We start from the raw sequence: 72,089 nt of genomic DNA on the forward strand, positions 1-72,089 counted from the left end.
GAAAGTTCTGAGTCTCAGAAAGATTCAAAATTGAAGTTAACAGTACATATGTTTCACAATTTTTTTTGGTATCTTCAGTTAGGCCTAGTGATTAAATTTCATATTGACTGTGCTTAGGCTCAATTTATTATGTTATTAATTCTTTTCCAATGACAGGAATGATGGAAGTTCAATTTCTGCATGAGAATATGAGCTGACAAGCTTTCTTTCAACCTTCTCCCGGGATTTTTGTTTTGTCTGCTTTCCTATTGAAATTCAGAATCTGTGCTATTATTTTTCTTTTATTGCCTTAACTTATTGTATATACATACATTTATATACCTTCATAAATGTGATTCAGACATGTGTATTTCTCTTTTGTTTGCCTCTTCCAACTTTCCCCTCAATCTATTAATGTCATTCCCCTCCCCAACAACCCCAAGTAACCCATACATTCTGTATTTATTTCCATGCTCTCAAAATAATGCACTTTCTATACACCCACATAAATGTAAACATACATTTAAAGGTACCCATTGCTTTCAAAAGATATGATCAATGTATGTACATTTTCTGGATTTTGCTTTTTTAACTAAATAATTATCCGCGGGGAATACCAACAAGGAATTTGTATAGTTTTTTTTTTTTAAGATTTTATTTTTAAGTAATTTCTATACCCAACATGGGGCTCAAACTCACAACCCTGAGATCAACAGTTGCATGCTCTACTGATTGAGTCAGTCAGGTGCCTCAGAATTAGTATAGTTTTAATTCATTATTCTTTTTTTAATGTTTATTTATTTATTTTGAGAGAGAGAGAGAGAGAGAGAATGTGTGTGTGCATGCAAGCAGGGGAAGGGGAGAGAGAGAGGGAGAAAGAAATCTCAAGCAGGATCCTCACTGTCAGCACAGAGCCAGACATGGGGCTTGATTCCACAAATCATAAGATCATGACCTGAACCGAAATCAAGAGTCCAACAACTGAGCCACCCAGGTATGCCTTAACTCATTATTCTGAAGGGCCGAATAATATACATACATGCATACATACATACATGCATACATTTATTGTAATTTCTTTTAATTGTTTAAATTCCAGTATAATTAACATACAGATTCATATTAGTTTCAGATATATGATGCATTGTAAACTTATTCAATCATTCATTCTTCTATTAAAGGCATTTCCATTCTTGCTGATTTTTTAAATTCTTTTTAATGTTTACTTATTTATTTTGAGAAAGTGTGTATGTGTGAGCATTAGCAGGGTAGGGGCAGAGAGAGTGGGAGAGAATCTCAAGCCCTGATGTGGGGCTCAATCTCACGAACTGTGAGATTATGACCTGAACATAAACCAAGAGTTGGATGCTTAACCAACTGAGCCACCCAAGTACCCTGCTAGTTAATTTTGTATCAATTAATTATTGTTATTTTATACCCTTGCCATCCTGAACAATGTTGAAATACATTTTCCTTGATGATATATACTTATATACTAGCAGTTTCATTTTTACAGGACAAAAGGATAGAATCCCAAAATAGAACTGCTGGGTCAACAAGTATATACGTTTTTAAAACATTTTTAATAGAAGCTGCAGATTGCTTTTCAGAAGGGATATAGAATTCACATTACCATCAACAAAGCATGAGGATATCCTTATAAGTGTTAATCACACCTGTTAAATTTTAAAAGTCTGGCTAGTATAAAATAACAACACATTATATCACTCATGAGTTTGAACATCTTTTCATACTTTGTTGAAATTTTGAGTATGTTCTTCTACAAATAATATACTCACATTCTTTGCACACTGTTCACATGGGACTATTCCTGCTTGCAGTTTTTGCTAAGGCCACCATCCTGAGAACAGTAGGTGCTACCCTCATATTCCAAATCAAGATGCCAGTTTTTCTATGCAGGACTTGAAAATGATGTATCAAAAACTGGTTCAATAAAAATTAATCCCTCATCTGCATCCATTACCTATGAGAAGACTAAGAATGCAGTAAAAACTTAAAGAGAAAATAACAAAGGACATTGCAAGTGTTCTCTTGGAGAGAAAAAGGTCGTTTTCTCTTTGTTTAAAGCCAAATGAGGAAGCTTTCATGACAGCATGGGGAGGTAGGCATACATCCTCTGAAATCTGGGGCGTGCAAGAGTTAGGATATGACTCACACCTAGAAATTCTAAAGCAGAGAGTCATGCCCCTACTGGGCAGGGCAAAGAGACAACAATGAGAATTGCTACCGTTCAGAAATTTGGCAGGACATGGTCAAATGTACATATCCTGCAGGCTAAATAAATGAGGTCCTGGTCAGAAAGACAGACTTGAGGTCTTCTAAAAGGAGGGGTGGTGGGTGAAGAGACTTGAAATGAGGATGGGTCATGAGGAGCCACACTGAGTTGAGGAAGCCTTTACTGCCTCAGATGGGATGTCCCCAGTGACAGATCTAGAAGTAGCCCACACAGTGCCTCTCTAAAGTAAAAACCACTCTTTAACATCTGTGTCTCCCAGTGATGCCACTGTGAGACACAAATATACAACTTGTCTTGCCCCTTAGTTTTACTCCTACCCTGTATTTCACTCCTGGAGGATTTTAAAGCAGCTTAATGAATACAGGAAGAGGAAATGATCAGAAGAGATCACACAGCAAGGTAAGGAAATATAAAAAGTAAAAATAATAAAAAGATGGTCATACTCCCATATTGGTTTCCTTGGAAATATTTTATTTATCTTTTCTTACTTCTTTGGGTAATGAATGAGCTACTTTAATTTCATTTTTATTCTCTGATAATTGAGACCATAAATGTTTCTGAATACCGCTTTCACTATTTCTCATGGGTTTTAAGTACCCTTTCTTACACGGAGTTTGTGATTTTCCTTTGATCTAAGGATTATCTAGAAGTGTGTTTCTTAACTAGTATTTATTTTGTTATTATATGTAGAAATGTATTTCTAATTTTATAAAACTATTAAGAACTAACATTGTTAGAGTTTATAAGTCACATCCTCTTCCTTCTGTTTCCAATGAAAACCGGTTGGGAGTTGTAAACAGGAGCAAAACATATGGAGATGAAAATGTCAGTTTTAACACAGTAAGGTTCAGTTCAAGGTATGGGGTTGCTAACTGTCACCTCTTATTTAACAAGGTTTATCTACACAGCTCTCAGAATGTCAAACTATAGCACTGGGGCAAGGTCACCCTTCAAATTGACCACCCAGGGAAGTGGAGAATTTGTGATTTTTCTTAGACATCCTAGGGTTCAAGAATGAGTGTTGGTACTCTAAGCGAGCACACTGATGAGAGTAACTGTTCTCTGCATGCACAGTCCCGCAGTGTTGTAGAAGTCAAGCCGCCATCTCCTGAGCACATACCAGGAGATCTTCCCACTTCTAGCCACTTCACATTAACTTAGACTCAGGAGCAGGAAGACCTCAGTTCACCTGTTCATCAACCCCTAAGCTAAGATCTTGAAGATCAATGACAGGAGGCTTTGGCATATAAGACTGGTGTAAAATTTGCTTCCAAGTATCCATGAATCCCAATGGTGTACTGAGCTCTGTGGACACTGCTGTCTGAGCTCTTCTATGAACTGTGTTATTTACTGGACAAGATGCTAGATCAGAAAATTACCGGACAAGATTTGCCTCTGGCTATCAGCTCCAGAAGATTCTAAGCTCAGGAGAGGTAGATAGACTAGGAGTAGGAGCAGAAGAGAAGCAGGTGAGGTTCACACGAGCCATTTCTCTATTATCCTCTCTCGTTGTCATTTTGAATAGTATGCAATATTTATTTTCCTGTATTCTTATTGTAGAAAATAAATTGGGAGTCAGGGGGTTGGAAATCAACCAAAGATAGCTTCAACAGACGTTTCAGAATCTTTCTTTTTTTTAATGTTTTATTTATTTCTGAGAGAGAGATAGAGACAATGTGATCAGGGGAGGGTCAGAGAGAGAGGGAGACACAGAATCCAAAGACAGGCTCCAGGCTCTGAGCTGTCAGCCCTGAGCCTGACACGGGGCTTGAACCCACAAACCATGAGATCATATCCTGAGCCAAAGTCGGACGCTTAACCAACTAAGCCACCCAGGCACCCCTAGAATCTTTCTTATTAGTTGTTGTCCTGTATCTTTTAAGTTCTTACTAATATTTTTTCCATTAAATGCACTCTTTTTCAGTTTTATTGAAGCATAATTGACATATAAATTTGTAAAAATATTTAATGTACCTCATAGTGATCTGATTATGTATGTATATAATGTGAAAGAATTCTTCCCAGTTAGTGAATTTACACATCCATCATCTCATATCTTTTGAGGGGTGTGAGAACATTTGGCTCATTTTCTCTTAGCAAATCTCAAATATTCAACACATTGTTATCAACTATAGTCACTATTAGATTGTCATGTAATTGTTCATCTCATAGCTGAAAGTTTATACCTTCTTAGCAATCTCTGTTTCCCCTACTCCTCCAGTCCCTGAAAACCACTTATCTATTCTCTGTTACTATGAGTTCAACATTTTTTTTTTAGATTCCATATGTAAATGATACCATGCAGCATTTATTTTTCTCTATCTGGCTAAGTGAAACGTCATTTATCAAAATGCTTTTAAAGTACATCTATGGTAGTGCAAATGTTAAGATTTTCTTCTTTGCCACAGCTGAATAGTATTCCTAAATATATATCAAGAATACACACACACACACACACACACACACACGGTATATCATATATATTTATATTATATATAAATTTATATCTTTTTTAATGTTTATTTATTTGTTTTGAGAGAGAGAGAGACAGAGAGAATGCAAGTGAGTGGAGGAGGTGCAGAGAGGGAGACAGAATCCCAAGTAGTCTCCACACTTAGCACAAAGCCCAATGCAGTACTCAATCTCACCACTGTAAGATCATGACCTGAGCCGAAATCAAGAGCCAGATGCTTAACCAACCTAGCTATCCAGGTTCCCCCCTATTAAATCTTCTTTCTCCATTTATCTGTTGATGAACACTTAGGTTATTTCCATATCTTGGCTACTGTCAATAATACTGTAATGAACATAGACATGTGGGTATCTCTTCAAGATACTGTTTTTATTTCCTTTGGATATATACCCAGAAATGGGATTGCTGAATCCTATAGTAGCTCTATCTTCAAGTTTTTGAGGAAACTCCCTTCTGTTTTCCATAGGAATTGCACCATTATATGTTAGTTCCAAATGAAACAAAAAAATCCCTGTGTCATAACACACACACAGAAAGCAACCCTATACAGATAAAGAAACCCATGTCTACAATAAATTCTTACATATATATTTGCACCAGAATACGTGTGTAGGAGAATTCACAGCTTCCTGAAACCTTGTTCTTAACAGTAAAGAAAAATAAATGATAGCAATCCAATGTCCATCAACTAGAGAATGAGCAAATAAACCATTCTTTTTCACACAGTAGAAATTATATAGTAGTAAAAGTAAATGAGCTATAGCTACATATAGTATTAGTAATATGGTAATAGTATAACGTTAAGGGAAAAGGCAAGTCCAAATACTACATATAATATGGTATTGTATTGTTCTCATTTTTGGCTTAGGTAGTATTGTCATAGGTATTTATCATATTGTGTATAAATAAATGTATTAACTGATTAAGTGGTTAACATGAAAGAAGGTCATGTGTGAAATTCACAATAATATGTATAATTCAGTCCAGAAAGAAAAATCTGTGTTTAAAACACTGAATTTAAATCTTTACTGAAATGTCTCTCCATTTTTCCTCTGCACCTAGCTATTCATTCTTACATAAGGACTACTGTATTTCATTTTGAATGATTTATCACATGTTTAATATGCACCAGATAAGTTCTGCATCATTATTCTTATTTAACAAGGCAGCCCTCACTTTGCCCTGTACTGTGTTAACTGTACCACATGCACATCAGAACTGCACCCTCTACTTTCACATTTCCTCAGTTACTATGAAACCATGTCAAGTGAGGGCACAGGTTTGACATACATAAGTTTTAGTTAATACTACACTACACAAAGTGATGCCTCTCTATATTCTTTCATATTTCACCCCAATATTCTGTTTGATACATTTAGAAATGTGTCAAGTTAAAAAATAATGTTACTGTAAAACTCATAGATTAACTGGGGGATAAGAGCCATATCTATAATTTGCATCAAAACTATTGCAACAAATAAACACATTAGGTAAAGTTGCCAGCTATAAAATAAAAATGCATAACAGAATATCTGAAGCTATGTCAGATATAAAAGTCTATGAGATGAAATTAGAAGTTAAAACTTACTAACCATGTTGTTCCTTGGCTCCCGAGCAGAGCTGTCTTATAACCATTCATAAGTTGATTAACACATGTTTTAACTGCCTTGGAATGTTCTAGGGCACAGGAACCAATCTCCTGTAATAGATCTTGATTTGTGGGGGACAATGGACTCTGAGAAAATATCCAAGTACAAAGTAAGTCTTAGTGTACAAGAGAGCAGTAGAACCTCAGTTTGCAAAAGAGCAATAATGTTTTCATGGAGAGTTTGAGACTGGGTTTCACTGTCCCTTAATATTGCCCCTTGGGAGGTCTATTTGTTCTAAAAAAGTGAATGATGTAGAATAAAAGAAGAATCTACCAGGGGCCTAACCTGCCTGCTCAGAGAAAACATTTGAAAAGATTAGTCATATAAAGAAAAAAAAACCTTTTTCTTATTTTATTGTGTTTAGGGCCAGAGGAAGAGTACTGAAAACAGAATTCTATCGCAACATTGGCTATCACATGAACAACAGCCCTGAACCACAAAGGTCAGGGATAATCAGAAGAATGGATACAAGAAGAGGAAGATGCCAGAAATGCAAGAAGGAGCTTTGTGTCTGTCAGAATTCTGCCTACCCAAGCACTCCTAGAAATTTTGCCTCTCCAAGAAATTACACAGGAAATCTACAAAAAGGAAATAAAAATGTAAACTTCCTGTAAATCAAGAGAATATTAATTTAGAGATTTGAGCTTGGGATATTTCTATAGATATAGGAGTCATTAGGAAACATATGGGTGACATATAAAATCCTTAGCTTTCCTAGATGGAATATGATAATATAATGCTATATCAACCCAAGAATTTTTATCCCCCTGCCTTTTTTAACTCCAATGGTTCTTACCAACAACAATTTTCTCTCAGAGACCATCTGAAGACATTTTTTGATTGTCACAACTCAGGGTGGGTGCTACTGGCATCTAGTGGGTAGAGGCTGGGGATGCTACTAAACATCCTAGAATATAGACACCAGCCCTTCACACAAAGAATTATCCAGCTACAGATGTCAACAGCACCAGGTTATGAGTTCTGGTTTAAGGCATGTCCCCATAATCCCAACCTCCTGAGTATAAGCCCAGCATCTGAACCTCTATGTCACTTTGAAGCGATGTTATATAAGTGTCAAGCATGAAATAGACCTTTTGATTATTTCATTTCTTCCTATATACATTTATATACACCTCTACTCACCAACACTTCCTCGTGCTTTAGAGTATATTTATATCACTCTCCTGTGTTAATCCGTGACAGATACCTATTATCTTCGAAAATATGGCCATCCATCACTCTGAAAAAACAAAAACAAAAGTCTCATCTGAAAAACAAATTGGATGCAATTATAGCTTCATCTGGTCCCTTGGCATATATCTGCAATGCTGATTTAGTACTTCTGATAAATGTTTCCCCAAATGCATCTCTTTAAGCAGCATTAGAAATAATAGCTGAAAGAAATGAGTCTTTCCAGTTGTGGTAACTAGAGTTGGAGAACATTTTAACTCAAATTTATTGTTAGGATATTTGTAATGTCCAAATATTTCATTTGTATATTTCTCTGATAGGTGTCATGATGAAAGTAATAACACAGAAGCATGTCATTATAAATAGATTGCTGGTTTTGGGGTTTTGTGTGTGTGTTTCCTTTGTTTTTTCTGAAGCTGCAATTAATGAAGAGAAGTAATTAAACAGCTGTTTAAAGAGAAGCTGCCTTAGATAGTTGGTATATTTATCCAATGCTATAGAACCATTGCCCCACTGCAGAACTTTCTCTGTACATAGCTATTTGGGTTGAGGCTTTGTGAACACAGCATGTTTTAATATCTCAATTGCTTTTTTGCTAAGAGAGGAAACACTATAGTTTAATCTTAAGAGAAAAGAAAACCTGGAGGGAGATCAAGAGTATGACCTTGAAGTGTTTTTGTTCATGCATCAAGTCTCCATTCATGCATAAGTATGCCAAGGGAGTAATCAAGGTAGCTGTTTCTGTCTTCCCTGACTGCTGGATGTTATTACCCAAATCAAGTACATTAAACACATTGTGGAGAAGATAGGAAAGGAAATGAGCCTTTAAACAGGTTTTTAAAGATATTTTTAACTTGGCAGTCTGTAATACGGTGTCATTTTTCTTTTGAAAAACAATGGACGGTCAGTATTGGTTATTTGTCAGAATCACGTTGAAAAGAACATATGATAGGCATTATATTTTGAAAACAGTTTTGTTTTTAAAAATAAAAATCATTCTATAACAAAAACTTTTTATACTGTTGATAAGATTGCTCTATTCAGATACTACATGGTGTCAAAGCATTCCAAGGATTACTGAATTTAGGGAAAAAATGCAAGTTTTTAAGTACGTAATAAAAAAACCCTCTTGCCTTAAGTGTAGAAAGTGAAATAAAAGGGACAAATAACTCATAATTTTGGCAAAGTAAATGCCTTAATCTTATCTAGATGCTTAGAAATTATTTGGAAAATATCAAGTCAATCATTCTGTTTACAGGAAGACGATGTTTTAAGTACAAAGGAATTTTTTCCTTCTTAATAAGATAAGGAAATGATCCTTCTTTTGTACTGCACAGATGATTAGAATAAGAAAGTATGCACAACCATTGAATAGAATCTGACTTTAACTTTGTAAGAATAAACAAAAATGGTGACAATAATTCTACCAGTTTCTCATGATGACTTGAGATTTCGGTGTGTATAAGAAAATTTGACTGTGGCTTAGGATTCTCGCTAACATTCAGATTCTTTCCCACTTTTGTGAAATCAGAGTACAAACTAAAAGGACTATTAAATTTTTTCCCATTTTGCGATCGTAAGACCATTAACTAATAGTTGATTTTGTAACTGTTCATTGCCTTCAGACGGCAGGTACTTTTCTCTACCACGGACCACTCAAAAACAATCAGTCAACACATACATACAAACACGAAGTAACTTGTTTGTAACTGCACAATTCCTATCCAACAAAATCCTGTTTCTATTTTCAAGAAACCTGTAAAAGTACTGCTTAATATATGCAGAAAAAATGAATTGCTAACAGGAACTTCATCTTTATATTAACTTGCAGATTTCACAAAATTTTCGAAATTGATTATTCACTTTTACAATCTTTGCTTTAAGGGGGCTGACTATTAGGCCTATTTATGGATGAGGAAACTGAGGTTCAGAGCTTTTGCATGATATGCTGAAGGCCATAGATACAGCCAATAAGACCAATGTCTTTGTACTGAACAAACAAATCTGTCTGCCAAACAAAAATCCAAAATTTTTAGAAGAGGATGATATCACCTAGATCTTCTACAATTTTGTTCCCACAATCCTCATCTAATAACTGTAATAAAAAGTTACCTATCATGATAAAAAAAAAAGGAGGACCGATATATAAGAAAGAAAACCATAGGAAAAGAAAGAGACCAACAGATAATATAGTTTTTAAAACTACTATAATATATTCAATAAAACAGAGAAACAAATAAAGAATTTCAGGAGGGAACTGAAGTCCTGTTTTTAAAAAGTAAGGTCAATTCTAGGACTGTGCTGTCTAATATGTTAACCACGGGCCAACTGTGGCTATTTAAACTTAAATTAATTGAAGTTAAATAAAATGTACAAGTCAATATCTTTAGAAGACAAAAAAAGCAAAGAAGAACAGTCAATTTCTTTGTTACACACACACGTATTTAAAGAGCTCAATAGCCACATATGGTGGGAGGCTACCATATTAAACAGTACAGGCTACAGAATAGTTTCATCTTCCCAGAACATTCTCCTGGGCAGCAGTGTTCTAGAAATAGAAACTATAATAACTGAAATTAAGAAATCAATAAGCAAGTTTAATATCAAACTAAATAATACAAAACAGCAGATGAGTAACCTGGAAAAGAAGTAATTAGAAAATGTCCCAATTTGTGATAGAGTGAGGAGCTTCACAAATCCTCTGCCCTATAAAACAACTATTTATTTAAAAAAAATTTTTTATATAGTTCATTTATTTTTGAGACAGAGACAGAGCATGAGCAGGGGAGGGGCAGAGAGAGAGGGAGACACAGAATCTGAAACAGGCTCCAGGCTCTGAACTGCCAAGCACAGATCCCGATGTGGGGCTCAAACCCACGAACTGCGAGATCATGACCTGAACCGAAGTCAGACGCTTAACTGACTGAGCCACCCAGGTGCCCCCAAAACAACTATTTAAATGAAGAGAGTTATTATATATATATATACACACACACATATATATGTATTTATATGTATATAATATATGTATATTTTATATGTATATATTTATTTGTATGTAATATTTATATATTTTTATATATTTATTTATATGTACATATGTATTTATATACATATTTTTATATGTATTTATATGTATAATATATATATTTATTTATATATATATATATATTTCTAGGAGAGAGAGAGACAGCGTGAGCAGGGGAGGGTCAGAGAGAGAGGGAGATACAGACCGAAATAGTCTCTAGGCTCTGAGCTAGCTGTCAGCACAGAGCCCGCTGCGGGGCTCCAACCCACGAACCGCGAGATCATGACCTGAGCGAAAGTTGGACGCTTAACCGACCAAGCCACCCAGGCGCCCCGAGAGTTATTTTTAAGAAACGTAAGTTTCTGGATATTGACCTCATAGCACAAAAAAGTAGAGAAACATTCTTTTAAGGAAATCTACTAAATCTCTGTACAAACAGTGAGAGTCTATGGCATTTTAAGCCATTACTTGCTCCCTTTCCCCATAACCTGTCCCAGGTCAGATTTATGGAAACTCTACTCCAGGCACATGAAACTAAGAAGTCCAGGGCTCCCTCTCCCTACAGCTCTAAGTCTAACACTATAGCTTTACCAGTGTTTCTCAGGCCTCCTAGCTCCATATAGCCAAACTCTATTTGAGGGGATAACACAGCTAAGAAAACTAAAACTCTCTTTCCCCACCCAGCCCCTACTTGTAGAAAAGAAGCTCTAATTCAGACAAAAATTTTTTTTTAAATTACAGAAAGCTTGGGGCCCTGACCATACCTACCCTCGTCCACGTGAAGGATAAAGGCTCCATGGCCCAGGGGAAAGCCTGGAAGACAGGAACTAACCTCCCTTCTAACATTCTCTTGCCGAACTAAGTGAGGTGTGACTCTGGGAGAGGCTGGCTTCTGTTCCCACTCCAAGCCACTGTGCAAAAAGCACAGAGCTTCTACCCAGTGGAAGGTAGAGGCTATAAGGGGAATGACTTTATTTAGAATAGAGTACGGAAAACTTCATGCCCAAGGATATGTCACCTCAAGAGTGATCAAAGAGAGAACATCCCAGCTACCAGTACCTGACTGAACATGTGGAAAAAAACTGGAAACTCGAACTATGACAGTCTCCACGCCAGGCATACAAATTCAGTGGTAAAGAATAAAAATCTGACTAAAGGTGACAGATTACAACCTTTGACGAATAAATGACTTATACTGACACAGGGATAGTAACTACTAAAAGACAAAAACAAGCAAAAAACATATATATGAGCAAAGACAGCAGAGGTTGCATACTACAGAGGGAAATAGACTTCACAGAATTAGTTCAGTCAACTCGCTAAACACAGAAACAAATGACAAAGTGAACACAACAATAACATTAGCCTCAGAGGGATGGGTAACCAGTGTTATTATAATATGTTATCTAAAATGTCCACTTTTCAACAAAAAAAAATGAAGCAGGCAAAGACACAGAAAACGTAACCCATATACAATTAAAAAAAATAAGCTTATATTAAAACTGCCTCTGAAGGAGGCAACTTTAAAAAACGACTCCAGATTAGCAACTGTAACTATGCTCAAAGAACTAAAGGAAAAATGTCTAAATAATTAAACATTTATTTATTCTTAATTAGTGCAAAAGATAACTATTTAAAGTAAAGACAGTACCCCGGACAGTGGTGGATTAATAACATAGCTGAATAAAATGATCATCAGCAATGTCATACGTGATGGCAGGAAATAACTGGTAATACACTGTTACAAGGTATTTGCATTAAATGTGAAACAGTATAGTATTATCTGAAGGTAAATATTGTTGGTAAATGTATAGTACAGACTCTTGGGAAACCATTAAATATTTTAAAATAAGTATAATTAATTCAATAAGAGAGAAGATAAAACTGAGTCAATTGATGTTTAATTAAAATTTGAAAAGGAAGAAAAAGGAGTGGGGAGGGAGGAGGAAAAATGAAGAAAAACTGATGAATATAAAATAGTTGCAAAATAGTACATATTAATAGTTGTATTAATAATCAAATTAAATGCAAATGGTGTAAATACATCAATTAAAATAGATTGTTAGTATTGATAAAAAATAAGACCAAATATATGTTGTCTATAAGAAACTCATTTACAAATAAAGATTCGGATAAAAGTAAGAGGTGGAGAAAGATATACAATGCTAACTGATCAAAAGAAAGCTCAAATAGTTGTATTAGTTTCATAAAGCTGATTTCTGAACAGGAAAATTTCTAAGGATTAAAAAGAAGTATTATATAATGACAAAGGAGCCAATTATCCAAGAAGATATAATAATCTTAAGCATAAAAATAATATTGCAAAGGAAGAACAAAGTTGAAGGAATCACATTTCCCACTTTCAAAACTCACTAGAAAGCTACATGAATCAAGAGAGTGTGCTGGTGGTATAAGAACAGACAAACTGATCAACAGAATAGAATTAGAGATTCAAAAATAAACCCATACATGGGTGCCTGGATGGCTCAGTTGGTTAAGTGTCCAACTTTAGCTCAAGTCATGATCTCACATTTCATAAATTCGAGCCTCATCAGGCTCCGTGCTGACAGCTCTGAGCCTGAAGCCTGCTTGGAATTCTATGTCTCCCTCTCTTTGTTCCTCCCCACTCATGCCTTGTCTCTGTCTCTCAAAAATAAATAAATAAATAAATAATAATAAATAAACAAACAAACAAACAAATAAATGTTTAGGGGGAAAAAAGAAATCTGTACATTTGTGGCCTAATGGTATTACACAATGAAGTCAGGACAATTCAATGGGGGAAAATAAAAGTCTTTAAATCAGATAGTTCAGGGACAACTGGACACCCACATGTAAAATATTGAAATTGGATTTCTACCTTTTACTGTACTCAAAAAATAACTCAAATTGATCATAGAAGACTAACACTATAAAACTCTTAAGGAAAAAAACCCAGGAATAAATCTTCATAACTTTAAATTCTGCAATAGTTTATTACATGACACCAAAGAAAAACAGGCTAATTGGACTACATCAAAAAACAAACAAAACAAAACAAAACAAAAACAACATGTGATTTCCTAAGACATCATTAATAAAGTGTTTTAAGAAACCGCAAAGAATGGTAGAAAATATTTGAAAACCATATAGCTGATGGAGACTATGCATAGAATGTAATAAATGCTTAGGAATCAGCAGTAACTAAAAACAAATAACCTGATTTTAAAGACAGCAAAGTATCTGGGTAGATATTTGTACTGCATATTGTATGATTTCATTTACGGAATGAAATGTCCCAAAAAATAAATCTATAGAAAAAAGGAAAAAACTGATTAATAGTTACCTATAGCTTGGGAATAGGAGGGAATGGAGAAAGACTGTAAAGGGTGCTCTTTGTTGGCTGATGAAAAATATTCTAAACTTCAACTGCAGCAATGGTTGCATGGCTCTCTAAATATATGGAAGGTAATTCCAGGTTACGTAGGTGAATATTATGGAATGTCAATTATAACATCTTAATAACAATGTGTTTTTAAATTATTGTATCAAAATTACCTCACAAAGAGTACAAAAAGATAGGAAAAACATTTATTAGTATGACCACCTTACTTAATTTGTAACTTTTCTTGTGTCCTCATTTTTACTCCCTTTTTACCCCAATAGTTACTTAGAGAAAATTTTATGTTAAAAAACTTTGCTATTAATTTGACTCTAGGTGAAAACTATTTCATGTATTATTTATGATAAGGAGGTGCTATGGAAAATGTGCTTTTATAGCTAAGAATACAATATATTCATGTTCTCTATATGATTAAAATCTCTGCACAATACCAAAAATTAAATTTTTTAAATCACAGTATGACATTATTTGAATCCACAGTTAAAAATCTATTGTTTATTTTTTTTATTTATTTAAAAAATTTTTATAGTTTATTTATTTTTGAGACAGAGAGAGACAGAGGATGAGTGGGGGAGGGGCAGAGAGAGAGACACACACAGAATCTGAAACAGGCTCCAGGCTCTGAGCTGTCAGCACAGATCCCAACGCGGGGCTGAACCCACGAACCGCAAGATCATGACCTCAGCAGAAGTCAGACGCTTAACCAACTGAGCCACCCAGGCGCCCCAAAAATCTATTGTTTATATAACCTGGAAAAGACTGACAAAGATACAGATCTTATATACAACTTAATCAGATTCTGTTTAAAGTATTACCACATCCCTAACTTTTATGTTTTCTAATATTTTAGTTTTATCTTCTTTATTTTTAGCTTCCATATTAGAAAGGATTTACTTTACCTAACATAGTCCATTTTTGCTTAGGTTTACCCAGATCTCTACTAATTTATTTTACTCAATTATTTCTTTTTGAATCTCTTTGTGTTCTAAGTCACCTTCTTTTCCTTGAAGTACCACTGCAGTACTTCCTTCATTGAAGGTCTGTTAATGGCAATTTTTCTCCATTTATTAATCTAAGCACATGTATTTCACTCCCATTCTTAAAAAAGAATCCAGTTAGATGCAAAAAATTAAGTTGACAATACTTGACTGCAGGGCCTTGAGTCCACCACATTCCATTGTTTCTGTTGAGAATTCTGTTTTCTTATTGATTTTTGTTCATTTGTAGATAATCTTGTTTTTCTCTTTAGTTGTTATTAAAATAATTTCTTTATTCTTGGTGTTCTGTAGTCTCTTTCACCTTGATGCACTTACATATGCATTTCTTTTATGTATATTGCTTAGGATACATTATGTTCCCTAAATTTTCATCAATTTGGAGACACGTTAGTCACTATGACTATTTATTTGGATGTCATACACTGGGAAAAAGGAATTCCTAAACTGTTCAAGGACTATTAGTCCTGTGGTTGGAGTTGACACTGATATCTGGAGACCTGAAGCATCAGCAGTATCCCATTATTAATGTGGGGGCTTGGCGGGGGGCAGTAGTAAATGAGTCTTGGTCAAAATCTGACATACACTGAGTCTAGTGTGACCACTGACATACTCAAGTGGTCACTTCTGCTATTCCTTAATGTATAAATGGAATCAATATATTTGGAAGTTGAGTTAACCTCTACATTGTATTTACCCTGCATTGGCCTGTAGGGTAAAATTTAATAGGTAGTGGAACCAAATGGAAGTCTCTAAAACTATATCCCCACTCCAGCCAAGACAGTGAATTAAGAATAACCACACATCTGACTGCCTAGGTGGCTCAGTTCGTTGAGCATCCAACTCTTGATTTTGGCTCAGGTCATGATCCCAGGGTTGTGGTATTGAGCCCCTGACTGGGCTCTATGTTGAGTGTGGAACCTGCTTAAAATTTTCTTTCTTTCTCTCTCTTCCCCCCACCCTGCCATCCCTGTCTGTCTCTCTTTCTCTCTCTGCCCTTCTCCCCCACTCATGCTCTCTCTCTCTCTCTCAAAAAAAAAATTAACTTAAAAAAAAAACTACATCTCAAAAGATGGCAGATAGTATATCCCTTACAGAAACTAGATGGACTCTGAAGAATGGTTTAAGATCATAGTAAGCTGAACTAAGTAGTAACCCTGGTCATGACATATGAGGCATAGAATTTTTATTAGAATAGCATGGCCTCAGATACATGGTCTTATGGGCTGAATTGTGCCCCCATAAATTCCCATGTTGAAATCCTAACCCCCAGAACTTCATGAGACTATATTTGGAGATAGCACTCTAAAGAGGTAATTCAGGCCAAATGGGGTCATAAGAGTGGCCTCTATCCAAATGATGAGTGTCCTTACAAGAAGAGGAGATTAGGACATGGAAATATGTATGCACAGAGAAAAGACCATATGAGGATACTGCAAGAGGTGGCCATTTGCAAACTAAGCAGAGAGGCCTCAAAAGAAACTAAACTCGCTGCCTGACACACTAATCTTGGACTTCTAGCCTCAAGAACTGTGAGAAAATAAATTTCTGCTGCCTAACTCACACAGCCCATGGTATTTGTTACAGAAACCCTAGCAAACTAGTATATACATGTGGCCATTAAGTCAATGGTAACTATGTTCTACTTTATCTCAATTAAAAAAAGAGTATCATAAACAGTTTGTATTCAGATATAATGAAGAAGAATAACCATTCGTAATTTTGCTACAGGGCTATGTTAACTCTCTTGGTCTTTGTTATATCATAGTCCATAGATCTTTGGATATCCCATAGAATTTCACATTTATCCATTGCATAAATAACATCATATTTATTGGGCAGCATTACTAAGTGGTGGCTAGTACAGGAGATTTTGGAAAGACACACACTCTCCAGCTAATGAAAGATAAATTCTATAGAGATGGAGAGCACGTGATTTCAACAAAGTGTTTAGAGGTACAGAGGTCAGATGTGTGTCAGGATGCCTCCTCTTGAATAAAAGACAATTACAGCATCTTGTATCTTCTGTTGGAAAGAAGCAAGCTCAATGCCTTGTACGTCTTATGGGGTTCTGAAGAGCATATGTTACACATCTTGGAATGTTCTTCTAGCTCACAGGATGGGCGACATGAAAGACTGTCAATTTTAAGTGGGATCTTGAGTACAGAAGAGCTCTGCAGCATGTCCAGGATATGATGCACTCAATTACATGCTAGGCCACGACATCCAGAAGACCCTAGAGTGTTAAAGTTGTCAGTGGTGGAAAAAGACACAGTGCAGAGTTCATCCTAAGCCACAGTGGGAAAATCATAATACCAGGCCCTGGAGTTGCAAAGTAAGGCCATTCTATACACAGCAGAGAAGTATATACCTTCATAAGACAGCTGTTAGTAAGCCACTGGGCCCTGGTGGAGAAAAACCCTAGACCACGGGATTCTAAATGCCCATGCATCTGGAGCTGACATCATGAGCTTGTTTCTGTTCAACCTACCAAGTCATTAAGTCAAGAAAGCTAAGCAACATCCATTATGAGGTATAAGTAGAACAATGAGGACAAAACATGAGCAGTACCAGGATGCATGAGCATTTTTTATGAGCTGGTAAGCCAAGTTCCCATACGACCTATTATTCTAGCACCCTCCCTCATGTCTCACCTATAGTGGCAGAAAGGTATGACTCTGTGAAAGAGGAGGATAGACAGGCTCAGAATGTGGATAAAATCCAGTGATAGCCTTGAAAGACAGTGGCAAAATAATATCTTCCTTGCAAACAGAGCTGTACATTGGTATGCCAAGTCATCCTCTTTGTATACAGGGAGAAGTGCTATGAGGTGGAAATACATATGGACTTAAGAGCAGTATGACCTGACTAATGACCTGACTGACTCTTTAGGATCCTGTAAGACAAAAGAATAGATGATTGAAGATAAGAAGCTTTAGGAGACAGTATGTGGATGATAGATTAATTTACGGGAGGAGGCAGAGCCAATGTTCATCAAAAGTCAATCAGACAAAATAACTTGGCCAGGTCACATTGGAGCCTTTATCACTGACCACTCCAGATCTGACACAATAGGCAATAGTGGCAGAGATAGAAGCTGTGCCTGGGTCCCAAAGCATGTACTCATACTTACTGAGGCCAAATTGCAATGGTTGCCCTTGAAAGTCCAACTTTTCAACAACAGAGACCAATGCTGAGCCTCTGTTAAGTTTTTATTCCTCCAGAAAACCATTTGGTAGCAAATTAGTTATATTGAACTTTGTATATTGGAAAGGCCAGGGACTTATTCTGGGTACATGCTTGTCCTTCCTGCCCACAGAGCCTCAGACAGCACTCTCTTGAGATCTTATAGAGTACCTGTTCCTACAAAAGTGTAATGTGATCTGAACATGGGAAACACTTCACAGCAAAGGAGATAAAGGAGTAGGACCATGACAATGGGACACACTGCCTACATTTCACACAACTACCATGTGGAAGTTGCCACCTTGATAAAACATTAGAAAAAACAGCTCAGGGTACACCCAAGATGATACCCTGAAGGAACAATTCTCTGCAAGAACGGGATACCACCTTCCTTCCAGCATGCAATATGCACACTGAATTAGAGAACTCTATGTGATGCCATTGCTCTGATAGAAAGAACACATCAGCTAGTCCAAAAACTGGGCGGGGGGGGGGGGGGGATGATGCCACTTAATCACCATTCCCAATGGCGTACCAAATGATTTTGTACTTACTGTCCCTGTAGGATTAGAGGTCCTGATTCCAAAGGGGCCAAGCTCTCCAGGAGAAAAAATAAAGATGCCATTGGAACTACTAGTTATGGTTGCCACTTGAGCACTTATGACTCCTTTTGTAAAGATACCCCTCAGGTGAGAAGAAGAGTCACTCTATATGCAGCGGTAACTGACCCTAATCAGAAGGACAAGATAGGGTTTGGAGATATATACGTGAGCTCAAGTGACCAGTCTGGGCGTTTTTTGGTACTCCTTTAATCACTTGTGACTGTGACTGCACAAATGCAGCAATCCCGCCTGAGATCAGGATGGTTACCAGGAACTTGGAAAAGCAGGTTTCGGCCATACCACTAAGTAAGCCACCAAGGCTGGAGGAGGTGCCAGCAGAGGGCAAAAGAAATCTAGAATAAACAGTGAAGGCAGGATTGTAGCAGTCACAGTCCCATATACAGCTGCATCAGTGAGGTTCATATTCATTGCACTAACCTCTCTTCCACATTTCCCCCCAAAAGAGAGTCCCATTAGAATGTCTGAGGAGAGCTGCTCCCTAAATGTGTATGAAGAAGTGTATTAATATGGCCCAAGAGGTGGACTTTAGCTGCTGTGGAGTCGCACCTGTCTAATCTTACAAAAAAGAATTTGCTGTTCTGCTAAAAGGAATGCAGTTAGGACAGCATCAGCCTCAATGCCTTCAGGATCTGCCTCAAATTTCAAATTGAAGCTGTGATTGACCACAGAAGGGATACTAAGTCTAATCATTTCTGCTCAACATAGGATTCCTCTAGCAAACTCCTCTTTGTTCCCAAATCCTCACTGGTTTGCCTAAGATATCTTTCTCCGAGGCTCTTCCTGCCTCTTTCACTTCCTTCCCACTTTCTTCTCAAACCATCAGATTTGAAGACATTCCATTTATTTTCCTTTCACATCGTTTTTATCTTTCACAGAAGGTAGACTCCAGTTAATTATTTTCACCCTTAACTTTACTTCAATATGTTTCCTTCAGGTCCTCACTAACACAGAACTCCAAAATGTGTTAGAAGTACATTTTTAAAGTGTATTTAGTATCAAGGTAAATTTTAGCTGCAGGGCTTTGAACAATAGCTAGTTTACCATGCACCCAAAGTGGAAGTCAATTATATTTGCATTTTCTTGCTTTTCTCAGTCCTGTCCTCCATACTATCAACATGGACTTCATTTCTTTGTTTTTTTTTCCTCCCTTTTTTGAAGTACTCAAATTTATCTTATTTTATTTCATCAGGTTGTTTTTCCTCTGAGAACCTGTGTTTTGCTTTGAGGTTTTGTTCATACGGATATATTACTTCATTAACTTACTAGACTTCATGGTGATACTTACTAGACTTCATGGTGACCGATTTTATCTGTTCAATATCACTATTTTTCTGGTGATTCTTCTCCAAGAAAAGGTTTCCTCCTCCCTTTACCTTTTTTATAATATTTTTATATAGACTCTATTTATTTATTTATTTATTGTCAATCTTTCATTTCAGTGAGGAGTCAGAGAAAAGGTGAACCACATAGAAAGAACTTTTCCTGGTTCATGTTCCTGTTTACGTGAGTGTGTGACTTGATTTCTTCCTGGATGAAAGTGAATGACAAGCCATAATACTATTCAGTTTTGGTCCACATCCTCCACTTATTTCATGAACATAGGTATGTTTTATACATCTGCACTAGGCAGCTCCTCCCTTATTTCTTTTTTTTTTTCTCTTAAATAGTTTATTGTCAAGTTGGTTTCCACATAACACCCAGTGCTCATGCCAACAAGTGCTCTCCTCCATGCCCATCACCCCTCATCCCCTCTCCCCCAATCCCATCAGCCCTCAGTTTGTTCTCAGCATTCAAGGGTCTCTCATGGTTTGCCTCCCTCCCTCTCCCCAACTATTTTTCCCCTTCTTCTTCCCCATGGTCCTCCGTTAAGTTCCTCCTAATCCACCTATACGTGCAAACATATGGTATCTGTCCCTCTCTGCCTGACTTATTTCACTCAGCATAACTCAAGTTCCATTCATGTTGCTACAAATAGCCAGATTCCATTCTTTCTCATTGTCATATAGTATTCCATTGTATAGATAAACCACATCTTCTTGATCCATTCGTCAATTGATGGACACTTAGGCTCTTTCCATGTTTCGGCTATTGTTGAGACTGCTGCAATGAACATTTGGGTACATGTGTCCCTATGCATCAGCACTCCTGTATCCCTTGGGTAAATTCCTAGCAGTGCTATTGCTGGGTCATAGGGGAGTTCTATTGTTAATTTTTTGAGGAACCTCCACACTGTTCTCCAGAGGAGCTGCACCAGTTTACATTCCCACCAACAGTGTAGGAGTGTGACCATTTCTCCACATCCTTGTCAGCATCTAGAGTCTCCTGATTTGTTCATTTTAGCCACTCTGACTGGAGTGAAGCGGTATCTTAGTGTGGTTTTGATTTGTATTTCCCTGAAGAGAAGGGACACTGAGCATCATTTCATGTGTCTGTTGGCCATCTGCATGTCCTCTTTGAAGAAGTCTGTTCATGTCTTCTGCCCATTTCTTCACTGCATTACTTGTTTTTGAGGTGTGGAGTTTGGTGAATTCCTTACAGATTTTGGATACTAGCCCTTTACCTGATATGTCATTTGCAATTATCTTTTCCCATTCCGTCAGTTGCCTATTAGCTTTATTGATAGTTTTCTTTGCCGTGCAGAAGCTTTTTATCTTGATGAGGTCCCTATAGTTCATTTTTGCTCTTGATCCCCTTGNACCAGTACTGTCTCTCTTTAAGAGAGAAAACCCAGGGCAAGGTAACTGGTCAGACTTTGACATCTGGAAGGATCCAGTGAGAATCTTCTTAATTGTATTTACCTGAGTCAGGATAAGTGTTCCAGGAAAATTGATTGCCTTTAAAAGAAAAAAGTATTCTCTTGACTCCATAATTACCAAACAGATATTTTTAACTTGATAAAGATTCCTTCTGCTGGAATACTTGAATGTAGGGGAGAGATCACTCAGAAAGAAAATAAGAGGTTTGGTGTCAGTTTTCCTACATAGGTTTCTTGGAATCAGACACAGAGGTACTGTTCTATTTAGGTTAGCCCCGACTCCATTCTAGAAGAGTCAGGAGCTTGGGCCTGCAGGCTGCACATCTCTAGAGCTTCCATTGTTAGCAGAGCCCCCGCAGTGTGGTGGTCAGCTGCATCCCTTTTGTTCCTCCCTTTTACCTCTGAGCCAATGACCTGATGCTGCTTCCACTGAGATAAAATGATATCTGTAGATATTCACAGAGGTATGAGTGGGAGGTTTGACATCACAGAAACTCAGAAAAAGATGAAAAGGTGGAGCTAGCAAACAGCAGCATACAAGCAACAACTTTATTTGGAATTGCTATAGTTGAACAAAGCAGCATTTAGTTTATATTGTACTGGAGTAATGGGGTTATTTTAGTGTGTGTCCTACCTATTCCTTCTAGGGCATCAAATAGAAATGGACTGGTCCAAGCCCTAGTGAATACATTTGGCTCATAATATAGTTTGCATGTAAATCAAATTTATAGTTGCCTAAAATAGACCCTCCAACTGTGCAGAAGTCATGTAAGTAGCAGTCAGAATGGCAGGAGTACTTTTTCCCCATTCATTCAAAAGCACATAAATTGCTAAAGATTCACTTTTCAATTGTTATCTGTCCTACTGAGACCACTGCAACGTTCAGTTTCTTCTCCATTACACCGAAATGATGCACTTTTGTCTGCTGCTGTTTTAAATCTCTATTATCTCTAAGTGTGTTTCTCTATAATAATAGAAAGTATCAAGTAAAATACCAGGAGGCTTTGTTGAATCAGGTTGTTGTTCTTTCTTTCTCCTTTCATTCCTCCTTTTCCCTTTTCCTTCTTTTTATGAGGATTCACAGGTATAGTCATGCTTTATTCTTCTATAGGATGCTTCTCAACTGCAGAGATTTTGCTCTCCAGGGGACACTTGGTAATGTTCAGAGGTATTTGGGATTGCACCAATGTGCAAGCATTAGTGACTAGAGGCTACAGATGCTGGTAAACATTCCACGTTGCACAAGACAGCTCCCACAGCAAAGATTTATCTAGTCAATAGTGTTGATATTGAAAACCCCTGTCTATTGGGGCACCTGCGTGGCTCAGTTGGTTGAGCTTCCAACTCTTGGTTTCTGCTCAGGTCATGACCTCAGAGTTCAAGAGTTTGAGCCACATATCAGGCTCTATGCTGACAATTCTTTCTCGCTGTCTCTTCCTCTTTCTATGCCTCTCTTGCTCTCTCTCTCAAAATAAATAAATAAACTTTAAAAAAAAAAAGCAAAACCCTCTCTATGAGAAACAAACAAGATTGATCAGGCTTATCTTTTATGTGATTTTCAGAGAAGGTGAATTGACATGTTTTCACTCTTTTTGAATTTAGATATGGGGATTAGTGTCATGTAGGGTTTTTATAACTGGAACTTTCCATGAAGTCACTGGTAAATCAGTAAAATTCTTATTTAAAAAAAAATCATTTATGAGATCTGAGCCATTTACCTCAAGGTCTGATGTCACTTTTCTATTTCATATTCCCCTCTTATATATTGCTGATGTGTCTAACTGAAATGATCTTCCTGTGATAGGAAAATACCACTGTTTCATCTTCCTGGCAAGGATGATGTTTAAAACAATTTTAAGTTTCTGAGTCTCTCTGAGAAGCATAAATGTCCATGTTACACTGTGATTCCAACAAGGTGCAGTGAAGAGAAGACAGTGGAACCTAATTTTCTAACTTTACATATTTATATTTTCCCACTGACATTTGAATTCCATTCTTTTACCATTTTTTCATTCTTATTTTTTGTAAGGATTCAGACAGAAAATATTAGTTTTTCAACTTTTTTATATAATGAAATTCTCCTACTGCTATGGACTGACTGAATGCTTGTGTCCCCTAAAATGAATATGTTGAAACACTAATTCCCATTGTGGTGGTATTTGGAGATGGAGTCATTGGGAGGCAATTAGGTCATGAGGGTAAAGGCTTCATGATGAGATTAGTGCCCTTATAAGGAGAGAGAGAGAAAAGAAACAGGAGTTTGCTTGTTCTCTCTCTCCCTGGTGCCCTTGTAAGGAGAGAGAGAAGAAGCAGGAGTGTGCTTGTTCTCTCTCTCACGTTCTCTCGCTCTCACTCTTTCCACCTGCTTCCTTCCCTCCCTTCCTCCATCGCCACTCCCCCACGTCTCAGCCATGTGAGGAGAAAACCAAGAAGGGGCTCTCACCAGGAACTAAATCTGCCTGCATCTCGATCTACTGTCTCTAGAAATATGAAAAATAAAGTTCTATTGTTTAAGCCACATAGACTATGGTATTTTTCTTACAGAAGAACAAATTGAATAAAGCATCTATAAAACATGGACAAGTAGTATGTGTATTGACAGTTCAGAAAAAACACTCGGTCCCAGGCACAACATAATCAAGTCCAAACAATACCATCATATGTGGAAAGACTGGGGATAATCATTACACAAATGAGGAAGACATTAAAAAACTATGTCTTATGATACCTGTATTCATATCTGGTATAAAGTCTTGGATAAATAGATCTTTTATGTATACCTAGACCCTTTTCTCTGGTCTCTAGGATTAGATTTACACATTAAACAAAAGTTGCTAAAAGTCTTTTCTAAAACAACTCAAAGACAGGAAAAATACGTGTTTCTTTCAGAGACCTCTACTGGACATCAAATGCTCAATCTGTTTTATCCCCCAATGCAGCAACAGAAAGAAAAAGAAAAAAAAAAATCACTATTTAAAGTGATGCTTCTCAACTGGAGATGATTTTTATAACAGGAGACAGCTATGGTTGTCACAGTTGGGGCAGAGAGGGCTTGCTACTGGCATCTAGTGGGTAGAGGACAGGGATGCTCCTAAATTTTCAAAAATGCACAGAACAATCTCCCCGACAGAGAATTACCCAGTTCCAAATATCAATAATATCAAGGTTAAAAAAAACTGTGATTTAAAGTATAAACCAAAGAGGACTACTTCCAAAGAGTCCACTCCCGTTAATGCTGTCACCTTCAAAGCAAGAAACCAGACTAGAAAACATGCTTCTAAACTAATAATGACTTTTTTTTTTAACTTTCAGTGAAAAAGATTTTGTATTTAGTGTTCGTTATAATGAGAGCATAAGTTTAGCAACACAGAAAGCATGTAAACAAAGCAAATTAAAGGCTTCGCTGTGGTTTTTATTCTCAGTTTTGTTCATATATTAGGCACCATTCCACAGCGTACTGACTCAGAAGGCAGAGTGGCAGAGTGGTCTTTCAGGTACTAGAAAGTGCAGAACACTCCAGAAGCAAATCCTAAACAAATCCAATCCATAGTTACTCCATAAAGATTCTCCTGAGATTGACTCATTCTTGGATTATATGAGTATGCTCTAAGGCCCTTCAACTGAAGTGTTACTTTGTAAATATGGCAACAAAATTCCTGACCAGTGGTCCTACTGGGTGTTCAAAGCACAAAGCTTGAGAAAGGCATTGTTAGAAAGTGGAAGAGTGTCAGTAATGCATTCTACAGACTGAGATGGTACCTAAACACTGAAAAACGAAGTAAGCTACTCCATACTATTTACACTGAGTTCTATTCGGGATAACTTACTGACAGGAGAAATTAGGCAGGTAGGTGGATAGAAGGACAATCCAGGGCACCACGCAGCTATTGTCGACCACTATTCTCCATCCCATATTCTCTGGCCCTATCTGGATTTTAATCCCCAGCTTTTACAGAGCAAGGGGCATGATGGTGAGATCACAAGGTTGTTATTCAAACTGGTGTGCCAGAGCGGAGAACAAGATGGAGGGCCAAAGATGGGGTCAGTGTTGTCAACACTCCTATAGAAATAGTTAAAATATATAAAACTAATGAATTTCTAATTATCATGTAAGAAATTCATAGATTTTGTAATCTCCTAAGAGGTAGTACATAGTAAAAATATGAATAGCTCCAAATAAGGTTTGACACAATTGAGCAGTATATGAAGAAAAATAAGAAAAAAAAGTACATTATGATTATGAATAAAGGATAATTAGGGAAAAGCAGATAGTCAAGCCACATTCTTGACCTTTAATGTCAACAGCAAGGACCATGATAAGCACTTTGACACTGTTGTTTGTCCCATTGTGGTGGCAGGTCAGGAACCTCACTACACTGAAGGGATTATGGGTCTGAAAGGTATAATAAAGGTTTAGTAAGTCTTATTTCAAGTTTAATACATCTGAAATGTGAGGGTTTTTAAAAATGTTTTGAGTCATACAAAGAAGACACTTTCACTGTACTAAGCTCACAATAGGTGCATACTAAATACTTGCAGAGTATAAAAAATATTAGTACAGATAAGATAGCTTATTCAAAGTAAAAAACTTAAAACTGACATTTTATAATTGAAATTAAAGCACAGAGAGTTTAAATAATTTTGCCAAAGGCACATAGAGAGTGAAAGAAACAGAATCAAAGCGCTACTGTGCTAATCAAAATAGAAAAACATAGTCGCCAATAAATCCATTTTGTACTTTCTGCATCTTAGTATATATCTCAGCTCAGATCTTTATATGTACCTATAATTTTTTAGATGAAATCATACTATTCATATTGGCTTGGAACCCTTTTTTTCTTCTGAACAACACATGATAGATACTACTTCATATGAGAATCAATATTTCCCACGTGAAATGGAGATTTTCCAAAACATGTCCAGAAGACATGTCATGAGTGGTGTCACCAAAACCAAAACAGAAAGAAAAACAAAAACAAAAAGATTGCCTCTAAACAAGTAAGTTTAGGAAATGCTTTGTAAACCCAGCAAAATGAAGAGATGTCTGCTGAAGGACATCTCAGGACATTTAGTATGTCTAGGCACACTGTAACTATCCACTGAGACATACAGATTGTTTCATTTCACAAAATTAATTGATGTGAAAATATATTTTTTAACTACAGGAAAGCCACCTACCATAAATAGGTAAAGCAGTATAATGCAGTGATCTTATTTTTTTGAATATTTAATAGTTCTTATTGCATGTCTTTCTTTCCATATATTAGGCATTCAATATTACCAAAAAGCATCAGAGTATACATATATTTTTTTAAAATTTTAATGTTTATTTATTTTTAAGAAAGAGAGAGACTGACAGAGTGCAAGTGGGGGAGGGACAGAGAGAGAAGGAGACATAGAATCTGACACAGGCTCCAGGCTCTGAGCTGTCAGTACAGAGCCCAACTTGGGGGTTGCAAGACCCACAAATTGCTGAAATCAGATGCTCAACCAACTGCACCATCCCAGAACATATTTATTTTTTAAAAATGTTTATTTATTTTTGGGAGACAGAGAGACAGAGTGCAAGCAGGGGAGGGGCAGAGAGAGAGGGAGACACAGAATCCGAAGCAGGCTCCAGCTCCAAGTTGTCAGCATAGATCCAGAAGCAGGGCTCGAACTCACAAAGCATGGGATCATGACCTGGGCTGAAGTCGGATGCTCAGCCAACTGAGCCACCCAGGCGACCCTCCAGAACATATTTAAAAAGTGAAATAACAACTAAACGGCCTGATATTTTTCTATGACATACGTACATAGTTATTTACATTCTTGTTTATTATTGAAGAATAATGAATATGCAAGAAAATCAACAAATTGAATTGTGTATTTGACAAGTGATTTTTTCATCACCATCACTTTGAGTTTTCTTTTTTTTCTATTCTAGAATTACATATAACTTGAGTCATAAAATATTTTTCATCTGGCTTCATTCATTTAACAATGTTTTATTTTGTGTTTTTTTTAATTCACCCAGGATAATGTTTATTTTGATTCTTCTATGTTGTTGCACAAATCAGTAGTTTATACCATATGTTACTGAGTAAGAAGACAATGTAAGTGTATACCCACATTTTCATATTCATTCTCCTATAACTGGGGATTAGTGTTGTTTCCAGTTTTTAGTTATTGTGAATAAAACTGCTATTAATATTACTTTACAAATTTTTTTGTGATAACATACATTATCTACCTTGGGTATATGCCTGTTAGTTGCAATTGTTGGGTCATAGTATAACTATATGTTTAATTGTACAACAGTTTTCCAAAGTAGTTGTACCATTTTACACTCTCAACTGGGGTATGCAAGAAATATAGTTGTTCTATACCCTTGCGGATACTAGCTATAGTCAGTCCTTTATTTCAGCCATTTTAGTGGGTGTGAAGTCCTATCTCATTGTGGTTTTTAACTTGTATTTCCTGAGACTAATGTCAACTAGTAAACACAAAATGACAGGCATTCTTCTGAGCAATTTGCGTGTGTTATATACTCAAAATAACTGTAATGTAGTTTATTGCCAGGACTGAGAATCAGAGAGAGATCCTCCATTTTTTAAAATCTCCGTAAGATTGTGTACTAGCTGTATTGCTTTCCACACTCCCCTTCACAAGTAAACTTTGGGCATTTTTCAAAGCAAAATGCCATATTTATTGTAGAATATGTATTTCTTAACCATTCAAGATATGTAAAACTCAAACACTTGTTTTACTAGATTCCCTTCTTTTTTTTTTTTTTGTCACTGGATTTTTTTTTAATGTTGTGCCTATAACCCCAATTACCCATTATCTTTGTGGATTTTATTATGTCATTTTGCATAAACACAGCCATTTATAGGGACACATATCTCATTATAGCAAAAATGGCTATTATATATATATATATATATATATATATATATAAAGCTTTTTCTTNCCCTTCCCCATTGAGACTATCCTCCCTCCTGTAAGCCCTCCAGCAACCCTCTGTTTGCTCTCTATATTTAAGTCTCTTATGTTTTGTCCCCCTCCCTGCTTTTATATTATTTTTGCTTCTCTTCCCTTGTGTTCATCTATTTTTTATCTTAAATTCCTCTTATGAGTGAAGTCATATGATATTGGTCTTTCTCTGACAAATTTTGCTTAGCCTAATAGCCTCTAGTTCCATCCACATAGTTGCAAATGGCAAGATTTCATTGTTTTTGATCACTGAGTAATGTTCCATTAAATATATAGACCACATCTTTTTTATCCATTCATCTGTGGATGGACATTTGGTCTCTTTCCATTCTTTGGCTATTGTGGATAGCACTGCTATAAACATTGGGGTGCATGTGCCCCTTTGAAACAGCACATCTGTATACTTTGGATGGATACCTAGTAGTGCAATTGCTGGGTCATAGGGTAGTTCTATTTTTAATTTTTTGAGGAACCTCCATACTGTTTTCCAGAGTGGCTGCACCAGTTTGCATTCCCACCAGCAGTGCAAAAAAGATCCTCTTTCTCCGCATCCTCGCCAACATCTCTTGCTGCCTGAGTTATCAATGTTTGCCATTCTGACCAGTATGATGTGGTATCTCAGTGTGGCTTTGATTTTTATTTCCCTGATGGTGAGTGATGTTGAGCATCTTTTCATGTGTCTGTTAGCCATCTGGATGCCTTCTTCTGAAAACTGTCTATTCATGTCTTTTGCCCATTTCTTAACTGGCTTATGTTTTTTTGGGTGTTTAGTTTGGTGATCTGATTTTTTATTGTATATTGCATAAGGGAGCACTATTTGAGCATACACCAACCATATATGTATAATCACTCACTTATAGATTATATACATATTCTACTATACCAATAGATATTATATAATAGAAAAAATAGAAAAAAATGTGAATAAAATGAGTCAATGTATTTTAAAGGCCCTGCTAATATTAAAGCTGTTTTGAATGTTTTGCCAATATTACCTATTATTTCAAAGCCCTTAGGGTAAACTTCATCTTCACGGTAGTTGATATAAATATATATTTTAAATAGACACTGACTTCATTTTTTTAATATATTTCTTGTGAGAACCTCTTAGACTGTTACTGTTTTTAATTCCTAATATGCCAGATTAAGAGCTCATACAAGGAACTAAAAACTGCAACACAGCAATAAAATAGGAATATCTCCATAGTATATCTCTCACTCTTCCCTCAGGATCTGTCATTTGACTTAACATGTTACCTTCTGACTTATGAACTGAGTGAAGTTCCAGTGTCAATGAGGACATGAATATTAATAAAAAATGTAATTTAAAATTATAGCACTCTCTTCCCATATCATAGTAGGTCACCTTGAGAATTAAAGCCTTATGAAGGATACCTTTAGTGAAGTGTGATAGGCAGAAGAGATATTACCATGGATTGAAAAGAGGAAGGAGGAGAGGAAAAAGAAACATTCCAGGTAGAATGGTATTTCAAATGACTTGGCCAAGAAAGGGAGGATGAAGTCTTACCTAAAAAGTCACAAACATCACGGTGTTTGTTCTTAAAATGGATACATCTTGAGTATGTCTAAGTATCAAATATATGCTGATGGGATAAGAGCCAGCGGAGAGAGAGGAGAAAGAATACAAGAGAGGGGGAGGATGGATGAAGAAAAACTAAATGTAGGACAAGAGCCCGAGCTATTGCAACATACAAATGAGAGTTTAGTTTTCTTTCCACAATTAGGAGAGCAAGACTAATACACGGAAACATCCCATCTAGAAAGAAACAATCTGTGCTTGCTCGGCAGCGCATCCGTTAAAATTGGAATGGAAGATTAGCCCAGCCCCTGAGTAAGATGACACTCAGATTCATGAAGTGTTCTATTAAGAAAAAAAGAGAGAAAGAGACAAAAGAAAAGGAAAGAAAAGATGTGGCCTGATTCATGCTGGGTCAGGCACCAGAAATGAAACCAAAAATAGATGAGTGGACAACAAAAAAACAGTATAATACAGAATCAGCACCACAGAAGAGATGCTAACCCTAAGGTGAATATCACTTATTTCCTTAATCATTCCAGAGTCATTCCACACTAAGAAACTCAGTGAGGAGGAATCAGTAGTAAAAGCAGAACCATCTCATATATTGATAATGTATTACCAACTAGTTTTAAAATTTGCAAATATCTACTTCCTGTTTACCAGGCTCCAAAAAAATATGCTGGATGTTGAGGATCCAAAATGAACAGAGAAATATGCTTTGTGCTCCCACAGTTTACATTTGTCCTTTAATAATAGTTGCTGTACATATGATTTAAGAAACTACATACAGTTAACTATCTCAAAGTGTGAGATGTCATTCGATTAAACCTTGTGCTCATGTTTTGAATAGAAAACAAAACAAAACAAAAACTTAATGTTGAGGAGAAAGAAAAGTGAATGGTGTGGACCTTAGTGATTTTTTTTTTTTTTTTTTGTAGTCACTATTAGATGCCCTAAGTGGGCAGATTGCTCAGAATAGTTCCTAAATAAAACTCTATCATCTCATTCACATTGGGATATACCAATAACTGTAAGGACACAAATACGGCTTCTCGTTTTTGGAATGTCCTTTCTGTTTCTCCAATAGCGTAATCATTATAAAAAGAAAATGGGATAACAGAAAGGGAAATACATATCATCATGTTTTATATATAGAAGAAACAAAGAATACATGAAGGCAGCTAAATTATTGACAGTATTTTTAAAAGATGTTTTCAAAATTTTCCCTCCCTTTCAAGATTGAGTTTTAAGGTTTAACATTTGTGGCTTGAGTACCAATCAATTTCATGGATGTTGGCAGTTCCAATTTCACATGCTAGGTTGAAATGAAGGTTTGAGGTGCATTATGGTTTCAAACAAATACCAAGGAGATAACAATACCCTCCTAGAGTCAAAAGATCAATGTCAGATGAGGAGAACCATGGAAAACAAAACAAAGAATCTGGGAAAGATAAAGATAGGAGAAGCAGGCAGAGGCTAGACTACTACCAAAAGAAGACTCCCTCTTTACAACCTTAACAGTCTTCCCAACAGTAGGGAGAAAGGGATGTCGTGGATCCTGGATCACATTAAATCTATTGGATTTTGCATAACTAGTGCCTATTTCAGGAAGTTCTTTAATGTAAAAGAAATATTAATTAAACTCTAAACATTAACATTTTTTGAATCACTAGGAGCCATTGCTAGAAATCATCACTGATTTTATATAAGCAGAGGAAGGAAACAGTAAAGGATAAATAATTTGTAATTAATAATAACAAGTGAATTATAAAATACTAACTCTTGATTAGTATAGAGGAATACTTGGGACAGGAGAGAAAAGAGAACAAGTCATTACACATTCAGAGAAATTGATAAATTTTTTTTTCTTCTTAGGATAATATTGGCAGCCATAATCATGTAAGCTCTGAAAATGAGAGCATTCAGTTCAGCAAAATTATCCTGATTAAAACGGGCATGCAAGAAATGTTGAACTACATTTTGTAGAAAGTGTCCCTTTTTGTGTGTAGGAATAATGCAGTGGTTCATATAAACTGGCCACTATATAAGGTATGTCTAAGAGGCTCACAGCTCTGCTGTTGAAGTGCTACTTTGCACAGAAGCTCAGCCCACAGAGCTGTGTCCTCTTAATGACCTACACTCTTCAGAATCCAGCTGCCAAGACAAATGAAAGCACAGGATTTGGATAAAAAACCACGTTCTCTTTCCAGCTGTGCCTCCCTGACCCATCTGGAAAATAAGAAAACTGTCGTTCTTTATAAAGCATGCTGCAGCCTGATGTTTCTCTGTCATTTCTATCTTACCATCAGGATATCAATATATTTACACATTGATGGATTACAATACCAGTAAGAAGTAAACTATAAGCAAGAAGCCCAGAAATAATAAAGATCATGGAAAATTTGAAGCAAATGAGATTGATTTCCTTAAATCACACACGAAAGTAACTTCTATTACTACCTGCATAAGCTTCATACTTTTTTATGTGACCTCCTGTTGCTGACCTCTTTTCCTAGGAATGTGGGGAGCCTGGGTTTAGAGGTTCCAGGAGTTGAGCGCTGAGTGTGGAAATGGGGGAGGGGACATATGCTTTTGGCTGAAGAACAAAGGGGAATTGATGCACGGGTCCCAGATGAGGGTGTGGGAAGCAAGTAAAGTCGAAACATTAGGTCTAAATGGAGGGTGGAGTCCAGAGACCAGACATCAGGAAAAGCCTCAGGAATGAACAAGTAAAGCAGTCAAGGCAGGCTTGGAAGGCAAAACACAAGACAGATTCTGGACATAATGGACCCATGGCACTGGAATTCTTTGTACTGTGCCACAGTTGATCCCATGGGTGGAGTGGGAATCATGAAGCTAACCTGTTCTTAGAGCTCTAAAACTTGATTGCCTCCTTAGATATGATAGTCTTGGAAAGGTAGAAATGAAACAATAGTTTTACAGAAAACAGTACTCTGAAAAGAACTTTAATTTTCTTCTTTTTTAAAATGTTTATTTATTTTTGAGAGACAGAGAGACAGAGCATGAACAGAGGAGGGGCAGAGAGAGAGGGAGACACAGAATCTGAAACAGGCTCCAGGCTCCGAGCTGTCAGCCCAGAGCCTGATGTGGGGCTCGAACTCACGGAGTAGGAGACCATGACCTGAGCTGAAGTGGGACCCTCAACGGACTGAGCCACCCAGGTGCCCCCAAGAAATCTAATTTTCAAATAGAAAAACAAGGAATTTCACCTTGAGATGCTAAAATTAAGTCTCTGAATTAGTCCCTGTTTAATATATCAAAACGTTGTCTTGCTTAAAAAAAATTCCTTATTTAAAAAAAGCCATTTCTTCCAAGTTTATGGACATCAAAATGGATTTGTCATCTTGCTACATTCTAGGGAATCTTGTAGAAGATGGCCTCTTCTGCCAATGGAGATAATGCTTGTTATTGCTAGGGCCTCCTCATAACATAAGGGTTTTATTAATCAGGGTAATAGGTTATACCCCGGTAACAAATTAACCCTGAAGTATCAGTTTCTAACATAGCGAGTTTATTTCTTCCTCATGCTACATGTCCACGATCAGTCGACAGAACAGCAGCTCTGCTTCATATAATCATGTAAGGAGAGGCTGACAAAATTGTCTCTCTAGAGCATTGTGGTGATCAGGATAAAAGACAAGATAGATTTGAGAAATTCAGAGGTTCTTCATTGCCTTAGCAATTAAGTTCACACATCACACCCATGCACATTCCATTGGCCAGAGATATTTTGCTGCTCTCACCTATCCAAAGGGGTTGGAAACTATAATCTTTCCTAAACAGAAATGGAAAGGAAAACTGGGTATTTGTGAGTACTAGTAAAGTTTACTATGTTTGATATTCTAAAAGTAATTGTAAGATACTAGAAAACCACCTTCTGGAGAAAAGGCAAGGACATAAGAAAAAAAAAAACAAAAAACCTAGGGACATGTATATAATTAAGAAAGAACAACCAAAGGATCTTAATAGTAGTTTGAAATTAGGGTATTTCAAGCATTCCATAAATGTACAGTTACTACACATTAAGGATTCTGTTAGAGTAAAAAATAAATAGTAACTGAGTCTAGCAAAGGTAGAATTTTTTTTAAAGAAGATGGGAGGGATTATACTTTCTGGAAACTAGTGATCAGAGATACCATACAGAAGCTAACCTCTAGATGGAACACACTAATGAGGTCTCAATAGAGAATTAAGTCTATGCACATGTTCAGAGCATCATTAAGAAGCTAAAAGAATGAGCCTCAATGATTCCTGGTAAATTGATTTGAAATAAATACTGACTGAGAAGGCAGGGATTCTGAAGCGCAAAAAGGGTAATTTTTAGGTCAGTATAGGACTTCTTAAAGTTTTAGGTAAGTATAGGACCTTAATGGTCCTTTTCTTTCAAGTAGCCAGGAAGAAGGAAAGGACCAGAGAAACAAGAATAATTCTGATGAAAGGACAACAGGCTTGAGATTCAGAGAAAAAGAGAAGATAAACAGAGATGACCAGGAAGCCTAATCTGAAAAGAATTAGCAATGCCATTGGGCCAATGGGAATCCACTGAACTTGGGTTCAGAGCTTGGTCTAGATTCTGAATTCAGACAGAATAAATGACTCAGGAAAGTGACTCTTTGATCGAGGTCTATTTGACTTTTCATGTAGACCAGAAAACCTATGATCAGTATTACTTTTAAGAGCTCTTCTAGCTTTTAATAATCCCTATTATTTGGAAATTTAAAAAGCCTTCCTATTTCCTTGTATATTTGCAGTTAATGCCTTAACAGTCCCAGTGGTTCAGAAAGTACAGCTGCGAGGATATTTAAAACCCAAGCTAAGTTGCAAGCAATGACAATCAGGAATGAGAAGAAACAATGAAGATGCTTTAGTCCCATGGAAGCAAAGAGAAGACAAAGGGATCTAGGATCTAGGTAGAAACTGATAGGAGACGTTGCCCCGCCTTAAGAAGATTTATTCAATGTAGGTGACAAGAGCAAGCATTGCTGGGACTTTCATTTCCTTATATAAAATCATCCACTGCTTTTCCAAGCTATAGCAAGATTATAAGGTAGAGAACAGTTCAGGAACTGGGTCTATTCCCATCATGAACACTAGTGTCCATTACATATATTGTAAGCATATTTTTATTCCAGTATTCAAGCCACTGATTAAAATGTTAACTGGCCCACAAAGAAACCTCTATGGAATACCATTTGTTGTGTCTCCCCAGGCTGACACTGAGCCATTGATAATATTTGTCAAAATGAGACACTTCAACCAGCTGTCTCTTCTCACAGCACATTCATGCACAGTTGTTGGTGAGGAATTAAGACTGCAGCAGCAGGGACATTAAGGATTAGGTTTGACAGCTCAGTAATAGGAATGCATAGTTTAGCTTTGTCCAAGTCAGGATGACTTCCTATTTTAGAAAGAGGATGATTTCAGTTAATGAAATTTAATTTGAAAAGAGCCAAGGATAAAGAAATGTGGAAGGCATTTTGAATGACAAGACAGGAGAGCATTCATGATTGTTGGTCACTGGTTTTCAATCAAAAAGCACATAAAAGAAAGAAGGGGTTCAATGATTAACACAGAATTAGATGGCAGAGAAAATAATGTTTATAAATTAAAAAGTCACGTCAGCTTTTTGCCAGTGTTCAGAAGAGTATCTTGCAAGACACAATGGTTTCACTGTATTTAACTGCATTCCCAGAAAAAGGAATGTTAAGAAGGCAGATACTTTCTTTTACAACTGCAGTGAAATCATGCTTAAAATGACTGTTGAGATATTCTATAATAGCATGTTTTGTTTTTCCAGCTTCCTAGAAATATGGTCGTATGATTGGAACAGATGTGCTGTTTAGCTTTCTCCTTGACCTTTCCAGAAGTCCCGTAATTCAGATCAGGTAGTGAACAGCTGTTAAAATAAATCTGTCCTTGAGCTTGTGGGAGGAAGATGAGGCCTCAGACACTGTAGCTTCTGACTTCATTCCTGTCATCATAATTTAGGTCAGAGATTATAAACTCAGTAATCCAGGGAATATGTCAGACACTCTGTTAATGTTTAGAAAAGCCAATCAAACACCCTTCTTCCCAGAGCGGGTGATAGAGATGGGAGGGGCACTGTAGGTGCAGTGAGCACATTATAATCTAGTGCTGGCAGATTTTGTGTTTTGGGATTGATATGCACCTTTTTGGATCCAAGTGGAATTTTTACATAGCTCCCATTATTTTATGATGTTTTGGGGTGATCTGTACAGCCCTAATATAATGAAGAAAGAAATTCAAAGTGAAGAGAGACAAGCTCCTGGTTTTTGAGGCAAAGGCTCAACAAGCGCTGTTTGACGCAAAGAACCTGTGGCGATGGCCCGCAGCTGTACCACAGGATGGAGCTCCAGGCTGTACCCTGACCAGGGCACTTCCATCCTGGACCATATTTCAACACAAAACTGATGGAAAGAGCAGACTGGAGGGACAGCCACTCACTCCCCTACACTGGTAGAGCATCTTTGTTAGAAGGTGAGGAGTCTTTAGACTAGGGTGAGTTCACCCCATAAAGTGTACTTAGTAATGCCCCGAGCAGTATAAATAGTTGGTGGAATTTATCTCATTATTTTTCATCTCATTATCTTAAATTGATATTTATGTGCATTTTAAAGTGTAAATACACTAAAACACTAGATTTCATATAAAATAGTAAACAAACTCACATATACGGAGATATATGCCTGCTCAGGCTGCTATAACAAAATATGGTACACTGGGTGACTTATTCACAACGAACATTTATTTCTCACAGTTCTGGAGCAGGAAAATCCAAGATCAAGGCACTGGTACATGTGATGTCTACTAAGGGCTGGCCTCTTAAACAGCCATCTTTTTGTTATACCCTCACAAGGTAAAAGGGGCAAGGGAGCTTTCTTTGGCTTCTTTTACAAAGTACTAATCCCACTCATGAGGGCACTGCCCTACTGACCTAATCACCCCACAAAGGACCAACACCTCCTAACACTATCAACTTGGGAGTTAGGAATTCAAGGTATGCATGGAGGAGGGGGGCGGCAAAGAGGGAGGACAAACATTCAGACATAACAAAACATATAATATTTTTTTTTATTAGTATGGTCACATACAATAAAAAAATGTCAAAGACCACTATTGTAGATTATACCCCTTCCCCAGCCATATGTTCAAAAGAAGAAAACAAAGATTGGGAAGGCATTATTGTCACAGTTAACTCTGTAAAAGCTTTCAGATCAAACCCTTTGACCTACGATAGTGATCACACTAATGTCACCACTGGACAGAAGGAAGAAAAAAGGAGAGAGGGGAAAAATGAGAAATGAAAGTGTCTCAGGTGAAATCTTTCTTTGATAGTAAATCTTTAAATTAAAGGCCCAGACCAGAAGGCTCACATTCTTCATCTTCACCTCCATGGCATAACCTGCTTGCTTTGGTGTAGACCACACTACTTTCCAGCGAATAATCTGTTAAAACCACAGACTAGGATCTAAAGTATGGGGAAGGGTGTGTCTAGTGAGTGGATGATATGGAGTACAGAGAATCAGGAAAATGCTACTGCAGAGTGTGGTTATCACATATGTTGCCAGCAGGGTGTCAGACAGTGAGCAAAGGACAAGGACGCTGACCTTACAATGGAAAACAAGACATCAAGTTCAAGATCGTAGGTTGTAAACAGGTGGCCCTTGGCCAAGTCTGGCCTACAGACATGATTTGTTGGGCCATAAGTCTTTTATAAAATTTTGAAGTTGTAAATACTTATGGGCGATTTCATACCAAAAAAGGTCCATATTTCTAACTTCTCCTGATAGATGAGAGATCTAAAAGCACTGGGTAAGTATTCCTAAATAGCTACCAGCAGCTGGAAATGAATTGTTCCACTGGAGAGAGAGTAAAGTCTCTCACTTTTATATTACCTCCACAAGGACTGTTTCACACATCTACATTGTTTCCACTGTTATGGGTTCAGAGATGTAAGAATGACTCTGAGAGAAGTCAAGGAGGGAAACAAAAAACACTGAATCATAGACCATGTCATGCTTCCAGCCCCTTCCCCCATTGCCTACCCTGTCCAAGGTCCTTGTTCTAGGAATCAGTGATAGGGAAGAATCAAAAGCAAACAGAACAGATGAGGTACATGTTCCTAATGAATTTATATTCTAGTTGATAAAAACAGACAACAAATTAGTACATACAGTTCTCAGCGATACTGTCTAAAATATCTTGAATGCTATCATGGGCCAATCACTGTTCTTTCTCTCATGTGGTTTGTATTCTTTAACACATATTAATTCCCATAGAAACCCCATGATGAGGGAATAATTACATCGCATTTTTGAAATAGGAAATTGAGTCATGGAAATAAGCAACTTGTATAATGTCCCACAACTAGTAAGTGGAGAAGTCTGACTTCAGAGGCAAGGCACTTAACCCTTGTGCCACACCATTAAGTACTAAGCAGAGTGTTAAAATAGGCTGATGTGACAGAGGCACTGGGCAGCTACTTTAGATTTGGAAGTCAAGAAAAGAACCTTCCAGAAGTGACACTGAGCTGAGATCTAAAGAATACAACTATGCAAAAACTAGAAGGGAAAACTCATGTGAAGGGCTAAATTTGTAAAGAACTTGTTCATTAAAGACACAAATAAGTGGACCAGTGTGGCTGTTAGCTTATTGGGAGAGTGAAAAGGAAAGAGGAAGAGAACTGGAGAGGTGAGATCGAAGACAAAAGGCCAGGCCATACTCCAGGATGTGGACTTTCCATTTTATGACAGCTGGGAGCCAGTAGAGGATTAGAGACTGAGAAGAGATATAATCCAATGTGAATTGCAAAACCATCGTAATGCTCACATTTACCAGGGCTCTTTATTAATTGATCATAATGTAAGTTTCTACCTTCCTCTCCTGCTTTTTCTCCTTCATATATTCTGTGATCTAACTGAAATTCTAGTAGCTAGTGTTGTGCTAGAAAATCAACTCCATGAAAATAAAGCCCTGATTTGTAACATTTGCTGGTTTCTGTGGTACAAAGACCTCAGCCCTAGCTAATCTTGTGCTATCAACAGTCTAACAATCAACTTGCAAAATTCCTGAATATTTAAGAATTAGCTCTTGAGAGCCAGTTCCATACCTATATCCCAAATATTTTCACCTTCTGAAACTCACCAGGCCTTTACAGGGTATAACTTTTCTATATTCTGTTCTCCCTGCTTGTACAGTTTAACCATTGCAGGGCTATTGTTAACAGCAAAGCCTTTGGCTTCAGATAGACTTGGGTTCAAATATCAGCTTTGTAAACCAACCACATGATCTTAGAAAAAGTTCTTAACTTCTCTAAACCTGTTATCTCATTTATAATATGGGAGCTACAGTGGTCCCTACTTCAGGATATTGTTAAAAGAATCAAATGAAATAAAATAAAATAAAGAATTAGCAGAGTGCCAGGAATATCATGTACTTCTTAAGCAACTTTATTTTATTCATCTATTCACCCGCCATGGTCCCTAGCTAGGAGCTGGGGAAAGCTAGGAAGTTGGTAAAGTTTGTTGTTTAATATTAAGCCTATCTTTTGAGTTAGGTCTCCTGCTTAGTTTTCCCCACCTCTAAGAGGTTTCCCAGGATGCACATAAGAATCTTTTACTCTCATGGACTAAAGAAAGTTCTTAATGATATATGATGTATCCTATATATGATATGAGGACAAATAGTGGCTTTAAGGATCAGTATCTATTTTGTAATAGAGTTTCTTGATGACAAGAAAGACTTTAAAACTGATGGCAGAAGTTTCTTGTCATAGTATTTTTTTTGATATTGGAGACCTTGTAAATTTTTCTGTACAGGCAGCATCTTGAGGTAGATAACTAAGTCTTAGCCTCCACCTGTCAGATTTTATTCACAGCAATCCTGAGGATACTCACTTTCATGTTTAGTCATATCAACACTAAGAACAGATTTATTTGTTGACTATTAAAGATGCAGGTTCAAATGACAGTTCCATTTTACCTTTGTGACTTTAAGTCTCAAACTCTCTGAGACTTACCCCATTAGAATGAATTCAGATTTTACACCTGCTCTAAAATTCAATGATTCTACACATTTAAATATTTATAAATTCCAAAATCACCTCCAAAGCTAACAGAAAAAAAAATGCATTTGACACCATTCTTACGAGATTAACATAAACTTAGACCTCTATAGCAAATCAGAGTATTGAGTCAATTGTATGAATAATTCCAAAACAAAATAAAGCAAAACAAGAACTTGGAGTTTTAAAGCTTTCAGAATACACAGTTTATAGTCTTATTCAGAAATCACTAGAACTGCAGTATATTCTGATTTATATTTAAAAAAAATGAAAGCTGAATTTTCCTTTAAATTCAGGCTTTCCAGTTATCCCATAAAAAATCCTACTTAGAGGAATGTTCTAGGCCAATGCCACGTCAAGTATGTGTAAAAGCAACCTGGGGGAACTTGCTAGTTTCCTAGTCAAATTTAAAAAGGTATTTTTAAGTCACTAGAAATTAAAAAAAAACCTCATCCATCAGATTAGATGACTCCATTCTATCATGTCTTTAAATGTATTATATCCTAATCAATATATTTGTAGTCTTATACCTTAGATGTATGTATCCAATGCACTCCAATTTTTTTAGCTCAGAGACTGAGACCACTATGTTCTATATTATTTTGAGATGTTGCCAATACATTTAAGGTAATTATTATTTCCTGAATGAAAGGTAATATGCAGACTATAATACCCTCAACATGTAACCAATGAAGCCACTATTTGTACTGCTGAAGTAGTTGTACATCACTCTCCAGCATTGTGGGGCTGAACCCCAAAGAGATTTTTGCTTACTATTCAATATTTTATATCGGCTAATGAATAGTCACCATAAATAAAATCAAAGAAAAGTCTGTCTCTAATACATATTTCAGGTAACAGTAAATAATAAGCTACCAACATTGCTTGGTATCTCCAATTCCTAACTGAGGGATAAAGTATAAAATATCTTTTCTGGCATGTTTTATAGCTCTGATGACAGCAAATATGCATCATGAAATATTCAATTTAAATAATCAATTACATCAGTTTGGGAACAAGTTATCAAAATTAAAAGGGTGAAGGAAGCCAATCAGAAACGGCTACATGCTGTATGATTCCCACTACATGACATTCTAGGAAAGGTAAAACTATGGAGACCATAAAAAGATCAGTCGTGCCAGGAATTAGGAAGGAGGGAGGAAGAGGTAGAGCATAGAGGATTTTTAGGGCAATGAAAACATTCTGTATGATACTATACTAATGTGTACACGTGACTATACATTTGTCCAAACCCACAGAATGTGCAGCACCAAGAGAGACCCTATGTAAACTATGAAATTTGGGTGATTATGATGTGCAATGTCAATTCCTGGTAAGGAATGTGCATAATGGGGGAGGCTATGCATCCGTTCGAGCAGGGATTACATGGTAAATCTCTGTATTTTCCTCCTAATTTTGATGTGTACCTAAAACTACAAAAAAAAATAGTCTCTTTTTTAACTTAAAGGGGATGTTTAAAAAGTTAAGAATTTAATGTCTTTCATGTTGAAAAATACATGCCCCTAAAACAGTGACAAACGATTTAATAAATCAATCATCTTCTTTCCTTTGCATTATTTCTTTTGTTCTATAAATTCTAGAAAGCAAAGGTTATTTTTTAGGTTCTCTGAAACTTCCTATATCTCCTAAGATAGCATCTTCACAGTCTGAACTGATTATGGTATGATGATTTTAAAGATAGTTCATTCATAAATTAAGCACTCATCTTAAGTGTGCAATAATTAGTCACTGACTCCTTTGTATGAATATAAAGCATGAGTGCATCTGTAACATATTCCTGCCTAGAATAGGAAAAGGAAGATTCTGGAAAAGGAAGAGAATACTTAAAAAAAAGATGGTCTTCTTCACAGTGATACTTTGATGCTCCACTGATCAACTAAGGGAGTTAACTGATTCATGTTGCTGGATAAACTCTGCTAAATATTGCTGGTTACTTCTCTACCCAGAGAAGTTCACCAGAGGCCATTATAAGCTGCCTTTATATATCCGAGCACTCTTCCACAAGAGGCTGAGGAAAAACTCACCCATCCCATAGAAACGCTCAACTTGGCCCTGAAGTGGCACTGAACCCCAGTAGGATTTAACACTGAAACCATAATATCCACCAAAAGCCTTTGAAGAAGCCCCAGCTGCGCCTGTTGCCGTGAGTGAACCGGAAAGCCCACATTACTGAGGGCTTCCGGTGGTTTGACATTCTCTCCTCAGGCTTTACTGGAGAGGTGGCCACAGCATGACTCAGCCGTGAGCTGTGGCTGGGCCTTCCTCAGTCCTAAGGGAAGAATCAAGGGGAGAGAACTGAATGTTTGCTAATACAACTGCCATCTGCCACCGTTAAGTCTGATGGTGACAGAGTGCACGTTAATGCCAGATAGACAGAGAACACTCACCATCTGTTCATTGGCCTGAAATAAAATTAACTAGGTCATCTGGATTTGGAAGCCTATCTGGAATTGTTGACATCTATTCCCAATCTTAAGGATGGAAATTTTCTCCTATCCTAAATCATTCAAATTACCCAGAGAAATATTTTCACTCTGATTCTTCTAGTGGAGAAAGTACAGTTAATAGATAACATATTAATGACAATTTATCTGTTAACAATGAATAAAGGATTTTGTAATCCCTACCTTATTATATTTATAAGCAATAACATCACAATTTGTTATCCAACTGAAACCTGCTAAAGGGAGTAATGTCTAATAAATATAATTTCAAGAAAAGTGTACAAAATCTATGTGGACTTTAGTCTTTGATGATCAGCCAATGAGACGCAAATTTCTTGATTTCCAGGCACTCAAACTAGAAAGGACAAATAAAGAACTGTAAGATACTTTATTCCTGCTACTTATTTAAAAGATATTTGTATCATGGCAAATAAATCTAGGATAGGTCTGAAGGGTTCGTGAAATGTGTGTGTGTGTGTGTGTGTGTGTATTTCCCCCAAGGAAGGGGCAGGAAAAAAAAAAGTGTGTGTGTGTGTGTGTGTGTGTGTGTATGCGCTCGCATGTACTTCCCTCAGAAAGGGGCAGAAAAAAGCTGTAATTCAGTTTCTATACAGGAAAACTCATCCCTCTCCCTACCCACAGTCTCTCACCTTCCAGTTACCTCTTCTTATCAGTATGTTCTTATCTCTTTTAGCTTAGCGTTGGTCTGGCTAGTATTGGTTTAGTGAATCTCAGCTGGACCCATGACACAGGAGAGAAGGAAAGAAAATAGAATAAATGATTGTTTTCAGTTATTAAGATCAGTCCTGCTCTGAAATATGGTTCTCTGAAAGGAAACTCAAAAAAACCTCTACTTCCAAGAGCCAATTTACATCAACTTAGAGGAAAAGTTACTGTTTTTAAGAGTTTATGGACATCAATAATAGGAAATAACCCAATTCATCTAGAGACAACCTATAATGTACTGATTTGAAATAAATCCAATACAGCTACCCTTAGGTCTCAAGAGATTAAGTTTTTTAAAATGACTTTGTGTGAATTTGATTATTCACCAAGTTTGGTTATTTAGCAAAGCCCATGAGCAGAAATTACTCTTACCTCTTATTTATGCCTTAAGTTTTAAAGAATTTAAACAGAATATATTTCCAAACAATAACTAAGGATATAATGAGTGATCTCCGTATATTCAGTCTTGAATTTAGAGTTCCGAAAAGGGCAAAGTATACAGTGTTTTATCTTATGGTTATGTAGGTTAGATAAAGCAGATACAGACTATTCATAAAAATACAATAAAAATAACAATTTGTATGAAATATGCCAAAGAAAAAGCACCTGGTTCTTCTAATCTAAAGTAGTTCCCATGAGGGCACTTTGGTGGCTCAGTCAGTTAAATGTCTGACTTTAGCTCAGGTCATGATCTCCAAGTTCATGAGTCCTGTGTCAGGCTCTGTCCGGACAGTTCAGAGCCTGGAGCCTGCTTTGGATTCTGTGTCTCCTTCTCTCTCTAACCCTCCCCCACACTCACCAATTGTCTATCTCTCAAAAATAAACATTAAAACTTTTTTTAAATGAATAAAAAAAATAAAGTAGACCCCACTATTCCCTCACATAATGCCTTACACTTTTTCTTTACAGCTTCAGTCTTTGTTCAAGTAGTATTTATTTATAGGTTCCTTTAATATCGGTGCCTCCACCCTACCCCCACACCGATGAGCTCCATGAGAACAAGGACTGTATATAATTATACCCCTTGCTTTATCTGCAGTGCCTAAAATACTGCAAAACATAGTAGGTGGTCACTAAATATTTGTTAATTTTTGAAATATACTGTATTCACAGTCTAGCGGAAAATACTGAAAAATAAGTGGATCAGAGTTACATTTTGCCTTCACTGATTCATTTATTCAAGTGTTTATTGAGTACCAACTATGTCAACACTATCCTTGGAGATGTGGATAGGTAAGTGAGTAAAAATCACATGATTATTGACCACAAGGGAGCTCACAGTACAAAAGATCACTATTAGATAATTAAACTGTAAAAATATATAATTGTAGGTAAATATATAATTATAAATGTAAGGTCATTATGAAGTAAAAGTACTAACAGAGATTTTATTTATTCTCAGGGGTCAGGGAATAAAGAAGGAATGCAGACATGTGAAGTAGGAGAATTACGATTTTACAAATAAGAGAGGTCACTTAGGCTAGCTGGGAAGAAACAAAATTTATTTCATTGAAGTTTCATAGAAGAGTAGAACTAGTGCTGGATATTATTTCCTTCTATCCTTCAAGGCACAATTATATGTACAGAGGCATCTGATTGCGCTTACACTTAACATGTAAACTGTACTATAATGACATACTTCTCAAGATACTCTGCTTTCAAATAACTCGGGCATTAAGTCTTTCAATTTTGTCATTTTGTCTTTATGTGTTGCTTTTCAACTTAAATATATATGCATTGTGACACCTTTGTTTTTGCAACTGTTCAATATATCACAAAGTACTATATTTAGTTTAAGAGGCATCAAGAATCAAAATTTCTTTTTTCAAGAAATTAACTTCACATTTAAATTTTTTAAATGTTTGCTTTAAATTTAATTTTGACAGAGACAGAGCATGAGCAAGAGAGGGGCAGAGAGAGATGGAAACACAGAATCTGAAGCATGCTCTGAGCTGTCAGCATAGAGCTGGACAGAGGGCTCGAACTTGTGAGCCATGAGATCATGACCCCAACTTCATGTCTCTTAATAAAATGTCAAATGATAACAAAATACACTGGGAGTAAACAATTACAGTTACATGAACCAAATTTTTTTCCCCAAATGAACTATTTTTATGTTTTCCAGAAGAGGAACATCACTCTTTAAAAGAATTATCATGTAGATATGGCTGATGGAGGAGACATTATTTCATAAATGATTTTTAATTACAAATACATTACATATTTGGGGAAGTGGGTTACTTTGGAAAATATTTCTATATAAGCGCTACTAACTTATAGAATTGCTATTATAATTTTAAAAGGCAACATGCTATAAATTACCAATACAGAAAGAAAAAAAAAAACAACACCCTGGTATGTTTATTTTGAAGCCAGGCCTACACCCTATCAAAGCCAAAATAATTGGGCAATGATCATGAACTCAGTTTCAAAGCTGAAACACTGAGTGCTTGGGTTGTGTCAGTTATTATTTCCTGAATAAGACTTTATGCCGGATCCAGAATTCACTCTGTCTGACTCTCAGCCAAGAAAGGAAGTAGCGTGGGTGACCAAGTTTAACACTCGCTCTGGGGATTTCTCTCTAGCCAAAGCTAAAAGGAGACTATAATTGGGTAGCCAGGCCTGTCCTTAGCACATTCCGTATTTAGATGGCTTACCTAAGCCCATTAGACAGCAAAATTACTCTGCCCTAATGCCCCTTCAGACATCTGAGGGGAAAAACACACACACACACACTGGGGACTGGATGTTGGTATTGAAGCCAAGGTAAAGGGCCATGAGGAGGGGGAGAGAGCAAGGAAGGAAGGGGGCTCTATCAGTGTCTGTGGGCTTGGGAGTCGAACAGACTAGAGTTACAACTTTAGTTCTACTGCCTACTTGTTGGTTACCTTTAATTAAATGATATCCCTAATCTGACCTTCAGATCCTTTAGCTGCAGAATGTGTATAGAGTTAGTACCTGCTTCACAGAGGGGTCTTCAGTCATTGACAGATAAGAAACACTCAATAAACCTTAATTTTTGTTGCTGGTGTTATGACTTTTGTTATGTCATTTATGGAAGAGGAAATAGGGATAAAATGGTGCATTTTCTATGAGGCTTTAAAGATGTCCTGTTTCTTTCTGCCATCTCTAAACCACCTCACTTCACCTCACTTAACCTTCTTTAATTTGGATTTTTCAGGTTAAGAAGCAAAGGAGCTATTAGGCACAGAAAAGTTTGAGTAACTTGCCCTAGCACTAATCTTCCCAACAGGCACTCCCAAAGAAGTATTTCTAATCAGATAGTTGCCAGGCAAGCCCAGAATATTTTTTAAAAGCAATTTGAGTAGGTCACTTGGGGGAGGCAAGTTAAAAGAACCTTTCTAAGTAAGTCAAACCTTGCTCTCTAACTAATTTTAATACATCTTTGTAAAGTGCTCTTGAAAGCTCCAACAAGCTAAACAAAGCAAAAATATGTATACCTAAAATGTCTCATACCAAAAATAAATAAATAAATAAATAAGTAAACAAGTAAATAACTAAATAAGAAAAAGAAGTAAAAAGAGAAAAGAGGGAGAGAAAAAAATAAAACACAAGCTCTTAACCGTACAGCTTGAAAACTGATTGTAGCACTACATAGGAAAGAAAAATAACCTGGATACACAATTTCCTTCAAAATAGAATTTGGAATATTGGATATGAAGTCATATGCTGCTAAGAATGGGAGAGTTTTATTATTTCCTATGAAAGTGACAAGACACATAAAGATATTTGGTTTAGTATCAGTATAAGCTTCCAGGGAAGTTTTCTGAAAAGGTATTTTAAAGCTAAAAACCATATTTACTTTTTGAAAAAAATGCACCCTCTCTGGCAAGTGAGAGCAAAAATAATGTTCCTTCAAAATACCCAAGAAAGAAGGAAAATAACTTTTAACAGAAATAAAATTCACAATAAGGAGGGACAGGGTAAGAGTTTAAATCTTCAAGTCATTTTGAATTTGTCAGACAGATGAGGAGTTTAAATCTTCAAGTCATTTTAAATTTGTCAGACAAAGGAGGAGAAAACAAAGTGAACTTGCTAACATTAACTTTCTTGATATTCTTATAACTTTTTGAAAATATTTGTTTCATAGAAGAATGTCTACTATTCTTGATTAAGGGTTTGTCCTGAGAGATTCCTTTTGGGATTCAGATAGTTACCAATGCCAGTATCTCTTACACGGTCTCAGGTATTGACAAAAGGAGACTAAGATGCCTTTTATAATCCTGTTTTACTTGGAATTTTTATCCGATAGCCTTCCCTTGTCCAGGATACTATGTCCAAATGTGGCAGGAACAAACACTATCCTTAAGTTACTCTTGGATTTCATGTTTACATTAATTTACTCAACCAGTCTTATTGAGCAACTACTATGTTCCAGGTGCTGTATATAGTAAGTAGATGACACTTGTAACTATAGAGATAGTAAGAAAACAGTCTACGTATTATGATATATTTTGACTACAGTATTAGCAGGACTCGCTAATTGATTTTATAAGGTGACTTAGGAAAAAGAGAGTTATTAAAGATAACTTCTAGGTGGGGCGCCTGGGTGGCTTAGTCGGTTGGGCGTCCGACTTTCGCTTAGGTCATGATCTCGCGGTTCGTGGGTTCGAGCCCCACATCGGGCTCTGTGCTGACTGCCAGCTCAGAGCCTGGAGCCTGTTTCAGAGTCTGCGTCTCCCTCTCTCTCTGACCCTCCCCTGCTCACGCTGTCTCTCTCTCTCTCTCTCTCTCTCCTAGAAATAAATAAAAATAAAAAAAAAAATAAAATAAAAAAGATAACTTCTAGGCATTTGGAATAAGGGTTAGATGATGGTCTCATTAAATCCGGTGGAGAACACCAGAAAGGAGTGGGTGAAGACATCAAAATTTCTGTTTTGAGCCTGCTAAATTTAGCCTGTGATGTTTGTTGAGTAGGCAGTTGGAGAGATGACTAAGGAACTTATAGGAAGGTTAGAGCTAGAAAAATGAACTTGGGAGTCATTTGCCTATAGAGAACATAAAAATATATAGGATGGCAAGTAGAGAAGATACAGAAGGAAGAGATGAGGACCCAGAACTGAGCACTGGGACATTCCACATTAAGAGAAAAAGGAGGCAGCAAAGGACAAAAAGAAAGAAAAGGTCATGAAATAAGAAGATAATCAAGAAAGCTGTGGCCCAGAAATCACTTGAACAAAGTATATCAAGAAGGTAAACTGTGTCCAATGTATATGGTAGACTAGTAAGAGGGACCACTGAGTGCCACTAGATGTAGCAGAATGGAAATTGTTAGAGAGCTTGAGAAAAGTGTATGCACCATTTTACTGGTGCATACTTCTTAATTAAAATGCTTCATTATAGTCATCATATAGATTAGATCGTGAGTGTAGAATGCAAAACATAAGTCTTGTTCATCTGTGTATTCCTAGTGCTTAGGACAGTGTCTTGACACATAAAAGATCCTCAATAAATAACTTGTTGAATGTTGACTATTGGATTTATCAGTGCTTTATTTTGTGTTGTTTGTCACATATAGTGTAACTCTAATAAGCAGAAATGACACTGATGCATTTATCTTTGAACTACATCTTACACATTCCAAAATATTTACATCTGCAATTAGATGCTTAGTAAAAAAAAACTGTAATGGAAATGAAGAATTGTAATTGTGACCAGAGAAAGATTTAGTGTCTCTATGAAAAGCAGGCAGGCGTGCAGACTGATGGAGACTGTGGAAGTTTCTACAAATGATCACAAATTCTCTCACATTCCTCTCTCAAGAGATGGAGTCTAACTCCTTTCCCGTTGAATATGGGTTGACCTTATATATTTCCTTCTAACAAATAACTGCTGAGGAAGTATTACTGCCAGACTTCTGAAATGAGGTCATGATAGTACGTAATACAAATGCTGTATGGACGTGTCTCTGAAGACTCACACCTTTGAGCACTACTCTACAACTGCTATGATGGAGAGACTTCATGGAGAGCACCTAGAGAGAGAGATAAAGACCCCCAATAATTCCAACTGTTCCCAGCCCAAGTGCTAAACATTCAAGAAAAGAAGCCCTTGAAATGAGTCCAGCCCCTGCTACCATCTAACCACACCATATGGGAGACTCTGAGGGAGAACCATCAGCCTGTGCCTAGTCAACCCCTAAAACTAAGAGTGATTAGGTTGCTTTGCTACATGGCAAGGAAAAGTGGAATAGACCACAGGAAAGAAATAGGTTCTGCCAGGAAAGAAATAGGTTCAAATAGGAAAACAACCAAAGATTCTTTCTGATTGGCCTAAAAATTGTACGTGTTAGAGATAAGAAGAGCTGCTAGAATAACCCTTATTATTTTTGATTGAGAAAACAAATTTTTAACTTGACCAGAAGACCCTATAATATTTTGAGATAAACTAGACCTCAAAGGGAATTTCCAGGTTTGAGAAATGACATGAATAGATTTAAAAAAAAGAAAAAAGAAAGAGGGAGGAGAGAGAGAGAGAGAGAGAGAGAGAGAAAGAAAGAAAGAAAGAAAGAAAGAAAGAAAGAAAGAAAGAAAGAAAGAAAGAAGGAAAGAAAGAAAGAAGAGGGAGGGAGAAAGAAAGAGAAAAAAGAAGAAAAGAAAAGAAATAGGTTCAAATAGGAAAACAACCTATTATTGGGAGGCAAGGAGGGAGAGAGAGAGAGAGAAGGAGAGAAAGACAGAAAAAAGAAAAAGAAAAGAAAAGAAAAGAAAGAAAGAAAGAAAGAAAGAAAGAAAGAAAGAAAGAAAGAAAGAAAGAAAGAAAAAGAAAAACAGACAGAAAGAAAGAGAGACAGAAAGGAAGAAAGAAAGAGGGAGGAAGGGAAAGAAAGAAAGGAAGGAAATAAGAAATTATTTCTTTAGTTTGAGGCCGATTCATGGTACAGATGGCACTAGAAGGATCCTCTGGTCTGAGATGTTAGTCATGCATCTCTGACTAGAATAGTTCTTTGATCTCATGTTACTACAGTGATAGCAAACAAGTAACGCAAAAGGTTATCTGTCAATCCAGGAAAAGGATAGTACGGAAGTGCAGTTTCTCAGGCCTCCCTCTCCCCTCCTGATGGTACACTTTAAGTTCACTACATTAAGCAGCCTTCACTTAGCAAGCCCGTGCTAGGCCACGATCCCAGAGCTGTGGGTTTACTGCTTTTCATCCCCCTCAAATCTGGGGGAGTTAGTGGGGGAAATTTTAATATTCGAGCGTCTTCATCATCATTATCATAATCAAACTGCACTTAAACCATGTCACCTGGAACCAAGACTGGATTCTAGATTTATGATTTGTTTTGCCACAGTCACATAAATCCATTGTGTAATACTTACAAAACACCTTTTAAAAATCTACTTCTGAGCTTTTACTTCCCTACTCATTGTACCATTGGGCTAATGAGATAAATGCTTCAATAAAGCCACCTGTCCAAAACCTATCACATTTTAATCTAATAGTTCCATGTTCATACTAGATAAGGCTCCAGAACTTTTATCTACTGGAAAGTAATTCCACTCCCTTTGTGCAAGCCAGATGTCCATCTGTCCTTCTGAGCCAGAAAGACCCCTCCCTCCCCACATTCTCTCATAGGCCTTTTCCATCCCCTCAGATGACTTGCACCTTCACATCTAAATTGTCCCATACTTTCTAAAGGCCTTAGATACACTAGCCAATGCCTTAATGTGGCATTCTGCTTTGTCTATTTTGCTATTTGGTATCTTTCTAAATTATAATCTTCTTGATGGCAAGGTCACGTTCTGTTGAATTTGTTCTTGAAGCAGAGTGACACAGCACCATATTAAAATGGAATTTAATAATAATCACATAGGTATAATAATGCTTATCTGCCCTTTCTAATTTAGAAAATTAGACTGCTATAACTATTATATCAAAGGCTTCCACATACTATTTTGCAAACCTCCTTCTCTTCAATATTTAAATTTTATCAATTAATTTTGAGTCCTCTAACTCTAGGTCTACTTCTAAAGAGAGTCTTCTTTACATAAGATAGAGTGTAGTTCTGTTAAACTGTTCCTCCTTTGCCTTTTTTACAAAATGAATGCAGCAATATAAGAAGAAAGAAAACTCTATATAGAGACTCAAGGAAAGAAACTAATCAGCCATACTTAATGATTTAAAAGAAGGGACAAGAAACTCAGGGATAAAACAGGCTCAAGTTTCCCTGCAGGCACATATACATCCTACGTCATACTAGCTATTGGAAAATGTTACCAATTAGGTTAAAAAATACTCATATGGAGAATCCATTTTATGCTTTGTGTTGTTATTAAGTCCACTGCTGTTTCTCATTCCCAGGATTCAGCTGCTGAGCCCACTGGCCTTTACCAGAGGGACGTGGTAGCTTTGGACAGAGCTCTGGGCATTCTTGTTTGTATCCTAACGGCTGGCCATTAGATTGCTTGGTCAACTGTGGCGAGCACACAGAATTGTTTTTCACCATTCTGTTTTCAGCAAAGAATCCCTTTTAATTCCCCTGTCCTGTGTGTTGCCAAAATTCTTAAAATACTGTTCATGGAGATTTTTTTTTTTTTTGTTACCCGCCTTGGAACCCAGATGTAGGAACCAAGCCAGTGCAGCTGGTGTAACTTGGCTGAGTCTCACAGATAATTCAGTGTTTGAACAGTCTTCCTTTTTTTTTTAATGTTGTTATTATTTTGGAAAATTCTGGAGGGGACTGTTTATGGATGTAAAGGTTGAGGAACTAGCAGAAATATAGGCTAAAGGTCTCATCACTCTTTCACGTAGGGACTTCATCAAACTGAGGGGGGGGGGAGGAATCACAGCTATTTCTCAGACCCTGTGCCAACTTTGGCCCTGAACTGAAGAGACAGACTTGTCAGGGGAGAGCAGGAAGGGGGAAGATATTCTTTTTGTTTTATCTTTTTTTTCCAAGAGACTTCATGTCATGAGTATAAACATATTATACCCAACACCAAAATTTTAAAAAGAGAATTTTAAGAGTGAAAAATACTCATTCAAAAATTCCAGCACAAAACCCAGTGATGCTTAGGGCAATGAAAGTGATTTTACACTAGACTTTACTTCTTCTAAATTCTGGCACATTTACTACTTATAAAGCAATTGCATTTTACAGCTGACACTGTATTATACTGATATGGCATGAACATCATATTAATCTCTCTGACCTACATTCCAAATTGCATTCTTCCATGGAATACGATAATGATAATAATAATAGCAAGTATTGGTTGAGGGCTTACTGAATTGTGCTATGTGTGTTACACGGATTAACTCATTTAATGCTCTTGATAAACATATAAGAAAGGTAAAATTACTATGCCATCTAATTCCAAATCCTGGATCAGAAACTCTACATTCTGCCACCTCTCTGCAGAAGGCATAGAATTGTGGCTAATATGCAGGGAAATGCACACAACTGTGGTTGTGAATACATAACAGTGCTTTGCTTTTGGACATTATCCATCAAGTATGTCACCATGGAAGGAGCTTAAAAAAACTGATTGCTCAGCTCTGCTGTGAATTCCTTTCCTCCTCAAGAAACACTATCTATTTGCTTTGCTTTTTCTCTGCAGACTGACTAGCTAATCTAATAAATAAATAAAATAAAGTGATATTAATGACTCATAATTACTTGATAGGTGTCCCTTCCCTAATTCATGTATGTTTTATCAGAAGTCATCAATGCCTTAATCTCAGGGGCTGAGTTATGGGAGAAATTCCACATCAGAATGCTTTTCAGGCTTAAATCTCAGTCAAGAGGTGTTTCACTGCCTTTCAAACGTATACCTCTCCATGTTGGACCTACTTCCACCTATGCAAACCATTAGCTCATCTTTGAGACAAATCACCAAAATTTCCTTGCAACTGCTGGCATTAGAATTCTCCATTTTTTTCTTCATATATATAATAACTCACAGTATTAAATATAAAATGAGATAGAGTACCCTGCTTCATTTGTTTCTATAGTGATAATAACACTTCCTCCTAATGCTCCCTGAGTCCTAATACTATGCTATTTGTACACATGAAACTGCATTTAAAACTTAAAAATCTATAAGCTCTATATATTGAAAAAAGGCAGCATTTTAATAGCAATACATGTTCTTACTAGCTAGGAAGTCTAGCACTATGCCAAATTTTCCAGGCCATATGGGAGCAAAAAAAAAAAAAAGGCATCTGAGATAATATTGCCAATGAGAAATAGCTTTCATGATTGGTAAATATAATAATGAACTCTATCCTGAGGGACTTAAAGATATTTAAAAATAGCATCCACAGGTCTCTCCCTTAAATGAATTAAGTGTGATCCTATCAGGACGCAAGCTGTCTTTGAAGCTTATGACTGTACCTGTGCAAACACCACATAAGAACAAAGGAGGGAGAAAGAAAAAATCAGCAATTTTAGATGGGAAAAAATACAGAGGTCTGTTGCAAATATGTAGCCTCCTCTAACGTGGACTATTTTGCACATGCTGTTATTGCAAAAGCCATTAATGTTATGGTATGTCCTGGAATTTAAGTGTCAGATAATAAACACTCAAGTTGGAACTGGAAATAATGACATAACACCATGAAATCATCATGAAATGACACTCAAACATTAGTGAGTACACCATGAAATAATCATGATTTGCAACTGAATCTTTCACTCATTTTGCAAAGGAGTTGGCAAAACACGGCTCTGATAGTAGTATTTTTCAGGGGGAATTTGGGAAAACAACTGGAGTAAGCAATAGAGAAAGGGTTACGGCATTCATTGAAATGCATGTGGAGTGTCGTTGGATCATAATTAGAATCTCATATCTTTCTGGCTTTCAGTCAGTAACTTTGTGCTCATCTAATATAAAACATAAGTGGAAAATTTTCACCCATGTTCATAAAAAGCAAATATCTTGAAGTACTTGAAGAACTCAAGCTCTGTATATTAGTGTAGGCATGTTTCAAAAATAACCACTGAAGCAATCCCATTACTGGGAGGACTGTTGCAGTCTATAATTATGTTTGACAGGTTTTTCAGATCTTTCCTCCTCCAAATTATCTGAATTTGAGTGAAAGCCAGAGGGCTATCTTGAAAACTGATGAAAAAAAAATATATATGAATGTGCTTTTCTAAAGGTATCAAACCTAATGTATCATAAGCACAGGACTCCGGTCGGCATAAAAATGTGTGTTAAAAGAAAGATTTCTTGAAGGATATGTCTTCAAACATATGTGCTACTATATAAGAATAACATCAAATGAATAAATAACCATGAGTAAATAAGAAAAAGCCTTCCTGCTAACACTGACGTTCTCAACTCGAAGTTATTTATTTAACCAATGCCTAGTATCTCCAGCAAATACTCATTCAACAAACATTTGGGAAATTATCATGAGGTAGGCACTATGCAAGACACTGGGAATACAAAAGAGCAAAAGATAGAGCCCTTTGTCCTTGAAATGGCCTGTCAATTGAAGATACTCATATATACAACGTAATAGAACACAGTAGCACATTGTTCATCAATTTTTTTAAAACTGGTGAAATAATAATAATTATAATCGCTTATAATTCTCCAAATTGTTATATATGCTCTATATATGTTCTTCTTGTACCCCATGGTCTGTAATGAGCTAAATATTAATAACCTTTAGTTTAAGAACATCATTCCCTATTCATCAGCTGACATTTGATAAACTTTTTCTGCTTTATACATATGCCCTTAACTCTTAGAGACTACTATCTCTGTTATAGAAACAAAAATTTTAAACACTTTAGAATGCCATTCCTATTATGTATTCCTTACCCATATGTAGAGACAGTAAGAAATAGAGGTATTAACATGATGTAGAGGAAGCAGAGAGTAGAGAGAAGGGAATATAAAAGAATGTCACAAACTAATAAACATGCAATTCATCTCCTGGCTGTATGTTGGGAATTAAATAGAGATATTCACAGCATCAAGCAGTGTCATATTTATGAATGAAATTACATATTGCAAATGAAACTATACTCCATACCGGAGTCTGTATTTCAGATCAGACTGCAATTTCTCTGTGTAGATACTTCACTAGAAGCTAAAATTAAGTTCCTTTAATTGCACTTATCCTTTCTTCATATGTCTACAATCTATAATTCTAGCCATAACATTGCAAAGACTTCTAAATCCTGTATTACATGTATTTTGGGTATGGTGGAGTAGATTTTATTTCTATAGTTTAATTTTCCTCAGTTCTTTTTTTTCCTATACTTTTTAACACTGAGTCTTGAATTTTATTTATATCATTATATTCACATTAGAAAAGCAAAGATGGGAGATCAAATAATTCCCACATATGTTTCATGTTTTGGGCCAAGGAAAGAAACACATCCTTGTCAGTTTATAATGATAACAGTTATTTATTGAGCGCTTACTGCACGATGCTCCTTCCCATGTCTGATCTTTCCTTACTGTGAAGGCAGATGAATGAATGTGGTTTTGTGTTTCTCTCTGTGTCTTTCTTACTCTAACCCTGAGAAAGAGGATTCACTTTTGAGGCTTGAAACTGAGGAGTATGAACATACCCTGTTCCACTCTCTCTCTTGGGTGTGAGCTGCAGGCAGAGAGCACATGATCACCTAGCCGAGCACGGGATTGCAATGGGGACTGCCTGAGGCTAGATGGGTAAATCTGCCTCATTCTGGAGTTTGGCTGGAAAGTTTATTTGGCTTTCACATATGTCTTCCAGCCTGGCCCCTATAATTAACATAGATGCTATTTTGACCTCTATCTTTATTCCTTTTTTAATTTACTTGATTTTCTCAGCCAAGACCTCAAATGTGAGGTTGTTGAGTCTACTGCTAAATAATATCCCTCTCTTCCCTCGCTGAGTTCAAAACAGGTTGACAACCCTTTCCAGACGCTGAGCCAAGTGTGTTACACGTGATCCTCATTTATTCCTCACAACAGCACTATCAGGGAGAGGGAATAATTACTTCCAATTTGGAGAGGAGGAAACTCAAGTTTAGACAAGTTAACACACTTGCCTAAGGATGCAGTGACAGAGTTGGGATTTAAACCCAGACACAATTCTGGAGCCATAAATCTAAATGACTATGCTATATGACTATACTGAAATTCCTACTCGAATAAAGCTAGCTGAAGCAGAACCAAGGAATGAATACGTACCATTGGTCCTGAGCCAGGCTTCACAAAATAATAGATGACATTATTAAAGAGGCCCCCCCATCACAAGGAAGCAGGGATTTCAGGGAGAATGACTGACCAACTACTTTGACCATGGTTAACAATTTGTCCTGCCTTTGGGTCAAAAAATCAGAAGTCTGGCTTCTTTCTCCAGAATTAAAATCAACGAGTTCAAAATGTCACCTATTTTGTAAGCCCTAAAGCACAGCCGAGGTAGAAGGCAGAAATAAATGACCTGCAATGCATTCCAACCAGGTGAGTGACAGCACTTGAGTCTGGGTATCATTTCTGCTGCTAGCTCTTGTGTCTACTTATTCTTTATTAATTTTCTTCTAATCAAATAAGGAAATCCAACCTCAAACTAGGGAGACCTATTACCATCACTAGTCTGTTCTCTGCCAATGGTAAAACACTAGCTTAGCTGCTTTAAAACCCTGTTAAAAACTAAACTAAAACAAAACACGTTTAGCAAAGAATAATGAATTTGAAGTACTTAAGTTCTCAAAATAAACTGATGCCATTTTCCTTCTCTTCTTTCCTTTCCACCTGCTAATTTTACCACCAGTACTCTAGAATGTTCTTTCCCAAATTAACTATCTGTTAGAAAAAAATACAAGGGCTTCATCCCTCTCTCGCCACCTCTTTTCTTATCATTTCTCAATAATTTTGTAGTCACCTTAAATAAGAACAGTCCCTCTGATGCATAAAGTCTCACTGATGCTGATAGAGTCTCAGTTTACCCCAAAGAAGTCTTTAAGTTGTAATTTTTTTTTTTTTTTGCAGGCACAGATTTGTTAAAGCTAACCATGCTGACTTTGTAAGACTCAGAAATAAGGAGGAGCTGAATTGGCACAGATGAAAAAGAATCCATAGTGTATGTGATTTGCCATAGGAAATGATGTATGGCTACGGATGATTAAAATAGTCACAAGGGAACTGGCACAGCATTAGATAATACTATTAAAATAACTACATAGTAATACATAGCTCTTGTTGAGAGCTAGAAATATTTCTTGGATTTTGTTTCATTCAGTATGTTTAGATCATAGTGGGATATTTGTTTGTTTAAAATAGGCCAAGAGCATTACCAGTTATTTTTTTAAATATTTCAAATAGATTAAATAGTGTTTCTGGTTTGGCAGCTTTTTAAAAGTCTATTTTACTGTGAAAAGTAATGAGAATAAAATAGTTTTCTTTTTGAGAAGGTATCAATGATTATTCTATATAACTTCTTATAAAATATGAACAGAACTGAGGAAACATGAGAGAAAGGGAAATAAAACATCAGACTCTCTATCTGGACCTAAAATGTCCAGTGTTTATTAATATAGGTTATAAAATCTACAAAATTGTATAGTCACACATTGAGTCTGCCCATTTTTACATTTTTATTTCACATGTGAAATTAATTGTGCATCATTATATTTCATAAGTGATGACTTAACCTTGGCTTCCCTGTGCAACTGGCAATGAAGCTCTGATACAGCCACGCACATGCAGGAGTCCACTAGGGAGGAGTTGAGAACCCCACTTGTAAGACAGCAAGGTGAGCAGGATTAGGCAGAAGGAGAAGGGAATGTGCCACACTCTTGCCACAGAGACCTTAACCAATCTCCCTGAGAACTTTGAAGGAGGACCATTAGGTTTCATAAGGAGACAAGGGAGTTCAGTCTCTTGAGCCCCTCTCCTATTTCTACATTTAACAGTGACTGGATGCAGACTGTCTCCTGGATACCACTTTCTGTGAGGCAGTTCCGCTGGCTGAGGGAAGTTCCCAGAAAGGGTCTTAGCTGTGCGCTTTCAGTAACCAGCATTCCAGATTGCTGAGAGGATGAATGCCTCACCACTGAAAGGGGATCCATCCAGGCAGAGCTCAATATCATCTACACCAGCCACTATACTGAAAGAGAATGACCAGATAAAAGAGGGGGGATCATGTGCTTCGTTTTATAAATGCCACACTTGCAACCAAATCTTCACTCTAACATGGAAGGTAGCATAATACTATAGTTTCAAGTGGGTGTGCCATTACCTACTTAAAAAGTAACATAATAGTCTGATATTTCTTATGGCTATTGTCTAAAATAATGCTCAGTGTTTTCATTAGGGGAATTACTAATAGCATAAGGATCAGAGCATGGCTTTGTGCTGCTATTTTATACTTAAAGCATTGTCCATTCCCCATACCAGCGTATTTCAATGATTCCTATTACTTTTATTGAGTACATTCTATATGTCAGGAACAATGCTGAAAATGGCCATTACAGAGATTAAAAAAATGGTTCTGTTTCCTGGCACTCATTGGCTAGTGAAACAGGATACAACTGAACAGATGATTACAAGCCAGTATGACAAGTGTTCTGCTTGATGGAGGTGGCATAAGGTGCAATATACGTAAACCAGGCTAGTTTAACTGTATAACCTCGGGTGAGGTATGGTGAGGCCAGATGCAGATCCAGAAAGAGAACATAAAAGAACTTTACAATTTTTTTAATACCACATTTCCCTAAGGAGAACATAGCACTCCACATGGGGCTACTCAAGGAAAGAACCTGGGTTAGGCACAAGGCATAAAAAAGGAGGGAAGGAAAGAGAAATGCAAAGCAAGCCAGCTTAGGATTGGCAAATTTGAATAACTTCATAGGTTATGGGACATTGGAATTGCCCTTGACTGTCTGGTACCTAGTCCTGGAATAATTAGGATAGGTGCATAGTGGCTGGGAATAGAAAAGTCCAATAAAGGAGGTAGTTAGGGTGTGGATTTAAATCAGCCCCTCAAGTAGGGAAATTGGCTAACTTCTAGCCGGGACCTCAAAACTGTGTCAAAGTAGTATTTTTTTTAATGTGTGTTTGTTTCTGAGAGAGAGAGAAGCAGAACTCGAGTGGGGAAGGGGCAGAGAGACAGGGAGACACAGAATCCAAAGCAGGTGCCAGAGTTCCTAGCTGTCAGCACAGAGCCCCACACAGCTGAACTTGTGAACCATGAGATCATGACCTGAACTAAAGTCGGATGCTCAATGGACTGAGACACCCAGGTGCCCCAAGGCAGTATTTTTTAAAAAATTGTATTACAACATGGTTTGAGGTGAGGGAGATCTCAGGGATAATAATTCCTCAAAAGTGTCATTGATGCTGAGCTTTGAAGGAATGCTAATATGCATTCTCTTTGTGCGGGGTACGTTTACAATTCCTATCATCCACTAAGAGATACAAGGATGACTCTGGAAATTAGAGTTAAAATTTATTACCCTTTTGTTTATCAAGAAGGAAGCAAATGTAAGACATCAACATTATTTGGGGAAAAATACTTTTTCTTTTCCCTTGAAAGACTTTTGCAACTTTTCTACAAAATGAATTGATATCATCAGCTGTAACGTCACCCAAAAATGATTAAAAGAGAACAACTACACTATATTGGTATTTAGTTTCTGCACTGCTTATTTACCTGGGCAGAGAATACTGCAACAACTCTAATAAGAAATCCAAATTAAAATGAAAGGTTCTTTGTTGTTATAGGAATGATGACTACTAGTGATAAAACTGTCAAAAATTAATAGGGTCATCATCTCTTTCTGCCCCCAGTATAGCAATACTCCAGTCCTAATCCTACATTTCCTATTTCCATTAATAATATTATTTTCTTACAAGACGTTTGATTCTCTCTCTGTCTCTGTCTTTTCCTTCCTGGTCCTCCCGACTCATTTATCTTACTCCTACTGTCATGTAATTATTGACTCAATTTCCATAAAGTCTGTCAAATTATAACCCTTATCCTGGTTTTGTTTCTTAATCTCTCTAGACTTACACTATGCTATAAGCCTCCCAACCAGTCTCCTGTCTTATTTTCTTCCCTAAAATCCATCCCAAAGCAGCCTTCATAAAGATATGTTGACTAACGTATTGCCCCAGCCTTACCTCCCTAAAGCATTAGACTAATCATATTATTCCCCAACTCAGAAACCTTAGGTGGTTTTAAGTCTCCTATTGGAGCTGCTTCTGACAGAAGAGGGTGCACAAGACAATTTACTGGGGTTCAGAAAGAAACTACTAGGATATAGGCTTATCTAAAAGCATTTAGAAATAAAAACATTACACAATACTTTTTTTGAGAGCAAGTGAGCAAGGGAAGGGTCGGGGGGGGGGATAATCTTAAGCAGGCTCCATGCTCAGTGCAGAGTGATGCAGGGATCAATCCTACAACCCTGGGATCATGACCTGAGCCGAAATCAAGAGTTGGATACCCAACTGACTGAGCCACCCAAGAGCCCCAATACTACTCATATTAAATTTTATTGTTCATAGTATCCCAACACTATCCTGAGAGACCATGTACTAGACAACCTCATACCTTCTGTTACTTGAGCACATGGCAAATTATATTGAGTTTATAAAGCATGTAGTCATTGTTTTCCAATGACCAACAGGAGAATCTTTAAAACGCTTTGGAAAGAGATGAAAGGGGCTAAGCAAACAGTATATAAAATACAAAGGTTAGCTATTTCATGGCAGAGCATTTAAAAAGAGGGATAAAATTTTGAGAAGGTATAAATAATTTTCTTTCATAAAAAAACACTAGTAGTTTCTAATTATACTATTCCTTTCTGTAATTAGTTTTCAGAAGTATATTGCCCAGCAGATGTTGAAAGAATAAATACTTAATCTACCCCCCCCAGGTAAAGATTATGAATTAACAATAAGTGAGAAAATTATTGCTGTTCAAAAGAACCCATGCTATGTAGAAGGCATTTAATAAATGGATATATGGCAATATCTCTGCCCAATGTGATTTTACTACTGAACAAAAATGTCCTATTTGCAAACTTTAAAAAGTAGAAAAAAGATATTGCATGTTAATAAATGTTAAAAGATTTCCCAAATGCAAGAATTTATTAAGCTCAAAACTAATTGCTAACAGAACAAGAATATAATGCCCTCTGATGAACTGAGAAGAGCATATGATTACTACTAAAAGAGATGGACATTTACTACTTAATTCTACAAAAGTCGCTATGAGATTGATGGATTGGATTTAAAAATGAATATAATGATTCAATAAGCCAAGAAAATGGCACTTTTCTCCATTTGAATCTACATTATTTTGTGAGGTATTATTTTTAGCTTCAGTAGTGGTGAAAACCAAATAAAAGCAAATTTAACAGAGAACCAGATTTTTGGGTTGCTGTATCACATAGAGTTAAACCAAGATTTTATAGGCACTGAAGAAATTCACTCACACTGTTCTCACACAAAATAGTATAGTTAATATTTAATGATGTGATAAAATGTTAGTAATATTTTGAGGAAAGAATAAGTATATAATAATAAATAAAATTAAATAATACATAAAGTTATTTAAAATATTTAAAATATCTTTATGTAGTGATACATGTATATATGTACATACATACGTATACATAGTCGTAAACTCAATACATTTTATACATTTTTGTTTACTAATGAAGTAAAAAATATAACAAGTTAGGGTCTCATTTTGATTGCTCAACCTTGACACCATTGACATTTTGGGGCCCAGTAGGTCTTTATTGCGGGGAGGGGGTTATCCTAAGTCTAGAAGGATATTTAGCAGCATTACTGGCTTCTACCCAATAGATGCTACCAGTAGCATCCACCCATAAGTTGCAATGTAAAAATGTTTTCAGATATTACAAAATATGTTCTGGGGAGAAAAATCTTCCCTACTGAAAACCAACAGTCTAAGGAGTAAATTTCAAACTCCTAAATCCAACATTAGATTGGATTGCCCAGTCTGAACCCAGCCTGAATTTCTGATCGTCTATAATCTGTATTTCTAACACTATATTTCATAATTTTGTTAATTATCCTCATTCCTACCTTTTCTGCATATATCTCTTCGCATACAGTTAAATTAAGTTTGCTCTTCATTATTTGCCTGTTTTCTCCCACCATTTCTTTATGACAATATCTTACCCATTCTTCAAAATTTGTGATTATGCCTCCTTCTTAAAGCTTCCTTTAAATTTCCTTGTTAAAATAAACCTTCCCTCCAAATACAAAATAAACCTCTCCCTTAGTTTTATCTTTATTACATTTCTCTATTTTTAGTATTTTTCTTCCTTCCCAAACCTACATTAGATCTCTCATAAAAACTGTACAAATTTAAATTATTGATAATGCTATTGTTAATGTGATTATTTATTAATGAAGGAAAGTGGATTATAACATGGGCTTTAAGAAGAAAATGGTGAATCTGTATGTATTTACATAAGATGTTCAACATACATTGCTAATTGAAAAGTATAACTAAGGATGATATCTTTGAGGAAAAAATAAATATTATCCTGTATACAAAAAAAAATATAAAAAGACAGTTAACTGTAGCGGTGGTTATTTTTGGGATGTGAGGAAGGAATCATCAATTATGGAATGATTTTATAATTTTAAAGTTATTTAAAAGTTACAAAACTTAGTGTACTTTTCATAGTTTACCTGTATTTTCTTGTTAGAAATCTTCCTTGCAGACTACAAGTTCCTAACAGAATGGAATCTAGCCTTACCCTGTGCATTGAAATAGTGGCCATTTTTATGACTGATCTTTTTAACATTGCTCTTCTCTCAGGTCTGTCATCCTAAGTCCTGCTGGTTTGACAGAAGCTGTTTCTAGATCATTATTAGTTAGTAGTCAATAATAGTACAGTCTCCTTTGTGAATATTTCCCCGTAGATATCCAGAAAGGTAAACTAAAATTCCTATGAGGAGAAGCAAGAATATTTCTTGGAAGCAAGGGTTAAAGTTTAATATCTGAATTAAACAGGTCAGTATGTCTTCTAGTTTTACTTATAAGAAGAGAAAAAAATTTAGACACAAGACACCTTGGCTTTTCTAAGGTCTTCCTTGCTGTATCTAAACTAGACACCTTACTAGACCTGCTGGGTTATTAATTTAACCAAAGGGATATTTTGATTTCACTGCTTTGCCTTTTCTAAAATGAAAGGCAATAACTCATAAATGTCTGCTGCGAGGATGAAACTAGTCCTCAGCTCTTAGTTTTCCATGTAACAGTTAATTGAGTTGGTGAATGGTTCATAGTCTTGTTCACAAAGTGCCAACTGTCCGCTTCCTGTAGCGGGAGCAAAGGAAGATACTTAGCTTCCTTTATGAATTTGTAATGGAAATGTTGAGTCCCATGACCCAGAGTGTCTTAAATGAAAATTTCAAGGCGTTTAGGAAAAAAATTTAGGAGAACTTTCTTTGTAGGACACACAGTATGAAAAGCCACTCAAAGATCCCATTTTGGGAGCAAGAACATTTTTGCTGATTTTTACTGCAAATTGCCACAGATAACATGGTAATTATGTATGTTGAAAATAGTCTAATTCTGAGTCATTCAGTAAAAATTAAAGAAAAATTATGGCAAAAAATCTATTTGAAAATCTCATATAGAAATCTTTTCAAAATAACATCCAACTTTTCCTAGGACAGTGCCCCTCCCCCCCCAACTTTGTTCCNTTTGGTCAGGGTCATTTAATTGAAAAGCTGATTTCTCTTATCTCTAGAGGAAACATACATTTTAACTCATTAAAAACCACAAACCTAATACAAATAAAGTAGAATATGTGATAAATTGTTAAAGGAGTAGAACCATTCAGAAGATGTTGTTCTACTTTTATAAAAAATTGTAAGAACATATGAACACAGAAATAAATGGAAGAATAATCAGAATGTGGAAGACAGGGGTAAGGAAATAGCTACTGGCAATCATCAAGAATCCTGCAAATACAGAATTAAAAGAACCTCTTCTTAGTGGTGGAAGAACTGGATTCAAAAATCTTTCTTTTTTCCTCACATTTAGTACTTGTGGTATACTTAGTGCCTATTGCATTTCAGTCAATACAGGCTGATACAAGCAATGCCCTAGTGTTAGTAGAAGCCGCCTGGCATTCCGGGGATTTCCTGATCTGGTGTGCAGAGGTCCTCCAGCTTCTTTTTACTCCGTCTTCTTCTGGCTAAAACAGAACATTTCTTCCATAGTGGAAATGGAAACAAGGGAAGTGGCTTTTCTTATCAGCATCTATCTCCCTCCCAACAGGAAAGAAGAGAAAGAAAGATAAGAAAGGAAGACGAGAAAGCAAAAAAAGAAGGAAGGAAAAAAGAGAAAGAAAAAGAATAAAAGGACCTTTCAGTGTTCAGCTATGAATTCTAAGAAAGGAGAATACTGTACTCAGCAAGAAATCTTGGCTCTCTTTGACTATCCTCACAATAATTAGGCAAACACCTGCCTTCTTATTTCTATATCCCCACTGCTATAAGCATGGGGAAGGGGCCTAGAATCTTTCCCTGTCTGTTCACTACTGTGGTTTCATAGTTTTAAAATACAGACAATAAATACCTATTTGTGACATGAATGGATAAGTACTTACACACTGCAACAATTATAGCAACTCCTGAAATGCTAGAACCTTTGTAGAAAGTCATTACCTTCAAAGATAAAACACTGATTCATATTCAAAACAAATGCAATCCTAATGTAGATTCTGACTAAAGAAATAAGTCAGGCCTTTACCACGCCCCAAAGCCCAGTCTTTTTGGAATGATAAGTTGTTATATAATTATTCAGAGTTATTGAGATTTATTCCCTTTAACTTCAATGTGTAGTACCAAATAAGACTCAAATCCTCAGATTTATTTTGGATTAAGAAACATTAATAGAGGACCCAGAGTATGCAGTTTACCTATGTGTATCTGTCATGGTTCAAATTTGGAAACAGATCCAGTGATAGATATATATTAAGAGATTTATCACAACGACATGGCTTACATGACTATATAGGCTGACAAAGCAAGTCTGAAGTCCAAAGAGCAGGACTCCTCAGCAAGTGGTGAAGGTGACACCCACAAGCAGAATTTCTGCAGGGCAGTTCTTCACTGAGGCTGTTAAGGCCTGTCAACAGATTGAATCAGGATCACTTATATTATTTAGGATGATCTTCCTTTCTTACTTCAAGTCCACTGATTATGGACTTTAATCACATCTACAAAATACATTCACAGAAATATATAGGTTAGTGTTTGATCGGAAACTGTGGACTATAGTCCACCCAAGTTGAAACATAAAACTGTTCATCACACTGTTTGATTAGGGGACGGCAAAGATGATAAAATATGCCTTTTTCAAGCTCATTTAAAAAAGTAAGAAGATATCTCCATGACCACAAGGCAAGATGCAACTGCTTCATCCAGAAAACTTTAATGGAACTGTTATGGTGAAATTTAGAAAGGAAAGGTGACTTCCAACTCAAAGGATAAACCATCTCAAGATTGAGATGGTATGTGAGCAGCAGGATCTATAACACAGCGCTACCTTCACTAAAACCATGTTAACTTTGAAAAACTCATTTAACCTCGATGAACCTCAAAATGATTCTTTTTTTTTTTTTAATGTTTTTTATTTATTTTTAGGAGAGAGACAGCGTGAGCAGGGGAGGGTCAGAGAGAGAGGGAGTCACAGGCTGAAACAGGCTCCAGGCTCTGAGCTGGCAGTCAGCACAGAGCCCGACGCGGGGCTCGAACCCACGAACCGCGAGATCATGACCTAAGCGAAAGTCAGACGCTTAACCGACTAAGCCACCCAGGCGCCCCACAAAATGATTCTTAAATGGGGATCATAAGCAGGCCATGCTCAACTCACATTTTCTGAAAACAAAATGTGAAAATGTATCTAAAAACATTACCTAAATTTTATTTTTTTTAAACTTTTTTTTTTTAATGTTTTATTTATTTCTCGGAGAGAGAGAGAGAGAGACAGCGTGAGCAGAGGAGGGTCAGAGAGAGAGGGAGTCACCGACTGAAACAGGCTCCAGGCTCTGAGCTGGCAGTCAGCACAGAGCCCGACGCAGGGCTCGAACCCATGAACCGCGAGATCATGACCTAAGCGAAAGTCGGACGCTTAACCGACTAAGCCACCCAGGCGCCCCAAAAACATTACCTAAATTTTAAAATACTTTATAATATTAATGTCACTTGAAATTATGGAATTATGGTAGGTTGGTTGAACAATGGCTCCCAAAGATGCCCATGTCCTAACTCCCAGAACTTGTGAATATGTTGTTACTTTAAATGGCAAAAGGGATTCTGCAGATGTGATTAAAGTTATGACTCTTGAGAAAGGAAGATTATCATGGATTATATCTTTGTGGGTCCAATATAATCACAAGGGTTCTTCTACAATGGAGGTAGTAGAGTCAAAGACAGAAAGGAGCCCTACAATGACAGAAACAGAGTTCAGGATGGTGTGATTGTTAGCTGGAAGGGCACTATGAGCCAAGAAATATGGGTGGCCTCCAGAAGCTAGAAAAGGCAAACAGACTCTTTCTAAAGCCTCTGGAGGGAACATGGCCACACTATCACCTTGATGTCAGCCGAGGGAAACCCATTTTGGACTTCTGGCATCCAGAACTATTAAGATAATAAATCTGTGGATTTTTTTTTCCCAATCACTAACTTTGTGGTAACTGTTATGACAGCAATAGGAAACTAATACATATATATGGCCTTGAAGGCTATTTACTGTGTCAGAGAATGCTATTTGTCCCCAGTGTCCAATCTCTCTTTTGTTCATCTTTAGCTGAAGATGTTGAGAATAAAGACTGATCTTCCTTCATAGCCAGGATGACAGAAAACTAAGTTTTTGCATGTCCAAGATAAGGGGAACAGAGGCCTGCAGTTTCTGCAATGTATCCTTAAAGGAGATAAGCTTCTTCATCTCTCCTTTCTCTTTCATGCTGATTGTACTTAGGGTATTATGGATGAAGCTCGGACAGACAACTTAGACTGTGAGATGGAAACTTATGCTGCAGACAGTAGACCAAAAATAGACAAAAGGAGCCAGGGTCCTTGACTGTAGAAATACCATGCTAAATCCTGGCCAAGTAACCAGACTTTTATATGACTGACAAATCAATTTTTGTCTTGTTTAAACATCATTATTGGGGCGCCTGGGTGGCTCAGTCGGTTAAGCTCCGACTTTGGCTCAGGTCATGATCTCATGGTTTGTGGGTTCAAGCTCCACGTCGGGCTCTGTGCTGACAGCTAGCTCAGAGCCTGGAGCTTGCTTCGGATTCTGTATCACCCTCTCTCTCTGATCCTCCCCTGCTGATGCTGCCTCTCTCTCTCTCTCTCAGAAATAAGTAAAACGTTAAAAATAATAATAATAAATAAAAATATCATTTTTTGAATATTCACCCATGTATAGCAAAATTAGTTTTACATACTATATTTCTATTTCTCAATTAAATAGACAATTATTTTATATATATCATAAAAATGAGTATTAGGCAAAACTCCTACCCATGAAGGCTAGAGTTTTATTAAATGAAAATATTAGGAAATAGGATGTTAATGGAGGAATGTCATAAGTAAAAACACAAAATCCCAATTTTTTTACTTTTCTTTATACTTTTTTATAAGCTGATATTATTTTAAATAAAATACAAATGTTCTGATCCTAACTATTCACCATTACCACAATCATATCTTTGTTATTATTTCTCTAAACCACCACCATCCATCATCAATACTCGACTTCACACTACAACACATTCGTCCTTCCAAGTGTTTTAAAAATGTAGTCTATTTGGTCAGAATCTTATTTTGAAAGTCAAAAGGTTTTCATGTAGACATACTAATAAAGAATATGTGACCATTTTCCCTTAGCATCATGCCTCAGAGACATACTATACATTAAGAATTCCTTCACAAATATGTAAAGCCAATAAAAAATTGCATGATCTTCAACTCAGAGACCAGAGTACAGAAATAATGAAACTATGGTAGAAGAGACTAATCAAGTTTACGTAAAGCTATATACCTGCACTTATTGGTCTTGACATAACATTATATGATGATTGTCTCATTTAATGTGGTTTTTCACTATATGGGTAAAAGAGAAATATGCATGCAGTCATAGAGCCTATTTAACAAAGTCTATTAATTCAATTTAAAGATTTATAGAAAAAATAGTTCATACTGGTGACCTACTCCTCTAAACAGCTTTGCCATTTCATCAACAGACAGACATTGACTTGGGATGGACAATGGGATAGGACTGATGAGAACCAGTCAACTATTAGTTGGTTTCAGAATAGCAAGATTAGTTCATTTTCTTTAGAAGAGATACATTCGATGATCAATGACATCCTGTTACAACAGTGAAGGTGTAACATCAACACTGATATCAGGGCATGGTCTCAATATCCTAAACACAAATTTTGAGAACTATGTCTGGATACAAGACAAATTTGAAAAACGTGTGGAATTGACATAGGACTTCCCTTTTAGAGAGAGTAGTATAGTCTGGAATTAAATATACAGACAAGATTCTGGAAAATTTGACTTGCTAATATCCACAAATTTGGTAAAATGATGGCTGGAAATAAAGAGACTAGGTTAAAAAAATGTTATATTCTCAAGCTTGCATATGGTTTGGCATTAAAACAAAAATTACAGAGAATGTAAACAGCCATCCAGAGTGTCACTGTCCAAGATCCAGACTCTATTTTAATATCCAGAACTAAATTACTAGAAGAATAGTAAACAATTTTTTAATTTTAATTTTTTAACATTTATTCATTTTTGAGAGACAGAGAGAGACAAAATGTGAATGAGGGAGGGAAAAAGAGAGACACACACACAGAATCTGAAACAGGCTCCAGGCTCCAAGCCTGATGTGGGGCTCAAGCCCTTAGACCATGAGATCATAGCCCGAGCTGAAGTCAGATGCTTAACTAACTGAGCCACTCAGGTGCCCCAGTGTTTGTTTATTTTTGAGAGAGACAGACTGTTAGCAGGAGACGGTCAAAGAGAAAGAAAGACACAGAATCTGAACCAAGCTCCAGGCTCTGATCTGTCAGCACAGAGTGTAATGTAGGGCTCAAACCCACAAACTGTGAGATTATGACCTGAGCTGAAGTTGAGTGCTTAACCAACTGAGCCACCCAAGTGCCCTTAGAAGGGTAAACTCTAAACATCAACCTCCCAAACTGTTTTTGGACAAAACACTTAAGTATTCTCCTTAAAACAAACTGAAAGTGGAAAGACAGTGTATTTCCATTATTATATATACTATTTTAGGATTAAAAAGAATTCTCAGATATAAAATCCACCAAGTCAAAAATAAATAAGGAATGGACAAAAAAAAAAAGTATGACCTATGTAACTTATACAGAGAAAAAAACTTAAGTAATCAGAAACAGAAGGAAAAGATATGTCCATACATATATTATACATACAAAATAATCAAGAACTATCAAACTCTTTAAAGGAGGAGATTATAAAGATGAGACTAAGAAAAACAAAACTGAATATCTAGTAAAAATAAAAGCACAAAATAATGAAATATGGAATAAAAGAATAGAAAAGATTTTAAAAACTAAAATCTAATTCTTTATAAATATTAATATAATTGATAAAGCTTGGGAAATTAATTTATGTAAAAAGTAAACTTGTGGGGTGCCTGGGTGGCTCACTCAGATAACATCTGATTCTTGATTTTATCTCAGGTTATGATCTCCTGGTCCTTGGATTGAGCCCCGTATTGAGCTCTGCACTGAGCATGGAGCCTGCTTAAGACTCTCTCTCCCTTGCTCTGCCCCTCTGTCCTCACCATGCATTCTCTCTCTCAGAATAAATAAACATAAAAAATAAAACTTTAAAAAAAAGAGTAAACTTGTGACTAAAAAATCAGAATTTTTAATTATACAAATATAGTTATAATAATAAAACAACATTACAAACAACTACATTTTAAAATTCTAATGGAATGAATAACGGTAGAAAAAAAGACAAAATGCCAAATTTGTGCAAGACAAGATAGAAAGCTCAAATAAATCAATAACCATTAAAAATTAAACTGTTAATCAATACTGTCTCTTTGAAAAACTGTCAGATATTTTTATAAAGCCATTATTCCAAACCTTAAAGAGATAACCTTCACCTGAAACATGTTTCTTCCAAAAACTAAAAAGAATGAAAACTACCTGATTAATTTTATAAGTCCAGTAATCCCTGATACTCCAGGAAAAGGAGAGCCATAGAAAAAAGGAATATGATAGAATCATTTAATCCAAAGCAGAAATGCAAAAAAATTAAAGAAGTTTGGCTAACTGAATATAGTAATATGCTTTTAAAAACTACATCATGATCAAACATATTTTATCTCAGGAATAAAAAGAGACCTTAACATTACTGTTGAAATAAAGTATAAAAGAAAATTCACACAATTATCTCAATGTATATAAAAAAAATTAAGTTGAAAGACATTTTGAAAGAAAAAGAAAACTCTTGGAAAAGGAGGAATAGAAGGAAATTTGTCTAGGTTGGTAAAGTGATATTCAATAAATGCTTAGCACTTACTATTATTATTACTATTAGTAATGTTAAAAGCATTCCTTTTAGAACGGAAAACAGATCACAACACTACTATTATTCAAGATGGTAATGAGGTCTCAGTCAATGCTACAAGATAAAAGGTAAAATGAGAGGCATCAGGATGGAGAAAAAGGAGATTAAACTATTATTATTTGCAGATATTTCACTTATGTAGGAAACTCAAAATTATCAACAGCGATTATAACTAAACAAAGTTTAACATGTTGCAAAATGCAGAATTAACTTAAACAGACTTCTTGTCTATAAGGGATAATCTGATATTATATCCTATTATTACAATAAGGTCCCACTAAAATAACTATAAAGATTTTAAGATTTCAACAAATCAAAAATGTATAAGACTTTTAGTTATAATTTTTAAACCTCTTTAAAAGATGTAGCCACTAAAGAAACTGAAATGTTAACCACTGGCCTCTCTAGTCCCTAATAGCCCTTATAGATGTGTCCTGTGAAAACTGCAAGAAATAGAAAAATTTCTATCTGATCCAGGTTAAGTGCCCTAGGAAGTAGACTCTGAAACAGACAACACCATGTGGTAATTTATAAAGCAGCTGACTGGGGATTAAAATCTGTGGGGAGAAGGAAGAGGCAAAATTGGTACAGGAGAAACTGGGCTCTGATGCAGTCACAATCAACTGCCCACAGGAGTTCTGAAGCTGGGGACGAGGGTCATTAATGAGCTATGGATGCAGACAGTCTCAATGGATGCACATCACAGACTGAGCAAGGAAGCATAATGTTGAGAAACACAGGTCTCTTCAGTCAAGGATAATCTCCATAAATTGCTGAAGTGAAGGGTGTCGGCCAGTAACACTCTCAGCAAGACAGGAATAGATCTTTCAATAATGAAAGGAGCTGGGTGGCATAGCAGTGTCCTCTCTAGTCTAGTCTGTGTGCTACTCACATCCTCTCTTCTGTTTAAGCTCTGGGAAGAGCTATGCAGGATTCTTACAAGATGGACCTCCTCTCAAGGGAAACTTACAAAAGGAAGCCCTTTTCCTTGTAGCTCGTATTTATCTTCCCTGTTAACCATTTGAGATTCCATTGAGCTAGCAATTCTGCTGGTCTCTGGCCCATGATCACCACATGCTTCTCAGGTTGCAGCTACTGCCATAACCATTTACCACAAAAAACTGGACAAGAAAGTGTCAAGAGATG

The sequence above is a fragment of the Crocuta crocuta genome, unplaced genomic scaffold (assembly GCF_008692635.1).
Source record: "Crocuta crocuta isolate KB4526 unplaced genomic scaffold, BGI_CrCroc_1.0 scaffold216, whole genome shotgun sequence".
In the NCBI taxonomy this organism is placed as follows: domain Eukaryota; kingdom Metazoa; phylum Chordata; class Mammalia; order Carnivora; family Hyaenidae; genus Crocuta; species Crocuta crocuta.